Raw genomic sequence first — 72,089 nt, 5'->3', positions numbered from 1 at the left:
AATAGCTATTTTAACCCCTGGGACACCATCCAGTGTCACCAATAGCTTGTGTAACAATTTTAAAATAGCCTACAGTAGTTTATCACTAAGAGTGACTGTACAGTACAGAAACTGCATGCCTGTAGCAAAACTGCTAAAGTAATGTTTTTATACACGAAAGAACAATAAATGCTAAAGCATACATTTAAAAGGAAGATGTTCGATATATGGGCACAAGACATGTTTAAATCAATACTTGTAGGTGAACGGGATGTTTGTCTTGGGACAGAGTAAGTGCAAGTAAAAAGCCAGGTCTGAGCCGGAGCACTCTTACCTTCACACTCTCCCTCCTTCGCATCCGCGCTCACGGGCACAAGAGCCAAGGCGAGCGCCACCGACAACCCGCCCAAACACAACATCTCAGTCCTCTTCAGAGGATAATCGCACTTTAGATTATAACTGGACAAAGGCTCGATGAGTAATTTGCACTCATGCGGTGCAGTTGCTTCGGGATGGACGCCGGTAAAACCAACACGACCGCGTCCGTTCCTGGTTGTACGAGCTTTCCGGTGACACGTCACACCACCGTCTTATCTGATTGGCCCAGAAACGTCACTTTTTCTGTAGTTTTTCACTCCGTCTTTTGCGATTGGACAGAGATGGAACATTTAGGGAACAACGTCCAGTTGGCGCAGTGTGATTGGGCCAGCGCCGCACTGTGTTTTCATAATAAAGTAGATCCAGGGTTTTCATGTAATTGGATGTATAATTTGCAGAAAATTACAATTGACATCACACTCATTTGATTCAAAGTTTATGTATAATTTACACTAAAGAAACAATCTTTTTGACCCTCTAAACAGTAAATCATCAAAATAAAGGAGCGCTCATATATTTGTATTGTATTTATATGTGTATAAAATGACATTAGATGTGTTTGGGCCCATTGGTTGCTGGGTATTGTCATGAATTACAAATGGGATGTGAAATCATAAATGTGAAAATCTGCTTTTCTGGGATAAGATTTGAATATTATTTTGGAGAGAGTTGTAGTAGTCTACAAATGCATGGATTCTTTTTTCATTGTCACTTTTAGGCAAGATTATTCTGATTTGGGCTTTATAAATAAACCTTGTTATTGATTGATATTGTTGATAGCGTGAGTTTGAATCTGCTTTTCAACAGTTTGTTGTGTCTCATTCCAATTTCATGCAATACAGTCCAGTTGAATAAAGCCTGCGGGCCAAAAACAAAGACTTATATGTACTGAAACTGAGAGGTCTTGACCAAATAAGACTCTAAGGTTTCTTGTTTACTGTCTAGTTAGTACAATGACCTTGGTTTTTTTCAGGGTTAAGAAGCAGATAATTACCGGTAAACGTTATCCGGATTTTTAGATCCTTCACACAAGCACTAAGTCTGTCTACTTGATCTGTCTTATCAGGTTTAAGTTCTGGCCTTCTCAATTTGACTGGGCACTACTCTCCCCTTTTTGAATGTTAACTTTTCTTCTTCTTCTTCTATGGCATTTTATGGCAGCTGGAATCCAAGTGTTACATTACCGCCAGACTTAACTTTTCATCTTCTTCTTCTTCTTCTTCTTCTTCTTCTTCTTCTTCTTCTTCTTCTTCTTCTTCTTCTTCTTCTTCTTCTTCTTCTTCTTCTTCTTCTTCTTCTTCTTCTTCTTCTTCTTCTTCTATGGTTGTTGTTGTGGTTGTTGTTGTTTTATGGCGGTTGGTATCCCAAGTGAAGCGTCACATTACCATCAGACTTTATTCTTTATTATTTACACTTTATTTATCTCTTTAGACTTCATTCTTCAGATTCCGACCGGCTTTATTCCAGAGCTGACTCTTCTTCCTCTTCCTCTCCTTCTTTGGTGTTTGGTGCTTCCGGCGTACAGCTTTATCCTTTAGGCTTCATTCTTTAGGCTCTGATACTTCCACTGTTGTCGTTGCTTGGCAGCCGTGCATCTACTAGACTGGGAGAGGACAGGAGACCAGCGACGCCCCTACCTCCATTTCTTCACTCTGATCACTCTGATCACTCTGATTCCCAATAAGTAGACTTCCTTCACTTTGACTCCCATTTAGCGCCTTTAGCCTTTTTTCCCGTTTTCTATTTCTGCCCATTCGAGCTCTTTAGTTCCAAGGAATCTTGCTGCAGCTTTAGCAATGATCCTGATCCTTTCAGTTCTCTTTTGAGTTTGAGCAGCACAGTTTATAACATCCACCATAAAGAGTACAAAATCCTCTCTATCCACAACCAAGGTATTCTCATTAATTCTGGAACCTCCACACTTGGAACCTTCATACTTGGAACCTCCACACTTGGAACCTCCACACTTGGAACCTTCACACTTGGAACCTTCATACTTGGAACCTCCACACTTGGAACCTCCACACTTGGGACCTTCACACTTGGGAGCAACGCTGGCTTCCACTTCGCTCAGGCTGGGTAGCGCTGGCTTCTCTCACTGTATTTACTTTCACCTCTTTACTTAACACTTTCTTGACTACATAAGATATAGTATATCCAGGTATATCCGATATACCTTGGGAGTCCTTAATTTTCTGCACCTCAGCAGCTCTTTTGCTAACCACGCATCCCCGTAGGCAGAGCTATGTTCTCCCCCACAGTTACAGCACTTCAGTTTAGCTCCTTTCCCATACTCGTGATCTCCTGCACATTTACCACACCTTTATATGTCCAAAGCTCCTCTGACCGTGTTTCTTTCAGCGTCCGAAACAAGAATGTTCTTTCCATCCAGACTTTTAATCCCAATTGCTTTCCTTTGCTGAGCTGCGTCTTTGCACACAACCAGAAGCGCGCCATCTCCACGGACTCTCGACTCCCTGACCTCTCCCACAGTCCTATTTAGACTCACTGTCAATGCCAACGGGTTCCACTCCTTAAAGGACGCATTACCCAGTGCAAGCTTTATGATCACCTTACACACTTTACTCTCATCCCCGATAATAGCAGCTTCATCCTGCTTCTCACTTCCAGAACCCAAAGTTTGAGTCTGAGCAGCACAGTTTACAACATCCACCATAAAGAGTACAAAATCCTCTCTATCCACAACCAGGGTATTCTCATTAATTCTGGAACCTGCACACTTGGGACCTCCACTCTTGAAACCTTCACACTTCTTGGGAGCCACGCTGGCCTTTCTCATTTCGCCCTGGCTGGGAGCAGCGCTGGCTCCTCTCTCTGTATTTACTCTAAACTCGTTACTTGAAACTTTCTTGACTGCATCTGCATAGGATATACCTTGAGAGACCTTTATTTTATGCACCTCAGCAGCTCTTTTGCTAAACCTGCATCCCCGTAGGCAGAGCTATGTTCTTCCCCACAGTTACAGCACTTCAGTTTTGCTCCCAAGTCACACTTCCCATACTCGTGATCTCCTGCACATTTACCACATCTTTGCCTCCCTCTACAGACCGCTGCAATATGCCCAAAGCGCTGGCACTTAAAGCAACGCAGGGGCGGTGGAACATATGGCCTAACGTCATGGCACATGAACCCAAGGAACACCTTACTAGGCAGGCACCTCCCTTCAAGTGTTACCATTACCGACAAGCTGTCACATCTTACCCCAGACCGGGTCACCTTCAACCGCCTAGCGTCCACCACCATAGCTCCAGTCAAATTCTCCTTAACTTCATCCACAGACGTCGCCGTAGGGACCCCTACGATAACTCCTCTGACCGTGTTTCTTTCAGCATCAGACACAAGAATGTCCTTTCCACCCAGACGTTTAGTTCCAATCGCCTTACGTTGCTGAGCCGCGGCCTTGCACACGACCAGCAGCGAGCCATCTCTAAGGACACTCGCACTCTTGATCACTCCCACAGCTACAGTTAGGCTCTTTGACAATGCCACTGAATTCCACTCCTTAAAGGATGCACTATCCTGTGCACGCTTTATGATCACCTTACAGTCTCTGCTCTCACCCCGGATATCAATAGCTTCAGCCCCATCCTGCTGCTCATTCCCAGAACCCTCGGACGAGCTAAGGGACTTTTTACGTTTCCGGGCACGTGCAGCCAGAAAAGGCTGCTCCTCCATGCCGTCCAGAACGTCTTCGACCACCGATCCACTCTCCTCCGCCATCTCCCTTATGGCAGTCGACAGCAGAGTGTCGCATTACCGCCAGAGTTGTTGTTTTATGGCAGTTGGTATCCAACTGTTACATTACCGCCAGACTTTATTCCATAGACTTTATTCCAACTAGAATAATTGTTGACTGATATGCTTTTAACTCATGGGTTTTGAACTCCTGTGCTTCTGAAGAATGAAGTGGAGTCTGGCGGTAATGTAACACCAAAGCAATGGAAGAAGAACTTTTAAGGACTACGACAAAGTCTGAGGAATAACGTCTGGCGTTAATGAAACACTCGGATGCCAACCGCCATAAAACAACAACAACAACAACTTGGATACCAGCCGCCATAATACACGCATAGAAGAAGTGCGGCACTGGTGTAAAAGTGAACAACGGTGACGAGACGTAAGATGTGTGCATCGTCTCCTTGAAATGCCATATTTACAGCGCTTACAGGGGATTTTTTTTAATCTCCCAAGGGGGGGGGGGGGCGCGTCAGAAAAAGTTTGAGGAAATCTGGTGTGGGATGTGACCGGGGAGGAATTGGAGAGGATCGTACGGGAGGGTGTTGTTCATGGCAGTGGATGAAGGAGATTTTAGGGTAGAGTAGGGTCTGTTGGGTGCACTTTACACTTTGAGATCACTGCAAATACGAAGAAGAAGCAATACAAGTTCCAGATGGTGGCGGTAATGCACATCATAAATGTTTACAGAGAAACCGAGAGACGAGAGAGAGAGACGAGAGAGAGAGAGCAAGCTGAGAGAGAGGGGGACGAGAGAGAGACGAGAGAGAGAGGTGGAGAGAGAAAGAGATGAGAAAGAGTCAAGAGAGAGAGAGAGGTGGGAAGAGATGGGGAGACGAGAGAGCAGGAGAAAGACGAGAGAGAGAGGTGGAGACGAGAGAGCGGGAGACGAGAGAGGGGGGAGACAAGAGAGCGGGAGAGAGAGAGACTAGAGAGGAGAGAGAGAACGAGAGAGAGGAGAGAGAGAGGGGGAAGACGAAAGAGCAGGAGACAAGAGAGAGGGGAGAGAGAGAGGGGAGAGAGAGACGAAAGGGCGACGAGAGAGAGAGTGCGAGAGAGAGTGAGAGAGACAAGAGAGAGAGCGACAGAAACGAGAGAGGGACGAGAGAGAGGGGGACAAGAGAGAAAAAGGGGGAGACGAGAGGGAGAACGAGAGAGAGGGGGGGACAGACACGAGAGAGAGAGAGAGAGAGAGAGAGAGAGAGAGAGAGGGGGACAGACACGAGAGAGAGAGAGAGAGAGAGAGAGAGAGAGAGAGAGAGAGGGGGACAGACACGAGAGAGAGAGAGAGAGAGAGAGAGAGAGGGGGACAGACACGAGAGAGAGAGAGAGAGAGAGAGACGAGAGAGAGGGGGGGACAGACACGAGAGAGAGAGAGAGACGAGAGAGAGAGAGAGAGAGAGAGAGAGAGAGGGGGGGACAGACACGAGAGAGAGAGAGAGAGAGAGAGGGGGACAGACACGAGAGAGAGAGAGAGAGAGAGAGAGAGAGAGAGAGGGGGACAGACACGAGAGAGAGAGAGAGAGAGAGAGAGAGAGAGAGAGAGAGAGAGAGAGAGGGGGACAGACACGAGAGAGAGAGAGAGAGAGAGAGAGAGAGAGAGAGAGAGAGGGACAGACACGAGAGAGAGAGAGAGAGAGAGAGAGAGAGAGAGAGAGGGGGACAGACACGAGAGAGAGAGAGAGAGAGAGAGAGAGAGAGAGAGAGAGAGAGAGAGAGAGAGAGACGAGAGAGAGAGAGAGGGGGACAGACACGAGAGAGAGAGAGAGAGAGAGAGAGAGAGGGGGGGGGGGGACAGACACGAGAGAGAGAGAGAGACGAGAGAGCGATAAACACACAGTGGCAGGTCACGTGTGTCCTTGCTGCTGTTGACGTCAGTGGGCTAGTGTTGCAGAGTCACTGCAAATGTTTAGACTGTAAACAAGGCCGAGGTGGATATTTGGGGCTCGATCTTAGCTTCGTCTTATCTGAAGTAATTGACTATATTTGAACACCCATCGGAATTTCATTGATTAAGGTTTTGAAAAACTTTCATCCGGAATCAAGTCGCGTTTATTCAAAAACAGACCGAGCTAGCAGCTGGAGCTAGTGAGGGCTAGCCACTCTGCAGATTGCCTTATTTGTCGATAGCCTCGCTGGCCTGGGATCACCTAACGATCCCTGGAGTGCGAAATACACTTTATGCACTGGCCATACATTTCTGTAACGTGTCCAGGACATCATAAACCGTAAGTTTTGTGATTTTGGTTTAATATTAACCAGATTATTGTTTATTTTCGTTCGGTATAGCATTACCTTTCGTTAGCTAGTAGCTGGCTAGCCATTAGCTGACGGGAGTGCTTATGAAATCAACTCTGTACAAGTGACTGCGTTTGCTCTGCTCTCCATTTCTCACAATTAACTTTTCTGGACTATTGAAACCTAAATATCACCGAATGTTTAATGGTTAGCGTTAACTTTCTTTTTTTTCTCCTGTGAGGTTTATTGTTGTGTGTTTAATATACAGTGTTTTAGTTTGGGGACTGAAGTGTCATCCTGTTGTGATGTGTGTTTCAGCTGGGTGGCTGGTCAGAGCAGCCTCCTCCCATCATGGAGGCAGGAGGAAAGGAGTGTGAAGAAGAGAACCTGCAAACAGCTTTTAAAAAGCTGAGGGTTGATGCAGAGAGGTAGTTACAGTTTAATGTTTGTTTGCATTTGTAAATGTAACGTGTGTTGTCATGTGAGAATGGCCATATTGCATTATGTAAGGTTTGTTTTATTTTTTACAGTTTAACTGGAGCAGTAAGTGCCTCTGAGGCTGTGACTCCGAGATCAGCCTCACGTGCCTGTCTTGACACTAATGGTGCTAAACCTAAACTTGTCTGCCAAAAGGACAACTGGCATGGGTAGGTGGAATGCTTTTTCTTTTCTTTTACTATTATTTTGTATGTTGATTATGCTGACCTGTGACCTTTTACACTTCTCAAACTATGAATACTAAATGATGACTTTTTCATATTTTTCCGCATCCATGCCATTCCTGCTAAAGTTAAATGTTTTAACCGTGATTATATATCTAAATAATAGGAATAAGGAACTTTGGTCACAGCCCAAGCAGCCTGTCTGTGTTTATAGCTCCACATAACTTAACTCACAGTCACTGTGTGTAATATAAAAGGGAGTGTCTACAGAGCCGCGGCACACGGCCGAAACTGCTAGGCTATTTTGTGCCGCTGCTCCTGAAACTGCTGGGCTATTTGACCGTGCCGCGGCTCTGTAGCCACGGCCAATATAAAAATGTTATTGAGTAAGGTAAACTTATCTCTTAATATATTCTTATGTTGAAATGTTTCCATGCTTTCTTTTTGCCTGTAGATGCACAAGGAAAACCTCCAGAGGAGCTTCAAGAACTCAACGTCGCCGCCGGTCTAAGTCCCCCATTCTCCAGCCCCCAAAGTTCACATATTGTAGCTCCGCTACAGCATCTGCACTGTCGCCTCCTAGTGGCTGCTTGAAGCAACAGCTCCTTTCCTGTCTGGAGCCACTGGAACCCTGTGCCTCTGTGGAAGGGAAAACTCTATCCTCTGTGGCCCAGAAAGAACCTTCAACTTCGCACGCTCAAAGCCACATCCCTGCACTGATATTTGGAACATCTGCTGCTTACGACACGCCACACAGTGCTTTAGCTTCTTCCTTACAAGAAACTATCAAAGAGCAGAAAAGTGCCTGCGATGGAGCGGAGAGTGAAGCCCCTCTAGCCCAAGCCTCTGACTTCAGTGCATTATCAGCGCTGAATAGTGCATCATGTGGTTCTCCTGCTCAATGTTCCTGCTTTCAAAACAAATGTTTGGATCTGCCAAAAGGCAAAGAGGAGAGCAAACTTCCTGAGCAGCAGTGCTGTTGCCAGCCCAATAATCATACAAGCTGGAATGGCGTAGATGTGTATTCCTTTACAGGTCTGCGAAATGTTGTCACTGAATGTGAAAGAGCCACACTGAGTCCAGAAGACTCTCAGAGAACTGTCAGCACCAACAGTAACTTATCATCCACGTCTGTGTCATCAGGCTCACCCCGCTCATGTTCAGAACAGGCAAGATCCTACGTAGACGACATCACAATAGAAGATCTTTCAGGTTACCTCGAGTATTATCTGTACATCCCCAAGAAAATGTCTCACATGGCTGAGATGATGTACACTTGAGCTGATCTCTGATATATATAAAGGTGAAGTCCCTTGTTTGAGTTGAAATGGTCTATGACCCTATGTTGATTGTCAATTGTAGAATGGTTTAAGGCATGAGAAAAATAAATATAAATTAATACCTGACGCCATTTATTTAAGGCTTTTCTTGTTTAACAACTGCCAGACAATGCAGTCCCTTTTGTGCTCAATGGCTGACTTTTTGTTTTGTTTTTTGAGTTTACACAAGAAGATGCCAAAGCTCTTTGTGCAGGGTTAACAGGGGGACATGATACTGTTGTAGGAATATGCAAACTTGTAACGCCAAGTGTGATTATGTTTGTGTCCTTTTAAAACTAATCTGTCTGGGTTAATTTCACTTAATAAACATGCTTTATTCAATCTGTTGTGTCTTGTTTCTGTATTGCATTGCAGTCCGAACTATTGTCATTCTAAATTTAACTTGAAGGAAAACCTTTATCCTCCACAATTGAATTGGGATTAGTAGTGTTTGTTTTGGTGATCGAAGGCAGTGATGCAAGTTGTATTCAAGAAATGCTAAAGGGATACAATTAAATGCACGCAATGCCAATATGTGAGACTACATCACATTACATGCTGGTTCTCGCTATTTGAGTTCTATTAACATAGTATTGCTTTGTTTTCATGGGGAATTGTTTGAGTTCAGTGAAGCACAAATATCTAGATAGAACTGAGTAACACTCCAATGCATCCAGCAGCTTTATCCACAAGAGGGCACTATTGCATTTTGTTTAACATGGTAGGTAATCACACAGCATGTTGAATGAAAGCAGATCCAGGGTGATCAAGTGGGATTTTCAGTTTCATTGAAGTTACTCAGTTGCGTCTTTAGTCAGAAGATGCCAGTTCTATTTTATGTTTGAGGTAAAGTCAGAGACAACATGAGGTAGTTTCTATATTTGAAAGTCCACAGTTGCTCAAATCCACCTCATATCTCCTTATGTATCTCCAACTTGTCCTTAGATGTGCAACAAAACCTAGTCATAAATGATTCGACAAGCAGAAGATGCCACCAGGCCAAGTTAAGTCAGATCGGTGGAGAGGTGTGCATGCTCCTTTTAAGGCAATAAAAACACTTGTAATTGAATAAATGCTAGAAATAAGTTTAATGCCATTCTGACTATCCACCAGAATAGTTACATAGTGCACATTTGAAGTGCATATGAAGGGTTAGGCACATTTCACAAAAACGTAGTGATGTATGATTGTATTTAAAATTGTACGCAAACATTTGCATATTTTTCCTCATTTTTGGTGACATTTATAATGTTACTTCCTGCTTGCACATGAGCAGCACATGTGACTAAGGTAATATCACAGCTGTTACCCAGCAACCTTATTACTTATAATCAGGGGGAAACCATATAAATCACACATTAGTTTTGGTTCGACATATATAAATACACCTTTATTTTGTTAAATGATTGTTTGAACTGTCAGAAAATGTGTCCGTTGTGTAAGCCACTGAGGGATTCTGTTATAGAACATAGCACTACTTACTTTTCTTCACAAACTGACACCACTGATGTAAAACTATGATAAATATTTACCACACAAGGACTATCGTACCATACAACGTAATCATTAGAAAAAGTCTTATGCACTCAAGTCCATTTTCTCATACATTTATCTTCGCAATGTTTTTCCTCCAGCTATTCCATTGGAATCCGGCCACATTCTCTGGCTTGTCCAGACAAACAGTCCCCTCGGCGTGTCCATCCCTTCTGGCTTCATGGCGTACACTCCTGCACAGTATAGTGACACAAACAACATTCTAATTTGTCTACTCCATTTCCTGTAAACAATCTTCTGTATTTTCAAATCATTTATTTCCCAGTTGATTGTCAACATGCCCAGTTTGAGTACCTAGTCTTAGTGTACTTCTGCAATTTAACTAAAGTCAGATGATCAAAGAATGAGCAGTGAGATCCAAATCTGAAAGGCCTGAGGTCAGACCCAAAATAAGCGCATGCCAGTGGTTTTCTGCCCCAATCTCAGACACATTCCTCTGTGCGTGGCCATATGTCCCAGGCCTGTATTTCATATCTGAGAAAGAGCTTTGTGTCTGCTTCTGATCAACACTGGCCATGCCTTAAATCTGAGCTCCTCGCGTGAGCTCTAATGTACACGATCTGTTCAAACACTGGAGTCAATCTCAGCTCTCAATATGGCTGGCCCAAAGAGCTGCAGAGGGCCTTGTAAATAAATTGTGTATAACAAAAATAATATGTACGGTAATCCCCTCTGAGTTTAAAAATCTAACTGCAGTGCGCTGTGAGCATCTAACTGTGTAGGGTTTTCTTACGCAGTCACAAGAAGCACTAAAAAAAGATTACAATTTTGCCAATGTGTCAGTTTGGAGTTGTGAGAGGCAAATAAAGCATCTGAAAAAGCATTGCAAATTTACTGTGAAAGTATTAACCTATTAAAATATTCTGACAACCGAATGGAGCCTGCTGTCCAGTCGAAGAGAGTTCTAGTGAACAACCACACGGTTTGTACAATTCATATAAGTGATCCATTAAAGCTTTGAGCAAATGTCAGTCCAAAGGTTCCTGAAGTTAAAGTGCAAACATTTTTCTTCTAAATTACTTGATGTGGTGGGATAAAGTAAATATTTTACATCATTCACGTGGCAGTTTTTGAAAGCTGAACAAAGTTGAATAGAATGTAGAGTTGTAACCCATATTGATGATATCATCCATCCATACATATATACATTTTGTTATAAAATTCTTAAAATTGCATATAAACAGCAAACTAATCATATTTCTCTCTGATGGTCCCTCTGATTATACAGATCAGACTTTGTGGTTTGCATGTCATTTAGACAATCTTAAAGATCCTAAATCAGATAAAAGTAAGTTTTAGATTTTAGTGTGCATGTAAACATAGCCAGTCAAAATGTAAGTTGAACAGTCATTTCTGGTTGGTTGAACTGTCATTGAGCTTAAATAGCAATAACAATTGGTTAGATAAACCAAAATATACTTTTAACTACACTTTATTCTGATCCAACCATATTAATTTAAAGTTATTGAAGAAAGAGGGAATTTCATGCAAAATAATTGGGAAATTTCTTCTTTTTTTTATGTACGGGGAACTCTAAACACACAAACCCCGCCCAATACACTGATGAGATATCACATCTTGTTGGTAACAACTGATTCTTTCTAAGAAGACCACTGAAAAGGTACTTAGGTACTTTACGCGTATGATTCTGTAAAACCCGCTGCAAAAACAGTTTCATTTTCTGTGCTGAGAACAAATGCACTGCTAAAAAAGTCACACCAAAACCACAACTAAAACTACAAAGTGTGTTTCATGCAATAGGAAGCTGTCACAGTCATTCTTTTGGCTGATCTGTGTTTTCCAGATTTACTGAGAACTCTTTGATGGCTACAACAATGCTTAATACACACAAGAGGGATTATCATTACAAGCGTGATAGTGTGATTGTTCACAAGAATCATGTCTATTATTTGAGGGTATGACTTATATTGTATCTCCACAATCTGTTCAACTTTACTGTATAATAATGTTGGTGTATTCATCTGTTAATGCCGACATAGCATTGGAATGACTAAGTGGTTCTGTTGGGTAAATATCTCTGGGCACATGGTGAACTTCTTGGCTTTGCTTGGCTGCACTGGTGTATAAATACTGAGTTTGAGCCTCTGGTGTTTCCATTGCTCTTGATAAACAGCAGATGAATGAACAAGTCCTGTGTTTTTGTTGAAGCTTTTTGATGAAATGTGTGTAGAAAAGAAAAGGATCAAAGTGAGTACTTGCACAAAGGAGCAAAAGGGAGTGGGTGTTGATCCAACGGGCCAGGTTTGCTTCATATAGCAGAGAATACGCCTGATTGATATTGACTTAATGCATCCACATCTTTTGTACCAGGATCACCTCAGGTAAAGTGCAACCTTCTTTTGCAAGAAAACGGTTTTGATGTTTTCTCTGAAGTTATACTTCTACATTGTTGTGTAGAGTGGTATGATTTCACATTGTGGTATTATTTTAACAGTAACATTAGTAGTTGTCCAAGAGAAATAAGGAACTAGTGGATGGTTTTATATCTATTATATGCTAACATCAACTGTGCTTCTTAATTCAATGTTTATGTTGGTGCTCAGAGTGGTTATAATGTCACAAATGAAAAGAGAGACAGATGCACTTAATACATACATAATATAAGCAGTTTAGAGGGAATCTGAATAAAAACAAAAGAGTAAGATTTGTTCTAAATATATACTGAATATATCATCATGGATACTTGCTATCATTGCATTATGTCCAATCAACAACTTCTAAAAGCTCAACTATACAATCTTGTGAAGCACAGGGGCTGAGTGGGTTTCACTCAGAGAAGGTCCGACATAGGTCTGGGCACTCTGGTTTCCCCATCAACCCAAACATGCGCTGTATTTTACCATAAGGAAGTGAAAATGTGTTCCAAACAGTACAGGTACAAATATCATGTTTCCTTTGCTTTTTGGCTGTAAGTGATGAAACAAAGCGCTCTCCTCTGAGAGCCCATTTCCCCTCAGCCCTGAGTGTCTCCTCTCCAGAGGCCACACGTCTGCTTCCCCCTTTTTGTGCACCACTAATTGTCTTGGCTTGTTAAAAACTCGCAGATACTCTCAAAGTACAAAGTCTAAAGGTCATCCTATGTTAATAGTCAGTAAGTGACGTGTTATAGTGCGCAAAACTAAACATGTAAAACTTGTTGTGAATTTATCACTCTCAAAGGAAGTTTGCAAACATTATTGCATAATATATATTTTATATATTTATCTTTTTTTTTGTTTTTTTTTACAAATGAAAAAAGGTAATTTCAGCCTTTTAAAGCACCTTTTTCAGTTTCTGCTGTGGCAGGCCTGGGATCTATTTTAATGTTCACCCTTCGTTTTTGACCTCTGACCTCCCTCACCGGTTCACACCAAGGTTGACATGGGACACAGTTATTTGCAGGCTGCTAACTCTAAATGCTTCCACATGTTTATACTGGGGTGTCCCACTGCAACATTCAACAACCTAACATTTGACATCACCTGTATTATTATCATCATCTGGAAAAGACTGCCTTAAGTGTCACTCTAATAAGACATGATTTGTGTGTTGGTGGCTATTTATGATCAAATAATGGGCTTTCACCTGAATATAAGTGCAGGACAAATGGGATTGATAACTATGTTGTCATAACTGTAATTGCGTAGTTTGAAACCACTCAGAATGATATAGTGTTGAAAGGAGCACTGGGTTCAATTAGGCTCTCCTGCCCGATCTTGTAAACATTGTGACATGTTGAGATGGAGAAGTTGAGACACATGGAAGAAATCATAAATCTTGGTGCAATCTTGTCAAAAGTGAAACCCTAGTGACCAATTATTTATGCAGCAAATACTTTTACTTATTTAGCCAATCCATCTCAGTCTTAATTCAGTTAACAATTTATATGTTTTTGAATCGTCGTACCCTTTTATACATCACGTCAACTCATCAAAAAGACTTACGTAAATGCTTTCAGTAATAATAGCTGTGATGTGTTTCCCAGTTTGACATATCCCGCAGCACAATTACTCATTTAAATGCTCCTCATAAGCCAAGTTGTTATGTCTGCTGTCAGGGTTTGGAAATCTATCAAGGCATAAGTTACAAGAAATGTGATAGCAACACATCATTTCTCTGAACCTTTTTCTGATTTGTCATCAATGATGGTAAACCAGCGCACTGTTGCAACCTGCCATAATACACAAAGGTAAAATGGATAAATTGGTCCTTTTTGAAATTAAAGTGCAACTAAACTGCCGTGTGCTTGCTTTTAGACAGAAGAATGTAATAACCCACCCACTTTCTGCATGTAAATATTATGACGGAGCAGTACACTATAGACCTGGATCTCATGTGTGTGGGTTTCTATTAGTGATACAGTAGATCTGAAATCAACAGGAACGTTTATATTTGGAAGCTCCTTCATTTAGTTGAGTTTCTTGCTCTCCTTTAAAAGTCTCTTGACTGATGAGGCCATACAATCCTTCACATCAAGTACAAATGACTCGGCAACGTTTGGAAATGACGATTAACACAAGTTGCCTGATCTTTCATCCTCAACTTCAGGTGAAGTGCTCAATGTTGACGCATGACACACACACAATGCATTAAATTACCTTTTCATAAGTTATTAGGCTTATATTTATAATCATAAACATGTTATTTCCATCCATCCATCCATCCATCTTCTGCCGCTTTATCCGGGGCCGGATCGCGGGGGCAGCAGTCTGAGCAGGGACTCCCAGACTTCCTTCTCCCCAGACACTTCCTCTAACTCCTCCGGGGGGATCCCGAGGCGTTCCCAGGCCAGCCGAGAGACATAGTCTCTCCAGCGTGTCCTGGGTCTTCCCCGGGGCCTCTTCCCGGTGGGACATGCCTGAAACACCTCCCGAGGGAGGCGCCCAGGAGGCATCCGAAACAGATGCCCGAGCCACCTCAGCTGGCTCCTCTCGACGTGGAGGAGCAGCGGCTCTACTCCGAGCTCCCCCCGTGTGGCCGAGCTCCTCACCTTATCTCTAAGGGAGCGCCCAGCCACACGGCGGAGGAAACTCATTTCGACCGCTTGTATCCGCGATCTTGTTCTTTCGGTCACTACCCAAAGCTCATGACCATAGGTGAGGGTAGGAACGTAGACCGACCGGTAAATAGAGAGCTTTGCCTTTCGGCTCAGCTCCCTCTTTACCACAACGGTCCGATGCAGCGACTGCATCACTGCAGCCGCTGCACCGATCCGCCTGTCGATCTCACGCTCCATCCTTCCCTCACTCGTGAACAAGACCCCGAGATACTTGAACTCCTCCACTTGGGGCAAGGACACCCCACCCACCTGGAGAGGGCAAGCCACCTTTTTCCGGTCGAGAACCATGGCCTCGGATTTGGAGGTGCTGATTCTCATCCCAGCCGCTTCACACTCGGCTGCAAACCGTCCCAGTGCATGTTGCAGGTCCGGGTTTGATGGAGCCATCAGGACAACATCGTCTGCAAACAGCAGAGATGAGATCCTGTGGTCCCCAAACCGGACACCCTCCGACCCCTGACTGCGCCTAGAAATTCTGTCCATGAAAATTATGAACAGAACCGGTGACAAAGGGCAGCCCTGGCGGAGTCCAACATGCACTGGGAACAGGTCTGACTTACTGCCGGCAATGCGAACACAGCTCCTGCTCCGGTCATACAGGGACCGGACAGCCCTGAGCAAAGGGCCCCGGACCCCGTACTCCCGGAGCACCCCCCAAAGGACACCCCGAGGGACACGGTCGAAAGCCTTCTCCAGATCCACAAAACACATATGGACTGGTTGGGCAAACTCCCATGAACCCTCGAGCACCCGATGGAGGGTATAGAGCTGGTCCAGTGTTCCACGACCGGGACGAAAACCACTCTGCTCCTCCTGAATCCGAGGTTCGACTATCGGTCGGATTCTCCTCTCCAGTACCTTGGAATAGACCTTACCCGGGAGGCTGAGGAGTGTGATCCCTCTGTAGTTGGAACACACCCTCCGGTCCCCCTTCTTGAACAGAGGGACCACCACCCCGGTCTGCCAGTCCAGAGGCACGGTCCCCGAACGCCACGCGATGTTGCAGAGACGTGTCAACCAAGACAGTCCTACAACATCCAGATACTTTAGGTACTCAGGGCGGATCTCATCCACCCCCGGAGCCCTGCCACCGAGGAGTTTGCGAACAACCTCAGTGACTTCAGCTTGGGTGATGGATGAGCCAGCCACCGAGTCCCCGGTCTCCACTTCCTCTTCGGAAGACGTGACTGAGGGATTAAGGAGGTCCTCAAAGTATTCCTTCCACCGTCCGACGACATCCCCAGTCAAGGTCAGCAGGCCTCCACCCGCACCGTAAACGGTGTTGGTGAGACACTGCTTCCCCCTCCTGAGGCGCCGGACGGTTTGCCAGAATTTCTTTGGTGCCGACCGATAGTCCTCCTCCATGGCCTCCCCGAACTCCTCCCAGGCCCGGGTTTTTGCCTCTGCGACAGCACGAGCCGCGGCTCGCTTGGCCTGCCGATACCCGTCGATGACCTCCGGAGACCTACAAGCCAGAGTGGCCTGATAGGCCTCCTTCTTCAGTCTGACGGCATCCCTTACTTCCGGTGTCCACCACCGGGTTCGGGGGTTGCCGCCACGACAGGCACCGGAGACCTTGCGACCACAACTCCGAGCAGCCGCATCAACAATGGAGGCAGAGAACATGGTCCACTCGGACTCAATGTCCCCAACCTCCCCCGGGACATGGGAGAAGCATGTTATTTTTGTTGTATAAATATCTTACTGTTCACAACAGACTGTCCTTGAGTCCCGTGAAGCATTTATCCCAGTATATATACAACCTAATATTTCATTTTCTTTCTCTTAAGCCATCAGTTGGTTTACTGTAACAAATTATATCAGTCCTGGATGTTTTGATTGATGAGGTACACATTTGATACATCTGCAAGGAATAGGGCTTTGTCCAGGTCAGACGACCTTTAAAAGGGATGTGGAAAAGAGAAGTAAAGGCTTTTTCACACCGATATCTATTCAGTTTTGTTGCTGCATGTGTTATAATAGACAAATCAAGTTCACATGCACCTTTGTGTAAACAGTCGAGTCCCACAGCTTGACCCAGTTGAGAGGAATTTGCTGCATTAAGGGGAAACTGGGAAAAGGTCTTTAATACGTCACCTAAGTGCAGCCACTTCCTGTGGAGGCGGCTGGGTTTTCTCCATGGCGCTGGCAGATATTTGCACAAGCGCGAGGAGGTCCTGAACAGGCACTTTGATGGCGGGGGGCTTGCATGCTGCGCCCGTATGGACCTTAGACTTAGGTTAATCCTCCCCCTGTCACAGTGGCTTTGCGTCTGATCTTTGGCTCTGCAGCAAAACACTTCCAAAGACAACATAAGCACATGCTTCATAAGCCACGCACAACCAGGATGTGATTCACTGGGAACACTTTGGTCAACTTGGCTTTTTATCTAAATGCACTTATATGGCATCATAAAACATCACAAGTGCTTTAGTCCCGTCACTTGCAGAATTTTACACACCTTGCGCTTCAATGTATAAACTAATATGTACAGTTTTTCAAGTCAAAACAACAAAGAAAACAACATTCTGATTCAGGTGATCTTCCCTCAGACCCTTGGCCCCTAAGAAAACCAATAGCATCACTACTTCATAACAAATCATAAGATGTTCGAAAAGGAATGGTTGAAAGTAAAGACGTATTTAATCCCTATGTGCATTCCTCATTGTTCAATAAACAATATTTTATACCTTACGTTTCCTTATAATTTTATACAACACATTTAAGTTAAATTAATTCTATTTACCTATTCATTACTAGATGTTTCACTGTATGTCTATTGCACAATATTGTTATCCTTCTTGTACTGATTCTCATTTTCAGCAGTGTCATCTCTCACAACAGTTTTTTGTAATTATTTTTGAATGCCTTTATATTTACACTTTATTTTTATTAAATTAGATTGAAAGCCCCTTCTCTTCCCAAGAAGACTTTTTGAATATTTTCAGGTAAAGATTTACTGGTGTAATCAACATATCCTTGTGTACAGAGCAAATGTCTCTTTTTTAGAGTGTAACTAATGGCTACAAATGTATTTTGTAATTATTACCCCAAACATCTGCGCTGTATGTGAGATATATTAGTACTAGTGAACAATAAATAATGCTAAGTGCTTTATTATCCAGAACCTGTCTCACTCTGTTAGAAACTTTTTTCTGTACGTGTTTAATGTGGGATTTCAAATTAATTTGGTTGTCCACTAAACATTTCATTTATGATACTTTTCACACTATCCAATGAGATATTAGTTTCTTTATTGTCCATTCTACTTTCAAAATATATCATGTTTGTCCATATGCAGTGATAGTTTCTTTACATTAAACTACAATTTTCATTTTTCTAAGTTGTTGAATAGATGATAGATGTCAAAATGTACAAAATAGATGTCGTCAGCAAACAATATGGTTTTCAATATAGTTAGACACTTGACACAAATTATTAATATAAAGGCCAAAACTGACTATTGTGGAACTCCGCAACTAATAATCAAGCAATTAGAACTTTGATCTTCTTTTCGTACAAATAGTTTTCTATGACTCAAATAACTTCTAAGCCAATGTAACGCAAAGCCTGAGGTTACTTTTTTCTAGGCTCAACATCTTTCTTAGTTATTTTTAGGGCAAAAGTTCACAAAGTATTCATTAAGTATAACTAACATGTATGTAAAATGCATGGGTATTTGGAAATGGTTTTCAACTTTGGAGCAAGGAATTGAGCGTGATGAGATTCTTTTAAGGTAAAAATCACCACTTGTGACACTTATGTCACGTTATTATTATTTGATCATATAGCAACATTTTGGTCTTGTATAAATGCTTCTTGCATGATGACATTATATTATGATTTAATCTATCCGCACATCATGTATTCTAACATGTTTTGGGGTAATTCATGCAAATCGTATCTGAGGAAAAGGTTATTTACGAATAAGACATTTTTAAGAAGCATGACTGATGATGAAGTATGATCATTCAATTCAAATAGACTTCATCTGCTCCTTTGTTCAGAAAATACAACATCTTGACAATGTTTAATGTTAACATTTATTTTATTTCTGTATAAGATAAGTATGTGCACATGTCCAATGTTTTTCCCAGTTTATAACTTTTGTATGTATTCTTCAAACGTTCACGCTTATTCAACAAGACACTGCAAATAATTTTATCTTGCCTTGTACAAAACTACAAACCCTCTAGAATCAGTTAGTCTCTACTCTTCAATCCATTTCCACTTGATTTTTTTTAAAGACAATTAAAATGACATTAATTCATAGAAATATTTAATATCATATGAAATGTAATGTATAGTGAGAAAGTGACTTGCATATTCATACCTTTTGTTTGTTAGATGTTGGAGGCCAAATGGTCGTCTCACTCTCTCCTGCACAATCTTTTTTTTTTTTTTATTGTTGTATACATTTGGAATGTAATTTTATTTTTTTCGTATGTGCAAATAAATCAAATCAAAAGTATCTAAATCAGAATCAGAATAGGTTTATTACCATTGTCAATGAACAGAATTCACAAACATAGGAACTTGCTTTGGTGATTCAGTGCAACAAAAAACAATGAAACAAATGATTAAAACAACTTATATACGTCAGAAAGAAAAACTATTTAAATCTGCTAAAGGATAAAAATAAAAAATAGGCAATAAGATAAAATTAGAAATGGGCTTACTATGTACTGTACACAAATAGTAACTTAAGACATCATTTATTGTATGTACGTAATCTTATTGGCTAAAAATGTTCTTTTCTTTTAAAACAAATGATAAATATTGATTTTAGCTTCATGAATCCTGCCAAAGCTATGCTAATGATCCTGCCAACTGTAAACATAAACAGTCTGCTAATGCGCCACACCCAGTCTAACACATGGTATTTGTCTAACTTGATACCATTTTGCTCCTAATGTGGACTTGATTTGGTCCTGTTCTAGTCCTTGTTTAGTCCTGATCTAGTACTGCTTTAGTTTGGGTTGAGTCCTGGTTTAGTTTCAGTTTTGTTTTTTGACTTTGTTCTAATGTTAGGGCCGATACAATGAGAGGCGCCTGTGAAAGAATAAGACTCCACTTCATCCATGAAGTATGCTGACTTGTGATGTTTCCCCTGAGGATGAGGACTTTAAGAACCTTTAGAAAGCTTATGCTGAGCCTTCCCTCCCTAAAACAAACCTGGGGTCAACATACTGGATTTACTGTACCTTCAAACACACATGGAGCTCATTTTGCATCAACCCATGAAGAAATCCCTTGAAAGTCTAATTCAGTATTTCACAGCTTGTCAAATATATTTCAAAATAATTTCTCTTTGGGAGATTTTGGTGTCACGTTAAATCCATCCATAGACAATAACATGAAATCAATACCAATGTGAATGTGAGTACATATGTAGATAGTTAGCACATCTGTTGTTGGCTACAAATTTTTATGACATGACAGCCATCATTACCTCAACTCTGCGTTAAATTGTCTGGAAGGCAAAAGGATATTGTTTGCATGAAATATGCTGGGCCATATTGGAGTTTCATTTTAGGGTTCAACAACTGCAGCCATGACCCCAGAGGTAATCTAACTAACTGCAAATTACTATTATTATATTTTGCTTTACTTTTTCTTTTTTTTAATATGATATTGTGGATGTGGTGTACACAACATGGGTTGTGTTTCAGAGCAGAAAATAATCATGTTTGATCTTAACATCTATGTGAGAAATCGAAAAGCAAATTACTATAACTAATGTTAAACGATAAAACTTTTGCCCATGTTTTTAAACTTGAGCCTTTATTTAGACTTAATACATTAACTTATGTAAGACTTACATTATCTGCACCATATGGCTAGTGAAACGCTAAAAGGTAAGCTTTTTGTTTTTAAGTGACCATGAAACTCCTGTTGACCCCTCACACCAAAGATAATAAGTCACAAAGCAGCGTAAAATCATACGTTAGCCCAAATGACCATATGGCATTTCTGTGCTTTTGTTATGAAGCCAGGGCGACGTGTAGAAGCATGAGCGCGGTGGTGTTGTTTGTGCACTTCTCTAGTGCATGGGCTTGGCGGGTCACATTAGGATGTAACCAGATCCTCTCATGACTCTGGCTCATTTGGACAACAATGGAGGAGGTGTAACTCATACACATGGTTGATAATGGGCTGAACAGGCCTCTCCAAGTGAAGAATATGATCAGAAATACAGTTGCGTCAAATCCATTTGCAGATGTACAGAAGAAATGCATGCACAAGAGTTTTTGTGTGTTACTTACTTTACTTTACTGACATATTAGTAGCACTTTATTGTATTCAATATATATGTTTAAATAAAGCATATGTTTGATGTTAATTTGTCTTTGTCTATTCAACGATCCAACGTTAGGCACAAGGAGGAGGAGTGGAGCAGTTTGTTGGTTAAAAATGTTAACTGCTATTCTTGAAAATAATTCCTTCCTGGTGTTGCAAGAACTTTTTCCCATTCAAAAGATATAATATTTTCATTTGAATAGCTTAATTTCTATAACAACTGAGGATCGTTGCCATGGCTTAAAACTCATGAATAGTGTCAAGGATGGTCAAGCTGTGACAGACATTTGAGTGCTAGGATAAGTATTTGTATGCGGGATGCTTCCTGAATTACCATTTTATTTGGGAGTATAATTATTACCGACCAGGTTTGGAAAATGTGTCTTTAGATTTTTCTGTTTCGTTGCTCTTTCTGTAAATGTAACCACAGCCTGCATCCATCTCAATAAACAACTGTGACATTTGTGACAGTTTATTTACATGAACAGATTACAATAGATTATACAAATAAAATTAACTTTTGGAAACTGTGTACCTCTATCATTAACATTCAGAACATTCCCAGCATTGTTCCATAATCCCTCCTATCATCAGCCGCCTCCGTTCCAGCACTGTTTCCACAGTTAGACCTGTAGATCCAGAGCTGTGCCGAAAAGAAAGCCAGTCTGTTTTGGGCCCTCCTCCTTGTCAACGCTGTGTCCGTGTTCCACCTCTCACCCTTAACCTCTGACACCAACTGAGACTTAATAACAGGAAGTGATTGACTCCCTGCAGTGATGGCCGCTGAAGTGAAGAGAAGGGGCTTGGGTGCTCTGAAGGGTAGAAATAATGATTAAGCAACATTTAACTTAGAATTTGCTAAAACGCACCCTGCTCATATCTGACATGGTTGTTTGTTTGTGTATGGCTCCAGTCATCTGACCCAAACTGGAAAATGCAGCTGATTAATGAATAAAATATCACAAGACATAAACATAAATAAGACACAGTAAGTCGCTCTGTGATTGCTATTCGCTCACACTCTCTCAATGCCACCCTTCCTTCCTAAAATGGCCACCCCTGGCTCCACAAATCATTTTCATTATTTATTTGTTTAGATGACTTTCGGCAAAAGCTTTATTCAATTTTCCAAAAGAAAAATGTCAACATGTGAGGGACTGAGTAATCCCAGATATTTATTTTAGTTTTGATTCAGTTTAAACCTTACTGCCCCTCAGAAATGCAATGAAAAGTTTCATTATTTTATGATCACAATAGGGCTGAAGTTATGTAAGATAAGCATCAGTAAGAACCTGTTCATGTTTTTTCTTGTTACAGTAAATGTTGGCCATAGATGAGCGAGCGCCTCGGGTGATTCGGTCCAAAGTTCAGGTTGGTGTAATGTTCAGTTTTAAACAGACTTCACTCCCTCTACGATAAGTCCCCGAGTCATTTTGGGAGGAAAAAATAGAGGCGTATACAGGAATGAGCAACCCTATGTTAAAGTGAAAGAGTATAAAAAAAGGGACGGACCTCGTACCTCGCCATATTCTTATCATGATTGCAAGCTGAAAGGCTCACCATAGAAACAACCTGTGCAAACTACTGCAATAAAGCTAGTGGGGTGTAAAATAGTAAAAAGCCCTCTTTGCCAATGACACTCCTGTCAAAATTGTTCTTCAAATGGTACATTTTGATCAGGGGCATTTTGGTGTGTGAACAAGTCATTTCATTTTGTTTGTTTGTTTGATTTTTAAGGATCCTGTTAGTCTTTGTTTTTAGTCTGTCGAAAAAGCATCTTGTCCCATATAGTGGAGAAGGGGGCTTTACTTCTCCAAGGTCACAAAACCATTGGTTTCCTTGTAGCTGAAATGTGTTGGAGGCAGGACATGAAAGCATTTAAATTATTGTCTGGAACATTGAATGACTTAAGATGTGAGGAGTGTCATGGAAAATGATGTGACTGCGGACACAGGTACAGGTGTAATGGTCCAGTGTTTTTGCAGACTGTAAAATGTTGTTGTTGCAGACGTCTCTTCATTCTTTCCACTTTGTATGTGGCGCTCTGAAACAGCTGAAACACCCCACATGTCACTCTTTGGCCTGAGTTAATGTAAGACCATACAAGAAAATAGGCCCAACACAAGTCGGTAAATAAACACTGTATCCATTTACATAACACACACATAACAACAGAGGTTGTTTGTCATGTATAAAAACAAAGAGAACATGTCCTTTCATCACTACTAGTCATTCATTTGCAAATACTTTTTAATCTGTAAATCAGTGACCAGACCTGTCAAATATAAACACAGATGAGCAAATGCAGTTTGATAACAAACGTCCATAGTTTTGATAGGGTCAGTCCCTGGGATTAAACCTGGGTTAGTGTTTGGCCTTACTTATTTTTGACTTACCTTCAGTCATGTCTAAGGGCAATGGCCTCAAGAGACTCATCTTATTTAGAAAGCATTTGTTATATTTGGGGGATGTCAGCAGCTCACGCAGCAGACCTCTGCCTCTGAACCCAGAGCACAAAAATGCATTCCGTCTTTAAAATAATAATAATAATAATAATAATAATAACTTTTATTTATATAGCGCTTTTCAGTGACCCAAAGACGCTGGGTATTTACAGACAGAGAGAAAAAGAGAGAAAAAGAGAGAAAAAGAGAGAAAAAGAGAGAAAAAGAGAGAAAAAGAGAGAAAAAGAGAGAAAAAGAGAAAAAGATGGGGATGTAACAGGGGGTAGAAGAGTAGGCAATGGGGTAGAGGAGGCTAGGGGTAGGGGAGGTCATAAGCTTGGGTGAAGAGGTATGTTTTTAGGCGGGATTTGAATGTTGTGAGTGAGGGAGAGTGGCGGACAGGTTGGGGGAGGGAGTTCCAGAGTCGGGGTGCTGTTCGGGAGAATGCTCTGTCGCCAAAAGTTTTGAGTCGGGATGTTGGTGCAGTCAGGGTGAGAGAGGAGGAGGATCGGAGAGCTCGGGTGGGGCGGTGGGGGATGAGGAGGTCAGACAGGTAGGGGGGGGGCAAGGTGGTGAAGAGCTTTGAAGGTGAGGAGGAGTATTTTAAAGTTTATGCGCTGCTTGATGGGGAGCCAATGGAGAGAGCAGAGAACGGGAGTGATGTGATCACGGGACCGGGTGTGGGTGAGGAGGCGGGCAGCGAAGTTTTGGACCATTTGGAGTCTGTGGAGGGAATGGGAGGAGATGCCAGTGAGGAGGGAGTTTCAGTAGTCGAGGCGGGAGGAGATGAAGGCATGGATGAGGGATTCAGCAGCGGGGAGGGTGAGGCAGTGTCGGATTTTGGCGATGCGGAGGAGGTGGAAGTATGAGGTCTTGACGATGTGGCTGACATGGGGAGTGAAGGAGAGGGTGGGGTCCATGATGACACCGAGATTGCGTACCAGGGTAGAGGGGGTGATGGTCGAGGTGTCGATGCTGAGTGAAAAGGGACCAGTTTTATTGAGAGTGGATTTGGTGCCAATGAGGAGGAGCTCTGTTTTGTCACTGTTCAGTTTGAGGAAGTTGAGAGTGAGCCATGATTTTATTGTAGAGATGCAGGTTTCAATGTGGCTGAGGGGAGGGTTTTGGGTGGATTTGGTGGTGAGGTATATCTGGGTGTCGTCAGCGTAGCAGTGAAAGTCCAGGTTGAGTTGGCGGAGGATGTGACCAAGGGGGAAGATGTAGCAGATGAAGAGGAGGGGGCCGAGGACTGAGCCCTGGGGGGCCCCCTGCGTTACTGGGGAGAGGGTGGATGAGTGACCGGAGAGGGAAATGAACTCTTGCCTGTTGGTGAGGTAGGATGTGAGCCAGTCAAGTGCAGAGCCCTTAACACCCAGTTGGCGCAGCCTTTGTAGGAGGATGGAATGGTTTATAGTGTCAAAGGCTGCGCTGAGGTCTAGTAGTAACAGGATGTTGAGGGCCCCGGAGTCTGCAGAGGTGAGGAGATCGTTGAGTACTTTGACCAGGGCTGTTTCAGTGCTGTGAAGTGGGCGGAAGCCAGATTGGAGGGGTTCATAGAGGTTGTTTGACTGGAGGTGGGTGTGAAGTTGGGCGGCGACGATGCGTTCCAGCGTTTTTGAGAGGAACGGCAGGTTGGAGATGGGGCGGTAGTTGGAGAGGTTGGCGGGGTCTAGGGTGGGGTTTTTGAGGATGGGGGTGATGGAGGCCAGTTTGTAGATGGAAGGAACATGGCCGAGGGATAGAGACTGGTTGAAGAGGGTGGTGAGATGGGGGATGAGAGCAGGGAGGCAAGCCTTGGTTAGAGTCGTTGGGAGGGGGTCGAGAGAGCAGGTGGTGGTTTTGGAAGCGGTGATGAGGTCTATGATATGAGAGGAGTTAACAGAGGAGAAGGTGGTGAGGGGAGGGAAGGGTGGGTGGTCAGGGAGAGTTAATGGAGACGGCAGTCATAGAGCTGTTGATTTTGGAAATTTTGTCATTGAAGGCAAGGAGGAAAGAGTTGCAGAGGTCAGGGGAGGAGGGTGGAGTGATGTCCGGTGGCTGGAGCAGCTTGTTGACGGTGGAGAACAGGGTGCGAGGGCTCCGGTGGGAGCTGTTGATGAGGGTGGAGAGGTGGGCAGATTTGGCGGCTTGGAGAGCGTCACGGTAGGAGGAGATGTGTAATTTGAAAGCTTCGGCGTGGACGGTGAGGCGGGTTCTTTTGAGGAGTCATTCGAGTTGGCGGCCAGTCTGCTTCATGGTGCGGAGTTCAGGGGTGTACCAGGGGGCGGGGTTGATGTATGAGACGGAGGAGGTTTTCCAGGGGGCTAGGGAGTCAAGGGAGTCGGAGAGGGTGGTGTTGAGCATGACAGCATAGTCGTCGGGGGAAGAGGGGGGGAGTCAGGGGGGAAAGCAGAGGATATGAGCTGGGAGAGCGTGAGGGGGTTGACTGACTTGATATTGCGGTAGGTGATGGTGCGTTTTTTGGGGTTGTGGGGCGAGGGTAGGGGGGCGGAGAAAAGGATGCAGAGATGATCAGAGAGTGGGAAGGGGAGGGGGTGGGGCTTAGATATGGGTAGGAGAGAGGAACAGACTAAGTCCAGAGTGTGGCCTTTGGTATGGGTGGGGAAGTCAATGTATTGGGTGAGATGGAAGCAGTCCAGGAGAGAGAGGAAGTCGGATGTCAGTGGGGCGTTGGGGCAGTCAATGTGGATGTTGAAGTCACCAGTGAGTAGGAGGCGGGCAGAGAGAGAGGATGCGATGGTGAGGAGTTCAGACAATTCAGTGAGGAAAGAGGGGTGGGGCTTTGGGGGACGATAGATCAGGATAGCGGTGATAGAGTTGGGGAGGGAGAAGGCGAGGTATTCAAATGATGAGATGGATGGAAGGTTGAGGTTCAGTTCAGTGATGGATGTAGATTTTTTATGAATAACAGCAAGACCTCCCCCACGCCCGGAGAGGCGGGGTTTGGCAGTGTAAGTGTTGTTGGAGGGAGTGGCTTGGTTGAGAGCATAGAAGTCCAGGGGCTGTTGCCATGTTTCACAGAGGAGAAGCAGGTCAATGTTATTGTCCAGTAGTAGTTCAGATATAACAGGTGATTTGGTGGAGAGGGAGCGGCAGTTCAGCAGTGCAAGGGAGATGGATGGGGGCGCGGAGATGGATGGGGGCGCAGGAGTGGGGGGGGCGGAGGTTGCTGAGGTTGGCAGTGCGGCAGGTGGGGGTGACGGGGGGGCGAAAACTAGTCCAGAGTGAGGGGATAGGTGAGCCGTCGTTGGAGTGTTGGTTATGGGAGAGACCAGAGCCCCAGTGGATGTAGCGGGGCCGGCGAAGGATCCCAGCTGAGCTAGCTGCAGAGGCAGCAGCAGCTGAGAGACGGTGGTTATGGTTGAGGAGGTGAAGGTCAGCAGCGGTGTAGGTGAGTAGGCGAGAAGTTGGTGGAGCGGTGGCCTGGAGGCGCGGGAATGATAGTCCGAGGAGGAGATGGAACGTAACAGCAGATGAGAGTAATCCAGTTAGAATGTTGGCGGTGGCTAGAAGCTGGTTAACTAGAAGCTGGTGGGCAGAGAGTTGTGAAAAAGCAGCAGTGGACCGGGTGTTGAAGCTGGTGGAGTGAGTGGCGTTGGTTGCCCCAGACCTTGTCTGCACGGCAGGGAGGCCCCGCGATACCATGACGGACCTCAGCAGGTGTTAAGCCAGCTGTTAGCTGGCGGCTAGGGCAGTAGATAGTCCAGGAGTGAGGGAGGAGATGAGCGATGGACAGTGCAGTAATGTCCGATGAAGTTAAGGAACAGGGATGTAGACAGAAGACAACACAGAGACGCGTAAAAGAACTGTACTGAAGCGCACCAAGGCAAACCGTGAGTCGTGACTTTAGACACATTCTTAAAATAATAACAGATTAGAGAACATGGTGAATAGGTGTCCGTATGCTAATGCTAACACCTTCAGCTACATGACGCACAGACAGAACTGTGGTAAGTGTCTGGTATGTTAACGTAACATATTAACAGTTATTCAGATAACTATAGCATAAAGAACATGCAAGTTTACCAAAGCATCAGTATTACCCCAAATCACTTCTGTGTCACTTCTAAACAACTCTCCAAACTCTGGAGGTAGAGGAAGTGCCAATTCTTCTTCTGTGCCGTTTAGAGCCTAGAGCGCCCTCTTGCGGTTGCCAGTGTGAAAATAAGGAATAATATCTCATATAAGACGCTCTGGAGTATAAGTTCTGTTCATTGTTTTTATGCACATAATTTCTAGACGCAGGCAGTAGTTGGAGGGTATTTGGGGACCACAGGCTCTCATCTCTGCTGTTTGCAGACGATGTTGTCCTGATAGTTTCATCAAACCTGGACATGCAACATGCACTGGGACATGTGTGAAGTAGCTGGAATGAAGATCCGCATGTCTAAATCCGAGGCCATGGTGCTTAATCGGAAAAAAGATGGATCATCATCTTCAAGTCGGTGGGGAGTTCCTGCCTCAAATTGTTTGTGTATTTCGAGGTCGTGTTCATGAGTGAGGGAAGGATGGCTCTGGCTCGTGAGACAGCGTCTGCACTGATACCTTCCCTGTTTTCAACTGTTGTGGTGAAGTTGTGGTTTGAAGTCAACATTGTGCTCCCTCACTCATTCTTGTTAGAATTCCTTTTGTGCTTTGAAAGTGTTCCTTTATTTCTCAAACAATTGCATTTGGCATGTCTATATTGGAACAAAAGAGCTTCGTGCAGAACGCTTGGCTTGACATGCTTCTTCTACTTGTCACACTTCTTCAGATCTTGTCTGATCTCTGGAGCAGATCCTTAATCCTTGCCATACACAGTCTTTGTCATTTTGTCACTTTGTCTTCAAACTATACAGAATGTATTTTTGTTTTTTTCAACAAAATGTTTCAACTTTTGTAAGATATTGTCACTACAACCACAAAACAACTACTAAAAACATGTACAATAGGCTCCTCCCACTTGGGGCCAGGACTCCCCTGAAAGAAAGTTTCTAAATCTCAGTGGGACAAACACCTAAGCTTGTATTTTGTCAGTTTGTTACTTACGCCCACCTACAAAACTATTATATTGCTATTCTGTTCAATATATCTGCTTAATCTATAATATGATCAAAACTTTGCCTCAAGTGAAAACTTCTTAACTTTTTATTTGCTGTATAAATATAAACTATTTTAAATAATCTTGCTGTTTTCTTCCCTTTGATGTTGAGCTGTAGTATTATGAAACTGATATGTGTCTGTATCTGTATCGCTGCTGTGATTTGTCTTTACGTGTTCCTTTTCTGTTTTGGCCTCATTTAATAACCTATTGATTGGTAATGATAAGAGGTGAAAAACAGTAGACAGGTGCTTTTGAAAATATCCCAGGCCTTTGTCCTCGGCTCTTTGTCGAAGTGTGTTTCAGGGGGACACACTCCACAGCTGTTGGCCTCCCGGACGACCAGCGCCCAACAAAGAAAATTCTTTTCAAAACCAAGCTCAGGAACCAGCAGAGAGATGATTAAATTCTCCACTCAAGGAGCTCAAAAGCAATAAAAAATTAAATGAAAACACGGGCGGTGTGCAACACAAAGAGCTCATTGTTGCCGAGCAGGGGAATGCTTGTGTGTGTAACTGTGGGCAGAGGCTGGAGGAATTTGAGTTTTTGCATGGAGACAAAAGGTGGCCTATGACTTGCAGAGAGCAGTGAGAGAGGGAGAAAGAAAGGGGGGTGGCATAGAGAAGAGGTGAGAATAGAGAGTGAGATCAGGGAAAAGAGGAGGCAAAGAAAGAGAGACTCATACAGAGATACAGCAAATCAACAAAGACAGAGGAGTTGTCCATATTGTCCATAAGTCCATATGCGCCAATCAAGCTGCACTTTTCATTTGATCCATCCATCAAGGCTACTCCGGGCCAATCTGTTTGGACTCGGAGTAGTGGGTATCTTGGTTAGCTTGAGGATTGTCAAATGTGCATGTTTTAGGTAGTTGGAAACCACTTCTAATACGAAATAGACTTTACTAATGGTAATGCTTAAATGTATGACTAATTACCCTGTGTATTTGATAGTGTCTGACTGGAGGTAAATGGTACTTGTTTACCCAGGGCCCAGAGCAGAGAGGGGCCTTCACGCAAGCTGCAATGTGCATTTTTCAGAAGATGTATCAGGATGTATTAAGTCACGTGCAAATTTTGACAGTCACAGGTTTCGTTTTTTGGGGGCTCGCTCCTGATTGGCCCTTAAATGTCACAAAATGTTTAGCCTTTTTCTAGGTTAGTTTCATATTAATAGACTTAACAATACCTGAAACATAGTCTATTAACAGTCAATTAATACTTTAAAGTGGTTATCAATGTTAAATATTGTTCAGCGACGATACAGAATGTTTGACTAATTCGAAGATGTGACAAAACATACATGATTAACAATTCAGGATCAAAGATATTTTTAAGCTATCTTAATGCCGTGGGACACTGATTAAATTATAAATAAACACATGGATGAGCATGCAAAGTGTGTGCATGTCTCTCTCACTCAGAGGACCTCATTTCCTGTAATCTTTCTTCACCTGACCTTTGACCCCTGCAAGGGTGTTGATAGATTTAAGACCCCCAACTTCCTCTGTCCACCTGTGATCTGCAGTGTATGGGGCGCTTATGTCGAGAGGGTGCGGAAGCATTTATACAAACTGTTACACTGGTTGAAGTAATAAAAACGTCTCACATTTTAAAGTAAACTAATGTAAACACACTGGCATCAATGCCTTAATTGGATTTTTACAGGTTAATAAAGTTGGCAAGAAAGGATCCAGATGCACATTTCCATTCAAAAGTACATACAGTTGAGTAGTGCCTCAGACGATGAATGCTAATCATTTGCATCCCTACTGGATATTCCAAAGTAATGGCTCAATGGTTAAAAAGAGATATGCAAACTTTGACATAAAGAAGCAGCGTCATGGAGAACCAGCGCTCAAACTTCTCCTCAGTGCCCAGTGTTGTAATGATAGGAGGAAGGTTTGATTATACTTACAGTATAGTGCAAATAAGTGTGACAAGTTGTTTCCACTGTTGACCTAAAACTGTTATTGATGTAAAGATATTAAGGAATTAAGTAAAAACTAAATAAAAGAGTCATATACCTCTTAGTTCATGACTGAATGCCAAACGTAATCGTACGTTTTGACATATAATAAGATATGCAGAGATATGGTCTCTCATTCCTGAGATGTGAACAAGATAAAAGGACCTGAGCAGCGAGAGAACTTTGGTGCAACACGTTCTGGAAATCCCCACATATATTCACAAAGAACATAAAGAACCATGTGCTTGGTTTGGGGAAATCTGTCAAAAGGTTTTGTTTTGTTGTTTTGTTTTAAAGTATAAATGTAGTTTTAGTCTCAAGTTTTAGTCTTTTCTCAGTACATATCACAATCATAAAATAGTTTTTGTCTCCTAACTTGTAACTTGATCATCATCTTTAGCCAACCAATGTTATTAATATATGCATATTTCTCAGCTATTGACAACATATTCCTTGTACCAGTGATTCTTAACCATAGAGGCCCAGAGTTGAGCCATGAGCCCCTTTTGAGGGCCGCAATCACTAAAATATCATACATTTAAATAATTTGTACAGAAAACAACAAGCCCTGTGGTCTAAAAGATTAAAAACCCTTGCTTTATACTAAAAAATGTATGATTCATTATTTTGTCCCCCTATAATATAAAACTATCCGTCTCTTTGACAGATGACAATAGTAATATGACCATTGTGTTATCATGAAGTCAAGTATTAGTTTGTGCAGTGTGGAGCTGGTGTATTTATACATGTTTTGTGTGTGACACTCCCAGAAGTGTTGTATTTGCCAGTGTTTTCTCTCTAAGGGTGTTTTCCTCTCGAAGCAACAAGGGCGACAGGCAGTGGCTTGTCCGTTGGCTCTGTAGGTGTGTCAACAACACACAAATTAGGACTGTACTATTTTTGTTCACTAACCGAAAGTTATTCAGTCAATCTGGTTTATAAAATGACTCATACACTCTGTGCTCATGTGCCGTGAATCATCGCCCATTATCAAATACTACTAGGATGTTTTTGTTTTGTGTTGTCAAGTGTCAAGTTAAGACACATCTTTATATACAATCTGTGTGCATATTCTTTTATAAAGGCCCCCGGGAAGACCCAGGCCACACTGGAGGGGCTATGTCTCTCAGCTGGCCTGGGAACGCCTCGGGACCCCCCCGGAGGAGTTGGAGGATGTGTTTGTGGAATCGGTATATATTCTTCCTAGACCTAATTCTATATATAATATTATAACAGTATTAGTATAGATGAAACAAAATGGAGAAAATGGGGCTTACTGAAAAACTGAATTGCATCTAACTATTTTGAGAACATTTTAATTCAAAGTCACCTACTGCTTTAAAAAACAGCACTATTGGATGATGTTTCTTTGTGTGTGGCGGCCAATAGAAGACAAAGAGGCACAGGTGAGCTGGGCAGGACACAAAGGAAATCTGACACCGAGAAAGTCGTCAGAGGGCTGGGAAACATCATAGGTTTATGTGCTGAACAAACACGATAGAGAGACAACTATAGTTAATGATGCTGTCCATACAGTAACTTTATATTATTACAGTACTGATTAAGTCTATTCTAACAATATGAATGACTTACATTAAGTTGAGTATCTTGAAAAGTGTACAGGAAATATAGTCTTTATAAGTTGAACTGACAATTGTCTACTTGGAATATTTATGTAGCTGAAACACGTTTACATCATGTTGGCCTTATATCCATAATTTCACCAATACCCACACCACCTCAAGCATGATGTCTCCATGCATCAGGTTTGTATCTTTAATGTTGTGTGTTTGTACAAGCTACAGCCATAATCAACTATATAAAAAAGCAGGACAAAGACAAATGTTTAAAATAGTTGTGTGCATAAAAATAGCTTTATTTCCATTCATAAATCAAAACCTGTGAGCAAAAACCAATGATTCATTGGCTTCTCCACTCCACTGGTGATTCACATGTGGTGTTTGTGACATTAAGCAGCAGTAATATTTCCCCCATGCTAAGTTAGCAGAGCTGAGGCTGATTACCATTTGAAATGACTCCACCTTGTTCTATTCTGGGTCAGCTTAGCCCACTCCAAAGAGCAGGACTGCTCCCACACTGACACAAAGGAACTGATTCATGTGCTAATGCTGGTCATCAGATCATGTCACAGTGGCACCAAAACATTCATAGCCGTCGTCTTGGGTAAAGGCCAATGTCTCCTTGACGATCAGTGAACATATCCTTTGTGTGTATATATATATATTTTTTTTTTAGAAACATGCTTTGAGCACAGACAGGTCTAGCAGTTAGTTAGTAGTTTCCAATAATGAGGTTTTCTTTACTTGGCTTAAGTCTAAGTATCTCGTGGTGATCAACCTCAGTCTGCTTCTGGCAACATGGCTCATCGGGACATCCTCATGACTGATGGAGGATTACCAACCACAATTTTCCTACAAACAAAAAAAACATAAATACAAAACTCTAAAAGATGGTAGAAATTCTTACAAAAAGTTTCAAAAACTATTGATTGAAATCTGAAAACTTTAAAATCACATGTACATCAGCTTTATGGGATAGTACCCCAACCTGAAAAAGGCCACAACATAATTTGACAGTTAAATTAATACAAAAAGGGAACAGGTTGAACAATTGATCAAAGAGAGGTGTGTTAGAATCAGAATCCAAATCGACACCTACTTCTAGAGATTATGCTGCAGGAAGAACTATTTTTGGCTTTACATTTTTGGTAGATCACTTGCTGCCAGAACGTGGCCCAAGTAACTTTAGTTTTTACACTATGATTTACAAGACTTTGTAGATCAGGTTGTAATGACACATTAACTACATAATCTTGACTTTTTAGGCTGCTCAAGGACATGAAAAATAGAGAACGTGAAATTGTAGCTTATTCTTGTGGGTCACTACCAGTCTGTCCGATCACAGAGGTTTGATTTGTGTCACAAAGTGTTAAGTTAACATTTAAGAATAGTTAGAGAATAACGGAGCAAAGCAGCTTCTGAGAGGCATTCAACACCAACTTGAACTGTGCATTTTTAGTGGAATGTAGGTGTGTCGGGTGGTCGACTATTTTGGTTTTGGTAATCACAGAACACTGCAGGGCAAGTGCAACTGGCTAGTTTGTGTTTAATGGTGGGATTTGCAAATGCCTTTCATTAGTTGATCTTGTATATCTGGTTCCATTTGCCAGTGGATGGACTTTCATTACAAGAAACTGCAAACACCAGGTGACGTGTATCTGTTTAAGCCGTTTAATTTAAATTGTAACGAAGCCCTTTAAGGCAGTTTATATTGTATTACATATAACTTACATTATGTCTAGATTTTATTTCCCTCCAGCGGCCTTATAGACCAAATGTGGAATGGAGACCAATCACTGACATATATAACATATTCAGTCAGTCTGCGTCATCTTTACTGAATTGTAACGGACTGTGATAGGATGTGGGATAAACGAAAAAGAAGTGAAGTGAATACTGATTGTTTGTGAGGAATAAATTTCACTGAACAATCTCATCTTTCCCATCATGAGAAATCTTTAATACAAAATCTAAAATATGAAATCTCTCTGCTTTACAAGGAGTTGTAAAAAAAAAAAAAAAAATTAACTTAAATTCACATGCTACAGCAAAGGTTGAAGTCGCAGTACTGATTCAGAGCGCAAGAAACGCATTGAGGAAGACATGAGTGGGAGGGATTTGATACAACAATACAAGGAAAATAAATAACTGGACTGATAAAGAGTACCATACTGAGACAAAAACATTGCAGTGTTTAGTGTTTTAACTGGAAGCAAACAGAAATAGGAGGTAATTTAATGTTTTTTGAGTCCTCTGCGACCAGGGAGAAAAATTACAGGATAAAAATAAACATCACTTTGTACTGCACTGAAGTCGCAGGTGAAAAAGTCCCAACTTCTTTTCCACGAGCAGAAAAGAGGGACACAAGGACCGTTAAAGCTTCTGATTGGACCATTGAGCACCAATGCATGACTTTCAGGTGGAAGTAAGTCAATTGATTGTGTTGATGGGGGCTTCCCTCCTGATTGTTTACGGAGCTCCCCATGGCTGACCGGGCTGCATGCCGCCAGTCGAGGTCAGGAGGAAGAGGTATGGTTATGATGACGATGAGGCACTGTTGGCCACAACACTGGCCCCGATGGTTTTTTAAAAAGGGTCAGGGTGTGTTTATGAGGAGGCCAGAGTTTATGCATAGATCTCGGTGGTCGGGGCCTTCTTGTAGATGGGCTTCTTCCCCAACTCATAGCTGCCCTCATCCTTCTTCTTCATGCGGTAGATGAGCAGGAGGATGAGCAGAACGGCAAACATGAGACCCACGGCTCCACCCGCAATCAAAGCTGCAAAGACAACATTCTAGGTTAGATTTAGTAATGCATTTAAACGTAGAAGTCTGTGAACTAAGGTTAGCATTAGGCTGGAATTCAAGTCTAGGTAGGCGTATTTATACAAATGCAACATACAATGAAATACAGAAAAAAAAACAGAAAGTGCCATTTTTTCAATTACCAGTTGTCTCCCTATAGTAAGAACTTGAGACTTTGATTTAACCAGCAAAATCCCACTGAGTTTTAGCATCTCTTTTTCAGGAGAGTTCTGGCCCGAGAGGGGTGGAGCCAATTGTACATGTTTTAGTGTGAGGGGAAACCAGACAGAGAACATGCAAACTCCACACAGTGAGGACCTTCTAGCCGTGAGGCGAGCACGCCAACCACTGTGCTACGCAGCCGCCCAAATATGTGCAGTGAAACAATTACTGACCTGCAAGAACCTCCGTTTTGTTGAAGATGCTGTCGTCACTGGCGTGGGACATTCGCACGTTGGATGGGTGCTCCTCGGTGATTTCTGGCTTGTTTCTTAACGGTGGGATTTCATTACTTTTGTGGATGACTTCTTCCTCATCGACAGTGGGTCGCACAGGGAGCTCCAAATCTGGGATTTTGTTGTCGTCCACAAAAGGCTAAATGGTAGAAAGATGATTAGATGCCTTAAAATGTTCGTAATAGCAATAGTAATTTATATGCACTAAGAATTTCTGCTACCTTATTTGATGGCCCGCTCTCTGATGTGGGTGCAACAGTGGTTTCTGTGAATAGAAATACACATGAATAATTATAGCAACAAAAATAGTGATATGGAAGCATATTTTGACAACATTGAGCGATGAGAGTAACGCACCTCCATCTCCAGAGCCAGAGAACTCCTCATCATAAGGGTCAGGCGTATCGTCATCTTCATCGTCTGTGAAGCCAAAGTCTGATCCGTTCTGGGAGTCTCCGGAGGACTCCAGGTCTTTACGTGAGGACAAGGACATCATCTGTGTCATCTTCATGGGCATCCACGTCTCAGTCTCCCTCACCTGCTAGGACACAGACGGAGCAAGGGTCAGAAAAAACACATTCTTTTACATTTGCTACAAAGAACCATGGAAGAAAAAAAAAAAAAAAAAAAAAACGCAAACCAGATTATGGGAGCTAACCAGACATCATTAAGACAGAAGTCCATTTCCTTGTCAACACAAAAGGCATGTACGAGGCAGCAAAGAGGAGAAAAACAGTGATTACTGACCACAACTGCACCATAGCAGAGCATTTTAACGACACCAGGAAATTCGGTCACAGCTAAACATATACATTACTTAGACAAATGCACTTTAAAAACACCACTGAACACTGCACTGTAGGCATTCCAGACACTAAATTGGTGGTCATTCAAACTTCTTTAATTCAAACTCAAATACATTTCCATTAAGTATCTGTAAATAGTATGCCACTAGTCAAGCTGCACCAATGGCACAGTGTGATGTAGACTTTCACTTGTGGGTTACTATATAGAGCTACAAGAGGACAATAAGCAGCAGCAAATGCAACACTGTACTGGACTACAATTTACCACTTCAAATAACTGATCCGTTTTCTCATAGTGGTAAAGAAAACAAAAACAAAGACATATCTTGTACTACTTCCAAAGTATATTGTAGCAAAATGAATTAACTGTGGTTGAAGTTGAATCTAGAGTTAAAGTCCTACACTTCAAAGACTCCAGGCTAACCTTTTGTTCAGGGGCTGTAACCACCATGACACTGGCTCCTGTTAAAAAGGATGATTCAGCGACCGGTAGGAGCCGACTCATCTGCCTCCACCGTTAAGAGTGCAGACGCTTGGTGATAAAGTTATCAGTGTGTGTGGCCTGTTGATAGGGAGAAGCCCCAACTGTCAGTCGAATCACTGTGAAAGCTTGCATAATGAAGAGTCATGGCGCTCCTTTAATCACATTAGCACACTTAATTTCATTGACCACTTGCTCTGTAAGCAGTGTGATTAAACCCCTGTGTGTACAGAAGGCTAATCAGCACATTAAGCACAGATCCGTGAAGGTGAAATGAGGTGAGAAAAAAGCGGATTCTTCCTTTGGATCATGTCAAGAATCTAACTGGACCATTATCAGGACATGACTAATCATTTCACTAATAATTACATTTAGGACAATTATTACAGTAAGTTACAAGTCAGCTCTGTGGAGCTGCATATTTTTAGCAATGCCACTTCAGGAATGAAAACACCTGCAATTGAATAAAATTCAAGATAGATGCCATAAGCGAAACATTCCAAGCAAAGCTCCATGAAGACAAGCAGGAGGCGTGAAAGCAGAAAGGTTACACGAAGACGGTTTCAAGAAGAAATCTGATCAATCTTATCAATTTAAATACGAGGCAGAGGAAAAATTGATACCCTGTAGGTCAACCCCCACCCCCTCAGGAGAATCAGAAAATGTTTATTGCCATTGTCAATGAACAAAATCACAAAAATAAGAATTTGCTTTGGTTTTGGTAATGCTGGAGACACATGACTATTAGTCTGACTGACAAGGGAACAAGTCATTGCCCCATGGGAAATTATATTGAAGTGAAACATTCACTTCTGATAAAAGAATAGTCTTGTTTAAGATGAATGATGTTTGATGTAAGGCTATAAAATAAAGATAAAAAAGGGGCAAACCAACAAAATAATTTCAATAAAAATCCTTCATTAGCTGAATACCTCAACTCAAGTTGGGAGTCTTGCCAGGACATCCCACATATCCTCATTCTAACAGCACTGACATCATGAGATCACCTCATAATTACTTCCATAAGACTCTGTAAACACTGAAAATTAAGAATTCTTAAGTGGATGAGCAGGCCTCACAGTATTGTGTTCTCAGATACTGCTTAGTAACCATGAGTGTTTCTTATTTAAGATAAAGAGGTGGGAACGCCTCTTTGTACACAAGCTTCAAACAGCGACACTTCTGTGATGTCTGTGCTTTAGGGGATTAATTTCCCTTTTCCCCCCCTGATAAAATAACCCCATATGCACTACATAACCAAAAAGGTTACGTAGTGTGCACATTTAGTTGTAGCTCAGGAGCCTCGGGTCTAGGATAGATAGTTTTAAACTAGTGACATGCTTTCAGTCAGATGTAGGTTGCTCCTGTGGCATGTTGCTGCAGGAGTCACATTGTTGGAAGTTGTGCTGCGTGAGTCAGTCAACATGAGTCACCGGCTTTATACTTTCTGGCCACTGTTTTACAGCCCCCATGGGCACATTAACTTTACAGTACAATGTTCCTGAGAAGGACATCAAATGGAAGTATTTGCCTGTGGGCACCAAGAAGAGACTTCTAGTTTACTGCTGACTGAGCAAGATAAAGATCTGATGGCCGCATGCTCATCACTGCACTGTCCTTTAGGCACACAGACCTGTCCGGACCAGTGTCTGTACATGTGAAAGCAAAATAAGCAACAAGTTGAACCAAGAGAAATGCCTTAACACAACAAGTGTTGAAATCATTACATACAATAAACTGAAATATGTAATCCAAGAAGTGTGACAGAAATGTATCAATCATTTGACAGCGATTGTATCTGAAAACAGTGATGGAAAAAAAAAAAAAACGGTTATTTAGGAAATGGCAGAAATAGTTCCAGATCTTGTTCAAAATCTGATTGGGAAACCTCCTGCACTTGACTCACACTATTATGTAAACCAGCCCAGACTGTTAAAGAGCATAGGCCGGCTGCTGGTGCCAGAGTAGAGTTATGCAACAGAGAAAGCATGAAAATCAGAGCGAATGTGATTCAAACATGGCCAACTTTTAGTCAACAACTTGCTTTGACAAGTCTCGTATGGATTAAGTTTTCATTAGAGACAAGACAACCAAATAATCAAAATCATAGTAATTTTATCCAAGACAAAGCTAACACAACACACACCCTGTAATGTGAGCACAACCAACAGCCCATTGACGCAGCACACTGGGGCTACGTGCTCAACGGCATGTGGTCTATTTGCACAAGAAAAGCAAAAACTCACTATTTGACGAGGCTTCATTAAACTATTGCATTATTTAGTTTAAATACATTCAGATATTCATTGACCAAAGACTTAGCATCTCCTCTAAAAGAGTCTCAAGATGGCTCATTAAGGTCTGTACTAATGTTCACCACGTCCTGTCTCAGCCATTTAAAAAAAAAAAAAAAAAGTCACTTTACCCTAAGGTCACCATTTTGTCCTCAAAACAGTCATTCTAAACCTCATAAAATCTGCCTAATGTGAAGCAGCTGATAAGCAGCCAGGAGTGGAACAGAGCTAAACCCAAGTTTCACCACAGACTTCAGGGATTTCTACTTAATGGCACTGTAGTATTGACAAAACCTCAACAAACTTTTAGCCAAGGTTTCTGTTAGCAACTTTATATTCAGTGTATTAAGAGTACAGTATACAACGACAACAAATGTTTAAAATTAAAAAAGGACATTTAGTGAGTGCGGAGAAACATGTTATTCTACGTGGGGACGAGTGTCTCCTCTTTTTCTAGTTCATCCCCACTACCTGGCAGAAAGCTAAATGACCAGGCAGCAGTTATACATTCCCTGAAAGACAGTCTGTTGGGACAGCCGCCACCCAACCTTTAGCCCCGTCACTGCCATTGAGGGCCAACAATACCAGTGGATGCCTCAAGAAAATATCAATGACCAAGGTGCCCACGACTCGGCCTGGACCAGCCTCCCTTCATTAGGCTACCCAAACAATTCCCCCATCTGCCGACGCACAGAGGCATCTGCTCCATTCACACGGCGACTCAGAGGAGGATCAAACCCTGAAAAGGAAGAAAAGGGACACCAGCGCGCAGGAATGCGCTTCCTTCTTCTTTGTCATGTCTGCCATCTCTTGACCTCTTCCAGAAACAAAATGTCCGCATCCAATTTTTGTTCACAACACAGATTTGTACTTCGGATACGAACGGTATCAAGGTCAAACATGATTCTACTCATCTCTACCTAGTGCCAGATGATACTCTTAGCAACGCTGCAGGATTTGAACCATGTCGACTGAACTGCAGAGATGAACTTGTGACCACTCCTCTGAGACAGCACATGGAGCGTCTGTGTTAGGATCATCATGTTCCTCACCTTTACAAAGTCCTGATGTGTCCCATAAACACCTGGTGCAAGGTTGAAACCCAAGTTTTGCTCTGACGACCCACCTCTAGATTCCTTCTACCTACACGGCGTCTATCTTTAGCACAGTTTCCACCTACCAGCCCTGTGTGAGACTCTATGGCAACAAAGCAAACAACAACTTTGATCCTGGCAGGCTTTCAGATACAGAGGTCGACAAAGTGTTGGAAGATTAAACAAGAGACAGCTGACCAACAGTAGTAACCTATGAATGAACATACCCATGAAAAACGTGATAAATTTAATGTGGATCAAAAATATGATACTATAGTATAATACATTAATAATGAAACAATATCATTTGACAACTTGTCAATGTCCAAACTAACCCAAGTTCTGAACAGTTAGCCTCACACACTCTTGTGTTTCAGCTCTTTGAAGTCTCAGCCCCTCTGGGAAGCAGATCACTGACTTGGATCCAAGACATTGCAACCAAAAAGACAAAATGTACAATACGCTGTTGGAAAGTGATCTCCAAAAAGGATCAGCTTTAGGCCCGAATAGCAAGAAATCAGGAACCCTCACTAAAAACACTGCACACATATTATATGTAAAACCACTAGATGTCTGGAGTAATAAGGATGTATGAAACTGAAAGAGTATTCATCTGGACACGGTTTTGATAAAAAAACTGTGTCCAGATGACAACTGAATCTTTTAGATTCAAAAAGGAAAATTGGTCACAAAGCTGTTCCTGATAATTTGTAAGTATCACCAATTACCCAAGTATAATTTTCATCACAAATGCACTATATTATGCCAACAAAAAAATATAAATTAGTCAATAATTAAAATGGCCTGATGCGACACGATTCAATAAAAGAATTATGTTCACTTAAAAAGGTCTTTGATTCTTTAAGCTAACCAAGTTGTAGATTAACATTTGCTATAACAACATACTACAGATGATTACAGTTCTTGCATTCAAACCAATATGTGTGCATCTTAAACATCCCATTGATAAAGGCACAAAACTCCTTAAGGCTGCCTGTACAAACACATGAAAGAGCCACTGCATAACAGACATTTGTTAAGTAGGTCCTAGAAAGGGGAAACCCGCAAACCGCCCAAGGCTATGTTCACTTGGGAATTTATATGAATAACAAAAAGAATCAGATTTTATTACAATGAAAAGGTTGGGCAATTTGGTATAAGTATAAAATAAAGAGTAAAAAGGACTGAATTGGTGATGGTTGTAAGATTTGTTTGGCGTATCTATAAAAAAGTGTCCACATGTTGCTAGGGAAAGGCCATTTGTGTACATCATGGCTGACATAGGAGCCTGGCTTGAGGCCTGGGACATTCATCCGTTTTCACATGACAGGGCGACCTGGGACAGAGGACTTCAGCCTGACATCAAACAGCCTCCCTCCAGGCTTGACGATCCTACTCCCCAATGGAAACATGGCAATGCTCATATTCGTGTCCTCCAACTCGACTTGCACACCACAAAGCCACAAGAACCATTCTTCGGCAGAGTGGGGGAGGTGAACGTGAAGAAACCGGTTTGGTAGCCCACATCATTTCTTTGTTGCCAAAGGGTCTAGTCTAAGCACACCTGCAGTCTCTTGTGTAGTGCAAAAAAAAAATACACTTCCTAGAAATGTGTTGTTGAAGTGGTATAACAACACAGCAGGGATTTTATGGTTGACTCCTGCCCAAAATGAATTCACATAGTTCCTGTTACAAGTGCCAGAAAATGTAGCGGTCAGGGCAGGAGGAGGCCGGGGGGAATCAGATTCTCAACAGCTCTCCATCCCAAGCAGGAAGGACAAAAACCTCCTCTCTCTGTGCCAACATTCCATGGCCCAAAGGGATTTTATAGACCAGCGGACAGCAATGCAGGAACCATTATTACATCCTAGTGATACTATTTATCATGCTCTGTGGTTCCTCCCTCCTTCCCTGTGTTCTTTTCATTGCACAATCATTCAAGGCACCCCACCATGCAAAAAAAAGAAGAAAAAAAACTTCCTAAAAACTAAACTCACTCTCTTGCAAATGATTGGGGGGCTAAACCGGTCACATTCCAACAAGATAAGATAAATGGGCACACACCCCAAGACACCAAAGGCAACAAGCTGAGGTCTGGTAATACCAACAAGGATTAACTCCTTTCCCCTTTAATTACCTGCTCAACATTGAAACATTGTGTGAATAAACATGCAATCTCATTCATATTTTTATGGTATTTGGTAGAATCTAAAGTAGCTCAAAAGTTAACATTTCGCAAATAGTCAGCAGAGAAAATGATTGGCCTGCCAGCGCTGAAGAATGAAATCATTAAGCAGCTTAGAGATGATAACATTCCAATCATGCCTGGGACTCCAAAAGATTTCTCTACATCTAAAGTGGCCTTTTGTCAGGTTGCAGAACATTGTTATCGATTAGCTGGGAACGACAAACCCACATTCCAATAATGACCTTAATGGGTAAGGATAAGAAAAGGCTGGGAAGAGAGAGGGAGGGGAACAGATGAACTGTCATAGCTCAGAGGCTAAGTATCCATCAAAGCAAATGATGCAAAAGGGGATAAAAATGAAAGACGGAAGGACGAATGATCACAGAAAGGCAAAGGAAATGGTGTGTTTGAGTGAAAAGGGTGTCTGTTTTGGTCAGTTTGCAATCACAGAACTAAGTTTTCCTTGTGAAAAGGCTCCAAGGCCCCATTGAGAACCCTCCAAGTGTGCAAAATCCCTCAGAGGGCTGATCAAGGTCAGCAGAGGTCACATTCCTGAAGACAATCAAAAAAGAGACACGGGAGAAGTCTGACAACATGATGAGGCAGTGAGCAAGCAGAAAATACATCACTGAGGAAAGTGCCTGTTGCATGAATGGCCACTAGTTTGTGACAGGAACAAGTACTGAAGTACAGCCCCATGGCAGATTTCAATCTTGGATTAGTGTCACAGGTCTTAGCTGCCGACATCAGGTGAGAATCTTAATGAGTTACAAACAGTGGGTCTCAGCAGTATGTGACCTGTTCCATCTCCTCTCAAATACCGTTCTCAGAGTTTTGCCATCTAATTATCATGCTTAATTTAACCAAGCAGTAAAGTCATTGTGCTTTGCCTTTACACTGCACATGTAGTGAAAGAGCACACTGGGACTAACTGGGGGGGTAGGGTGTTTGAATGTGGGTGGTATCAGGAGAACATAAACAACAGCCAGAGACAACCAGTCTGGTGAATCCTAATGAGTACGAAATCATCTTCAGAGAGACTCAAAAGGACAAGACACTCTTTAGTTCTCTGTAACATTTTAACTTTTTTCACCCAAATCACCCTCTTCTTTTCTGTTCAACTGGGACTGAGAAAAAAAAAAACATTGAAAATCCCATTACAGTAAACATGTAACAAAAAAGGTGGAAATATGAGAGATATGAAACACCCTCAAATACTTTAGCTCACAGATGTATAAAGTACAAATGGAAAAGCTTCAGCACCTTGTGAAATAGCCTTCATAACTGGTCAGCCACATCCAGTTCAATGACTCTCCTCAGCACACACATTCTTTTGGAGTTGAGTCAGACTTGAGCCTTTCAGACTGAATCATCGCACACAAACAACGAACATCAGATATTGAGAAATGCATCTGATTTAAACGATTCCTTGAAATGCAAGTAACAAGAGGACAAACGAGAAGTGAATTGTACATGATCCACGGCTTTGTCCAGGTTGATCAGAAGGAGTAAAGTGGCCCACATGACCCCGTGATTTCCCCAGGAGCCAGAGAAAAGTCACTGCCTCCCCCTCTGGGCCCCCCAACTGGACATGCTCAGCTCCTTTAGCAACACACAACAAACGGGACAGTGAAATCTAACCAAGAAGCTACAAATGAGTCGTGTTTACAACGTAGCAACGGTCGATGGGAGTCACACACAGTTCAATCAAAGCTCCGGTACTTGTGCTCGGAAGAAACACACTGACCTAAAAGTTTAGAGGTCGTGGAATAAGAACTTACCGACTCTGAAACAACCGCGGTGGACAGAATGAGCACGATGAGTAGCTTCAGCATGGCCGGGTACGTTTCGTGGGAAAACTCTTGGAGAAAATTAAAACTGCGTGGCACGGAACTTTTTTGGATTTCTCAAAGGCTCACGGTTTGTTCACAACAGCCTCTCGTGTAGAAATATATAGTCCAACTTGTAGGTAGACGTCCACGATTGTGACTTTATGACGGAGGAACAGGTCTCTCTTCTTAAGGCCGCATAAGGGTCCACTTCACTGAAAGAACACGGATTGATCCCGGCTCTATATCTCCTCCCCCGCGCTTCGTCTCCGCCCCTCCGCTCTCCCAGCCAATCAGCGGACAGTGTGATGTCATTACGTTTACGGGAACCAGGGTGAGGGGGGTCAAAAAGAATAAAGAATAAAGAATAAAGAATAAAGAATAAAGAATAAAGAATAAAGAATAAAGAATAAAGAATAAAGAATAAAGAATAAAGTAAGATATGATCAGATAAGACACACAAGGGGGGAATTCCAGGGTTGCAACACAAAGTAGGTACAGGAGTAAAATAACAGATAACTTAAAGAAAACTTTAAAAAACACTCTCAATAGAAAAGCTCTTAAAACTTATATTCTTAATAAAAAGTGAAAAAAAAAAATAGTAACAAAAGTAACACTCTTATTTACACCAGTCATATGGACAGAGAATAAAAAGTCTAAAGAATAAAGTCTAAAAAATAAACAATTAAAAAAAAAAAGTCTAAAGAATAAAGTCTAAAGAATAAAGTCTAAAGAATAATGTCTAAGGAATAATGTCTGGCGGTAATGTAACACTTGGATGCCAGCCGCCATAAAACACCAAAGAAGAAGACACTATAATACAGTAGTTTCATATGTGTTGATATCTTTTCATCTTTTTTGTCAGCCCAACAGCATGCAAACGTATCCAACACACATGTTTTCTGCTAATTCTGCTAACTTTAACTTATACAGTTGATCACTAATAGTCATTCAGAAGGCTTTACGTAGTGATGGAGATTCATAAAATGCGTCAACAACAGCCCAACTCTGTGGACCAGTGGTTATTTTGCCTGCATTAGGCGTCTAAAATCTCTTGACAGTTTCGAAAACGGGAATTACAACAATTTTCCCTGCGGAATTTTCTGCCGAGTTTGACCGTGACGTCACTTCCCGGTGAAAGTCCCTCCCCGTATGAACTTCCTCTTTTGCAGTTTCCAAATAAATTTCGCTTTCCAAAATGGACAGTTACGGGTTCCTTCATGGTTCCTTTTCTGTTTGTGCTTTCATATTGAGACACTGGAAAGCTTCGAATTGAAGTCATTTAATCTTAATGCACTTCATACAGACTGTTAACAGGGCTTAATACAAAAGATGATGCTGCATTGTTGAAATGACCGAAAGAGTTTAAACTTGAGGCTCAATTGAACGACCTATTACCATGGATCCATTATATTACCCACGAGGTTTAGGTCAAACAATCATGAAGAGGGAAACACAAAACAATATCATAATTAATTCAAAATTAATAATAATAATAATAATAAATATATATATATATATATATATATATATATATATATATATATATATATATACTAAATATATATGTTTAATTATAGAACAGACCATTGAAAGGGGGACGAACAAATATCTTGACAGTAACTTATTTACTATTATTACTTTAATAATAATAATAATAATAATGATAATAATAATAGTAATAATAATACATTATAATTATTATTATCATCGTTGATGATATTTATCAATCATTTATTATTAACCTTTTTTCTTGTCAAAGCAAGATTTCTGCTGCCTAGTCTTGGCCATGCATTTTGATAAGATTACTGAAAATATAGGAGTTTTTGTTTATAAGAGTTTTGTTTATAAGAGTTCTTCTATTAAGAGTGTTTTTTAAACTTCCTATGAGTTATCTGTCCTTTTCCTCTGTATCTACCTGCGTTTTCCCATGTGTGTACAATAAAGGAATATCTTATCTTATTTTATCTTAAAAGTTCCAATCATTTGGTGCTGGCAAATGGGCTACTAAATAACAAAGCACAAAAAAGATTGGTGTTGCCAGCAATATTATCATATTGTATTTCCCCTAAAGGTGGGGATTTCCATTAATCCATTTAAGCAGCTGTATTAATAAACTAAGCATTGGTCTGTCAAAAACTGGGAAAACCCAACACTCGGAAAGTGACGGAAGTGCTCCAGGTGATGCACATTATATTCCACTGGCAACATCTATTTGCATTTGCATAAGATTATGAAACAATGAATTCCTCTAAAACAAGAAGAAACCACGTCATAGAAACTATTTCCCTATATAATTTCCCTTCGCTTTACATGGGTTCTGGGCACTTTCTGTGTGGGTGTTGTGAACAAAGGCAGATATTGACACGCTTCTTTCATTTATTGAGTGTCTGCGAGATGTCTCGCAGACACTATATGTTCTAGTTTATTTTGTTCTTCAGACACTGCTACACCCACAACAAGTTTATACCAGCATAACAATGTAAGTAGGCTACATCATTTTCTTTTTTAAAGAAAATGTGTTTAGTAATTGTAATTTTTTGCAGATTGTCTGGCTACCACAGAGAGAAATTAAGGGTAATTTTAACTCATAATAATGCATTTTTTTCTCCCCAAGATGACAAGTGAACTGAATGTGTTTTGTAATTTTTCTATTGTCAGTATTGATGAGCCCGTGAACAGTCTTTCACTGACCCATACTAACAACCCAAAACATGAATATAGTAACATGTAAATAAGCAATGAATAGGCTAAGCAAAAATAAATTAATAGATTTTGAGTTCTTAACTGACCTTTTAGTGGTTATTTTTTGAAACCTCAGTGGTTAAACAGTGTGTCGAAAGTAGAACTGAAAAGTACCAGTCAAGAACTTCATTTGAGGAAATGATAATTAAGAAAAAATGGGAACAGGCCTGTTACAAACACATGATCTGAGTCATACTGTGACACTTTGAGGATTAGAAAAAAGCTCAAAACAGCAACACACAAAATGGTATGAGTGCATCACCTTATTCATACTGGGTTTCATAACAAAGTACTTGTAGGTGTCTAGCTGCGATTCTTGGGTGCCCTCCACTGGTCATATACAATCACTGCAACACCACTCTGGACATTTCTGAAATCAGCACTGACGGTTTCAAAACTAAATAAATAAATACAACCAGCAAAACTGTATAGGCTTGTGTGCAAAACCTTAACTCAAAAACCTCATAAAAGTTGTACTTTCTGTGAACACAACGCAAAAACATGTGTATATTGTTGAGGAAGATGTCAATAAAACTAATTTATTATTAAAGTGTATTTATATAACACGTTTCCACCTGCAAGGTCCTAAAAGCTCTTTACTGGGCAATGTGGGTGAAGTGTCTTGTACAACATTTCCTCCAGCGTCCCACTGTGGCACCTGGTGCTCCAGTGATCTCCCATCCATGTACTAAGGACAGGCTCTGTCCGGCTTAGTTTCAGGTATCTGACAAGATCAGGCTTTGGCCAGCAGGAATGGTCACTTTCACTGCATTACTTTAAAAATAATCACACACTCTGTGGCCAGTCTCAGTTTTGAAACATAAAACACTAGGTTACTATAGCTGATTGATCATTGTTCCTGGTGAACAGATTGCATCATACCTGCATACAGACACATTGTAAAGTAATTACGCACATCTTCATCCTCTCACTCCCACCAGACTGTACACTGTAGATGTTTAGTCTATGATAGACAGCGAAGAGGCAGCAAGGATTGTTCTTAAGGTCTTCTCAGGGTCTGGTGCATACAGGGAACCAGGCCAAACAGTAGCTTGTTGTATTGTCTTGATCCTGAGTCCGTCTTCACACAACTGTGGTTTAAATAACTGATATAATGATATGATATCAGGTTTAGGATTGTTTGTACCAGTTCACACATAATGAGGAAGTACACAGTAACAGTGTTACAGTAATAAGTATTGTCTCCCATATGAATCAGAATAAGAAAAGGTTTATTTGTCAATGAACAGAATTCACAAACATAGGAACTTGCTTTGGTGATTCAGTGCAACATCAAACAATGAACTTTGATAAAACAACCTATATACGTCAAAAATAAAAACGATTCAAATCTGCTATAGGATAAAAAATACAATAGGCCATAAGATAAAAAAAATAAGACTAGGCTTACTATGTACACACATTTACAGTATGATACATATGACACAGAGATATACCATTAAACAAGATGAATTATGCAAGAAAATATCTTGGTTAATGTTCACAATATCAAGTCTATGGCTGACGCACACATTTTGAACATTTAAACATGGGGAGGTCTGGTGTTTATTTGTGATAAACAAGAAACATTATACCTTGATGTCATTTTTTGAACTTGTGTTTTGGTTAATAATCCCGTGTGTTCTTTTTTTCTGACTGATACCTGCCCAGGGACTACAGGTGGGAATTAGCACTTGAGCTACAACTTGGTACAATGCATGTCGTCTGTTAAGGTTAATGTATATTGTGCACTGTCCCTGTCTCAATAAATAAACAAATAATTAAATACAGACATACATACATACATACATAATAACATAATTGAAACATCCGTGCAAAATGCTCCCAGTGGCACTATAAACATGCAGGTGTTGAGAGCAGCATGAAACCATGCTCCACCATCTACAAACTGTAGGTGGTGCTATATATCCACCAACTGTTAGCCCATTGCTTTAAACTTGGATGTAAAGTAATGTTATTGAAAAGATGCAATGTAATCAGTAAATTGAAATTCATAGGACAAATGGGAGAATGCTTATGATGGCTATAAGTCTATTTTCCAAAAATGTGAACGTTTGTGCTGTGCAAAACATTACAGCATTCATTCGATGCAATACTTGTGCATTGACAACAAACAGATTACTTTTTCAGCAAATCAGAGAAAATTTACTGCAGCTAAATGGTTGTTTATTGGTCCCAAACCCATGAGGAGACGGCTCTCCTGATGAACCACAAGTCCCTCAGGATTAAAAACAATGGAACGCAGTGGCAGGCCAGGCAGTCCATCCATGATTTGGCAGATTCTCACTGTTCTGTGACTAAATGGCTTTCAAATTTCTCCGCGATCACAATGTAGTTATTTTTATACTTTGAACTGCTGATCCTTCATATGGTGCCAAATGTGTAATCAACTGTGCTACTTTTGCCCCAGTCATAATTCATATATCCATGACTTCTTTGATACAATCGTTATCTATGACATCATCACAGCACTTTGTTGCCTCCTAACCCTTGAGCATGTCACTCTGCATTCCCTGCCACAAGTCCCTTCATCATTTCTTCTTAAATTGTTTGTTCAGGATACTAATTAGCCCCTAATTTGGTGCTGAATAATTAATCTTGTCTAACCATTAACCTCTGGAGGCCCAAATACGCAAACTCACAACAAGTGTGCACTGTGGCCCAAGGGTGCTGAACGTGAACACATGTATGGAGAGGTGCACCGCAGCCAGTTGTGTGTAACGTAACTCCGAGTTTGGCCATGAACAGATCCATCATCATTTACTCCCCGCTGAGCACTGTTTGTTTCAACCCCTCCTTTTCAGCCACTAAAGGTCAGTGCATAAGAGGCCGTTTAGTGCGCTATGAAAGAGCCGCCTTGATGGCCAGGCCAAGGAAATGAGCATGAAATGAATGTCACATTGAAATCAAAAGTGGGTAAGATAAACGAGTTCACTGCTTAGAAATCACCTGGGCCTGCAGAAGGAGGACGGACAGATGGATGGAGTGAAGGGCAGAAGGGAGTAGTAATTATTAGTGATTGAGCCGCTTCCCCCCTCACGATTCATTAGCATCGAGCCGTCCGTGCACAAGCTCGTCTCTGTTGGGACGTGCCAGAGCAGGGCACCTCTAGTTTATTTGACCATCTGAAATCTTAACAGTTAATACCTGTATATTTCCAGCATAATATTGTCTCTGGCAGAGAGCGCTAGAAAGCGGATCCCAGTGAAAATAAACCAGAGTGTTGGCGTGCCAGGTAACAGGGCCATGTGCGGACGGGGGCGCAGGGTGAGGGGCGACAGGTGAGAGACATAGAAGGTGCAGCAGGAGCTGAAGAAAGATCCTAATAACCACAGCAACAAGTGTAGGTCAACAGCTCTAAAGTTGGAAATAAAATAATTAGGTTCTTGATTTTCTACTATTGTTTCCACCTTCTCTTGTCCTAATGTTTCTCGTCTCGATTGTTTCTACAAGAAAGACTCACAACTCCCAGTAGCTACTTGGACAGTCAAAACTCTGGGTAGTTTTTCTTACAGAATTACACTGTTAGATCATGTCCAGTGAAACCCCGAATTTGGAGGAACTAAAAGACTACAAAATACCTGTGTGTGGTAGGACAGTGGATAGTGAGTGGAATGTGACCTTCTCTAAATGTGCTCCACTGTCCATAGACGTGTAGGAGAAAAGGGGAATTCAACCATTTTGTACTCATTGACCATTTATCTGACTGGACCATTTCAGATTAAATGGATGTAAACTATAGAATAAATCAAGAAAACATGTCAAATAAATTGAAATTCTAACATTCACACTCTCTACTCTTTACACAACACCGCTCTTCAGGGTTAAAATCTCCCTGGGCCTGCTGTGCATAGACCTTGTCAAAACACAGAAACACCTGCACATAGACTGGCTTTTTTCATCATCATGTTACCCAGCAGAGCCTGCCTGCGCCGCTTTCCACATTGCCCCATTTCCAGCGTGCGTCAAAGCGAGGGAAGACGATAGTCGGCAATCATCGCTCCCTCCTGCACCATCATCAAACTCACACAGGGCCATAGAGTTTATCAGGAGCCTCTAAGACTAAATTCTCCTCCCATGGGCCTAGAGACGATTGGGAGGAGGAGAACTAAAAGTCAACATCAGCGGGATGAAGGTGAATGAAGGCGCTGCAGCCAAGCCAAGCCGCAGGCACGTTAAGCAAACACCTGCGGCTCAGGTGGAAAAGCAAGGCCCCTCTGCCAGAGAACGGACTCTTTCTCTAGGCTTCAAACCCCTCAGCACAGCCACTTGACACCACCACCGCTTAAAGGTGAAAGACGTCATTTTGCTGGGGCTCGAAAAGGCCACGACAATCTTCAGCAAAATGTGGATATTGATCAAATTATTGTCATGTCTGTGTCCTATTTATCATGAGTCAAGACGATCTTGCTGCATATGGGTCACAATGAACTATTCTGTGTATTTTAACTATTCTGTGTACTTTCTGATCATCTGTGGACTAGTCTAAACAATCTTAAAGCGGACGTCATAGCAAAGGTCAGGCCATGTTTATCAGACCCAAACAACAGCTTTATAAAACACAGCTAAATCTTGTGAAGTCGAATCTCAGCTGCAAGACGAACAACACGCTACTGTTTTGCCTGTTTTTCCATGTTTTCATCAAATAAAGAACTTGAGAACGATCCTCGCCTCCCGCAGTCTGTATAGACTAAACTTCGACAGAATTGGTGGAGGATGCGGGTCTCTCATCGTGCTTGGAAAGGAAACATCTGAATTTTGCTCTAAACGATTCCCTTCTGGATGTCGGCTGACGACGCATAGCGTCCAGTAACGGTTCAGCTGGGAATGATGGGAGAACATGGACACCGAGCCGAGAGAGAGACAAGAGGAGACGAGAGCGAGACAAGAGGAGTCAATTGCCAGTTTATTTTTGACTTACCATTGTGACTGGGACATTCAACAAAAGTAAGGCAGAAACCTCTTGTATTTATTACAAAAATCTGCACATTGAAAATGCTAAATTTGCCAAAACTAGACCTAAATTTTCCACATTGCATACAAGTATGAATTTAGTGAATGTTAGCTCATTAGTTTAGACAATCAGTTGGACTGATTTTAAGAAGAGTTGGACTCCAAAACACGTTGGACATGTAAAAGTACGTACAATCAGTTGGACTGATTTAAAAGGGAGTTGGACTCCGGAAAAAACAAATAAAAATAAAATAAAATGTGGAACTAAGAAAGCTACTACTTGGCTTAAAGCACTCTACTGACAAGATTAACTACCCTCTGTGGCTAGGTGAAATTTGTATTTATTTCATTCATTTTATTTTTTCAAGTTTGTATTCTATTTACATTTTTAAATTTCAATTTTAATCTTAAATCTTTAATTTTAAATTTCAATTTCAATTTTTTTTTTTCCCTAAACTTATTTTATTTCATTATTATTGTTATAATTATTGTTCAAATTATTTATTTGTTTTGTTTGTTTTTGAAATACCACTGACTGCCACACTTTTTTTATTATCAAATAATAATCAAAAATTAAAAATTAAGATATAGATAAATTAAATAAAATAGACCTTATTCCAGTCAAAATGAATACATTTTTGAAGGATCTCGAAAACGCAATCTGTGCAAATGAACAAATCCCAAAGGAAGCAAAAAAGCAAACAACACAAATGAAAAACCTCTTCCAAAAAATATGCAGAGAAAAGATTGATTAATCACGGTGATGAAGCAGTGGCTCCCACAGAACAACAATGGAATTGTATTCATGAATATCATCAATCTAAGGTCCTGCATTACAAAACACATCAGATTTGGACAGTGAAAGGAAAAACTGTTGACAAAAAGAAACTGAAAGAACATGAAGAAAAATTATCATTTTCAGTGAAACTACATAAAATGGCAAAAGACATTTTAATCAGAAGAGAGAGACTTTTTTTGGCCAATATTCAGGTGAAACCAGAAGAGCATCAAACAATCAGAAAAAACAAAATTAAACAGAAAAACAGAGCCGATAAGCGCATTCCTTTTGGAGCGAATAACAAAGATGAAGGCTCTAGCACAGATGAAGAGAGCGAGCAGACTGGGGTACAAGGTCGACGTCACAGCTATAGCGCCCCCCCACCTCTGGCCAAAGGAGAACTGCAGTGCCCCTCCTCTGAAAACAAACATCATAGCGCATATGCACAACTGGCGAAAGAACTGAAGAAAATTATGACAGACATGGAACAAGAAAAAACAGTTCCCCACACTTCTACTCCAGCGGCTCCTCCCCTGCAGTGCTCATCCATGGATTCATCTATGATAAAAGATGCAATCAGAACCATACCACTGCTGCCAACGAAACATGCTGTAGTCTCGGGTACTCTGACTATGGTCCCGTCAGAACCCACTCAAGAACAAAGACAGATGCAGGATTTGAAGGAACAGGTGTTGGCTTTGACAACATTGGTTTCCAGCCAAAATCACATCTCCAAATTCATACTCGAGCAAACAGTGGCTCAAAAAGAACAACTTGCCACCAATGCATGGTCCCCACCTGGATTGGCTTCGGACTCAGATGAAGAAAGAAGATTACAACAACTACTGGAAGGAAAGGAACGGGAAGTGGCGGCTGAGCTACGCAGGAAACAAGAAAAACAGCTTGGACGAAAGGGGGAACCAGTCACAGTCCTAGGAACTGGGCTAATAGAAGCTGAAAGTAAGAAGCAAGCACAGCAGAAACTCCACATTCAAAGAGGAGTGGAACAACAGAAGAAAACGGGTTCAGACCCATTTGTGTCAACACCAAATCAATATGTGGTGGGAGCATACACAGGAATGGTGGATGAGCATGGATACGACAACACTATCTTGAGTGGAGAACTTCACCCGCTCCCCGTCCACAAGGGTCCCAAGGAGGAAGAGGATGAATTTTCTAGCAATGAAGAGGCTCCTCCACTTATTGCACCTCTCCGAATGACTGCAAGTAACCAAGAAGTGTACCAACCATTCGCACTGAAAGATCTAGAAGGGCTGATGTTAAAACTGCCCGAACTGACACAAGGTGCGCCGGCCTTCCTCAGAGCATTGACCACGAATACTGCAGGAGAAACACTTTGCTGGGGAGATGTGTCTGCAATTCTTGTAAGAGCAACAGATGAGAATACGGCGGCCAGGATCCGTTCTGAAGTATCCAAACAGATTCATGCTCCAGTTCGAGCATCCACATCATTTGCCACCATAAAGCCTCAGTTAACTCAGGTACTTAAAGGAATGTATCCCACCTGCACCTGACTGCACCTGCCTTCCTGACGCACTGTTGGCTCTGGAAATGAAAAATGGTGAAGACTACTTTACATATTAGCAAAGAGCTAAAGCACAGTTCCATGATGCAACTGGAGAGCCCATACAACCTGGTACTGGCAACACTCTCATGTTCTTTTCCACTCTGGTGAAAGGACTACCTAAATGTGTCCAGGATCATTTGGCTGATGTTGTTGGTCTTTACACAAAGACAGAAAAAGAGTTTGATGCCAACTGCCAACATCACGTTGCTAAGTACCTGAAGAAAAAAAAAGGACGGAATGAGAATATGGAAAAAATGAAAATGGCAAAGATCAAATAACAACTCAAAAAGCTCCAAGAAGAGGTGAATGATAAAAAAGAAGGAAAATAAGTCTGCCAAGGTAATGACTGCGGCAACAGAAGATAATCCAGTGTCAGACAGTGCCCAACAGATTGCTATGGCGGTTAAAATGGTCCTGGGACAACCCACTATGACACAACCACAGGCCGTCCCATCCGCCACAGGACCAAAGAACAACACACCTGCTTCAGAAATCATCTACAATCAAGGACGTGAACGTAATACATTCTCTCGTGGAAGAGGACGTGGGGCAGGAGCTGGAAGAGGACAAAACAGGTTCAGCGTGACTCCTGATCAGTGCTTAAACTGCTTTGGAACTGGACATTGGGTTCGAGACTGCCCCATAGGGCAGACACAAAGAGGTCAACACCAAATGGCCCCAAACCAACCTGGCCAATTTCAAGGACCTCAAATGATGAATATGAGCCAACCCATGTCAAGCCAGAATCATCTACCACCACCCTTGCCCCTTGTGGTTATTATACCACATCTTTGGGCCTTGGGCTGGCACTGTTTCTGTTTTTCACCAATATTATTGTTATTGCCTGTGTATTGATTATGATTGGATTCTGTGCTGTCTTAGATCACGTATAGAACACTTGATTGCATCTGCTCTTACTAGACAACCTGCTTATCTTTTGACCTTGATTACACACGCTATTACTCAAACACGAATCTAACTCTGATAGTGAGAAGACTCCTATACTTTTTCCAGGATCCGACTAATCTGATTACTACATCCCAACATGTGTTTAGACTAACTGGGGATGCTCCTTGTCCCACATCAATTTTTACTAAATGAGTTATTTTAAGGATTTGCTTGATTATATAATGATTTGATTTTTAAACATTTAATATGTTTTTGGGAGGTTACGTTCTGTTATTTTGTGAGGTTGCGTCTGGCGCCTCTTTAGTGTGATCACATGTGGATGTGATCAAAAGGGGGAATTGTGGATATTGATCAAATTATTGTCATGTCTGTGTCCTATTTATCATGAGTCAAGACGATCTTGCTGCATATGGGTCACAATGAACTATTCTGTGTATTTTAACTATTCTGTGTACTTTCTGATCATCTGTGGACTAGTCTAAACAATCTTAAAGCGGACGTCATAGCGAAGGTCAGGCCATGTTTATCAGACCCAAACAACAGCTTTATAAAACACAGCTAAATCTTGTGAAGTCGAATCTCAGCTGCAAGACGAACAACACGCTACTGTTTTGCCTGTTTTTCCATGTTTTCATCAAATAAAGAACTTGAGAACGATCCTCGCCTCCCACAGTCTGTATAGACTAAACTTCGACAAAAACAAGAACAGTAAGCAAATATCAGGCAGGTTAGCACAAAACCTTCCAAGAATTCCTTGCTTGACACAATATGTATGGATCACAAGAAAAAAATGATTTCCAAACAGGAAACGTTTCACCGAAAAAGGAATTATTCCGATACTCATGGAAATGCATTGTCTCACTCTAATTGATACGTTTGCCTCGAATCCGTTGGTGGATCAGACAAACGTGGCAATGTCAAGAACGTATGTGTAGATTCTGCTATGCTAGGAAACTTTGATTTATCATTTATTTTATCCTCCTCTCCTGTACAGTTTTAACAGATTTTTCACAGATTGATAATGCTTGGACCTCAACTCAGACTAATGCACGTATCAATGGAGCATCAGCCAGGTTACAGTGCTCAATGCCCTTTCAATTCATGTCAGAACATTTCTAGCCAAACACCTGACCTTAATACCAAGTAGTTTAGTTGTTGTGCCCAGGTCATTGTTGTGCCCAGGTCATTCACAACAGAGGCAAGTGATGTCATGCAACCTCCACCTTATTGGAGGAGTGATTATTGGTCAAAGATAATCTAATCCTTGTTTATGCACCTGAAGATTTTCCCATTACTTGATTGAAAGAGGTTACTGTGGAGGGTGCTGCTTGAAAGTCGTGGGGTTAAGTAGCACACATGCACATAGTGAGAGTAATTTGCTGAATGTCTCTTCACCGCAGTCCTGTCAAACGAGGACAACTACAACATTGTGACATTACAAGAACTATTTGGTCCAAGCCAGAATACACATACTTAATACTTTTTTGAGGTTCAAGGCCCCACAGGAGTACACAGCTGGACTGGCCTTAGTTATTGCCATCCTAAATTAAAATTTTTCTTGTTCATATTTGTCTGCCTAAACCACTTCTGACTGAGAGCAGCAATTAGTCGACTATTCCAGGAAACAAGTCATTTACAAAGTACATACAATAACTCACATATTCCTTTGTAACATAAACAGAAAACATTGACGTAAATGCGGTGAGTCTGATTGGACGCTTGTGTCTCCCTCCCAGAGCCTTTTTCCAGTGTTGTATGAGAAAAGTGGCCATGTTCCACGCTCACTCCAAGGGTCACCACAAGGGTTTACAGTTCACCCACCATATCCACGCTTGTCACTGTTTCCATGTTGGAGCAACAGTGTCAGTCTCTCTGTACATGGCCCTCTGCACGTCCCCCAGGAGGGAAACCAATAAACACACTTAGCCGGTGATCCATGGCACATTGTTTGGCCCACCTGCAACCTGTAACTTCTGAGCTGCATGTTCTCAATTTACTCCATGCAGTGGTCCTGACTGACAGTGGCCTGGAGGGGGCACTGGAGGAACAGATGGGGCCCAATAAATAAAGCATTTCTCTGGGTGAGTCCATTATACACCCCACAAAACAAGACGCAGAGCAGACTGGTCCTGCCAGTACTTTGGGGATATAACTCCTGTCCTAAAGTTTAATTTAGAATGTAATGAAAAGCAGCCTTCATCAGAGTGGCACCTGCTGAATATGGATTACATGCACCAGTACATGTACATGGAGTTAACTCAGTACAGATGGGGGCATGTGGATGTTGATGTGAATAAGTGCTCTGATTCTGAAAGGACATTTCTCCAAAACAGTCTGTAAATGAGATATAAACTGCAAGTTACTGTTAACTGTTCATGTTAACGTTTACTGCTGCCATTTCAGTTCTGACAAGGTCATGATGCTAGTGATGTCATGAAAATACATAGAAAATAATTATTTACTAAAACAAACAAGCAAATACAAATTAGAGGTCAATGAAGAACTATGTGTGAAATTAAATGTGTAAATAAATAATATATTTCCTGACACGCGTAGGTCCTTATTTACATTTTTGTTGATTAAAAATTGCTGGAATCTAAAACAAACTATTCATCACCGTACCAGGCAGCAGATTGTGTTTTTATTGTTGAAAAAGCCTACGTGTATGACCCAGAGTAATAATAAAAATAAGAATAAACCGTTAAAAAGCACACACATAGAAGATAGTGGGGTGGGTGAAAACAGACATTTTCTTAGCACACAAGCCCAAAATGCAGGACAATAGAAGATTAGTCAATCATGTATGAATCAAAAGACAACTTTAAATAAGATGGCGATACATAGTAATGAAGTCATAGTCTAGTCATAAAAGACCCAGATCCCAGGCGTAAAAACGAAAGTAATGAAATGATTTTTTTTTTTCCACGTGGCCATTTCAACAATTGTGCTGACTAGAAAGGAATAAACTAACAATGCTTTATCATTCTTCACAAGTTGGCAAAAAAGCTCTATTGTCCATTTTATAAAACTGTATTCCAATAAGAAAAGAGACTTTGAAGATACTTTTCTTCCAAAAATGGTGCATAATGTTCACCGTTAAGGCTGAAGACACAAAGACACACCCGACAGAAAGGGAAACTGTATTTATTTTTGGAGGGTATGTGCCAGAGGGGGGTTCGCCACAAAGCAAAATATTAAATACACACATTTCTACTTGAGAGCCACATTCACACTGCTCAAATCAACACAACAAAACCCATTGTATTGGATAGTTTCCATTTCAAATAGATCACAAAAAAGACTTTAAACAGCCACTGCCCTGCTGCATGTGAAATCAGTTTGCACCACCAAACTCTAAACCTCCACCGTTTCTCTAACAAAACCCACTGAAAACTGGAGGTGGATCACAGTTATGGAAGAAGGCTGCTTAGTAACAAATTGACTCCTTCTTTTATTGGTCTTCTAACCTCATGCAGACGCTGTCTCCATGTGCGGTTTTTGCAGAGCCACTCATCCTTGTCTGTCTAAATATGAGCTGCGCTGCTTCCACACTGCTCTCCTTTCTCTCACTGAGCTATTATTGTCGTGGCCAAGTAGAAATCCAGACAGGAGAACATACAGGCACATTAATACTGGAAATGCCATTAGCTATTTGTCTCCCTTTGTAATGTAAGTTAATATATTATCAATGAACCTTCACAGACTTGGATATGTGGTCGTATAAGTAAGATAGACATGCCATCAGAAAAGTTTGACTCATTCTTTAATACTTTTAATAAGCTTAGGGCCTATTTTTCCTAAAGCAACTGACAAAAATGACGAGGAAAATCAGATTTTGAATCCTGCCTAGATATTCTTTAGTAAACATAAAAAGAGTGAAGATGGATTATAAAATACTCGCTACACAGAAAACATTTGCTTGGTTTCTATGCACGATGTTGTTTACTTGTTATAGTTATGAAAATATGAAAACAAAAAGATCAAGCAAAGATTTTGGGGTGGCGTGACATTTTTGTACCAGTTCCGGGTGTTAATCCCAGCTCCAACACACCTCTAGATTTACTTTTGTGTTACTTTTGTGACTTACTTTAGTGCCACGAGTGAATAATTTGAGTGCTTTTCAAGCTTCTACGGAACAAAACAAATGTAAGGCGTCATCATCAGCTTTCAGTACAAGACCCTGTTTGTTGTTAGGCTTGTCTTTTCACTGTCCAAGACTTTGGGCACACCCTTTTTAAACTTGTCAACATCTTTTCAAGTCCTGCCATTGGACTGTTCTGGAGAATTCCGTCGAAAATGATTCACATTTAGATTTTATTTTTAACAGACTATTTACATTCAGAGAAGTAACAATAATTACTTTTGACAGATTGTTGATAAGTCAGGCAGAATCATTCCCAATGTTTTGTGGACATCAGCGAGAGTGGAAGATTCTTTGGCAAATAAAGGTTAAACTAAGATAATGTGTGCCTCAAGAGCAGTTTCTCTGAGAGTATTGTTTGTCAGTTGGCCTCAGCACACACCATGTGCTCTCAATGTCCCGGCTTCAACAGTGGCCAATTAATTCTAGTTGCATGTACCACTTTGATAAAAGCCACAGGTGTAAAGCGTTGCCTTTGTGTTGTAAGCAGTGTGGTACAGTCTGTTTGTTGGCCTAAAAAGATGCAATATGTCCCAGAAAATCAATGAAACAAGATACTGAAAACAGATGGAGGGTTGATAAAAAAACAAAAAACATTTAAACGTTTATTTTTGAGTGTGCGGTTTTGTCTTTTGCAGGTACAGTATATTAAAATTAATACCGGTAGTAAAAATGTAATCTATCCAAGAGGGAAGGAATCAAATCTGTATTGCACTAACGTTATTTTACATGGGAAAAAAAGCTCTTTTCTGTCTTTGCAAATGAACTTTTCAAACACGGATTTTATAAGTTAAGCCTGCTCAATTTCTTCTTTATAGTGAAAATTCCTTTTTACAGGGATATATTCCTGTAAAACGTACAGGGCATTGCTTCTCCTATTCTGGTTTGTATTATCACTTTACCTCATCCATCATGGTTTTGCACTGCACCGTTTGAAGAAGATGATTCAGACTAAAGAAAGTCCAACAGAGAAAAGCTGTAACAGAAGTTGAGCTCAAGTTTCAAACCACCGGGGACTCGCTCACTTTCACGATATGAACGTGGGCATGCTGGCTGGTAATTATTCCAGAAGCTAAGGATTTATAACACATAGCTCACTCCCCTTGTGGCATCATAAATTCAAATGGGAAAGAGCAATATAATGTGAATTGGCCCAGTAATGACGAAACGTGAGAAAAGGGGTTCACAGGATATCTGTTCATGTGCATTTATAGGCATTTACTGCAGTAAGATCCATCCTGATTCCCAACGCTTATTATTATCTGGTCAGCACATAAAGGGAATGAGAACCTTGTGCTTTCCCTTCTTTTTTTTATCGCTAAGAATTTATGCTTATTCATGTCCATCAGAATAGCACTTGAGGCAGAACCTTTAATGTCAATGATTCTAATAATGAATAGCCTCTTCTCATGACCTTGCACACTTAGGCTAATTGTCTATTGTCTGAAGAAACCAGAAGCCTACATAAACAGCTCACTTCCACTGCACTGGATCCTTAGTTTGGTTCCTCTGAGCTTGGTGGGGTGAGTTGTGTCACTCTAGAGGCTCCAGTTAGAATTATTGCTGTTATGAATTTGGGACATGACGTCACGGGGTAATTAAAAGTGCTTTTGAAATTCCGTTTCCAATTCAAGTCTTGTTAGATGGCTTCTCTCGAGCACCTGCAGCCTGGTGTGTGAGGGATTATTTTCACTGGACGCGGTTCAAACTTTGAGGGGAAAAAGAAAAAACACGGAGGCAGCGGCATTACGCCATTCTTGCCTCTCTCACTTTGTGAAAAAGTGGGATTTAAAAAGGTTCTCAGAAGATCTCGACCAGAATAGAGCAGTGGAGGGTTAACTGCAAGTCTTTGAACAGAGTTCCTCTCATCTTTACAAGAAGATTTTTTGGATGCGTCCTGTGCCATTACCGGCAGGATCTACGCAGCATTATGATTCTTATAATCCGGGAGAAGACTTTTGATCCACAGCAAATAAAAGTCAGTTATAGCCCACGTCTTTACTTTTACAGCCTTGCATATGCCTATAGCTTATGTCTGACACGGACAACACGTTTTATTCAGGACTTTACTGGCACAACACAATGAGCATCCTCTGCTCAGAGACAAACTGATTCTCCACTGACTGTGTTTATTACAATGTGGGCCTGGCACACCGGGCTTTAGGATGACACTTGTGAAGTTACTGCTGTTGAGTTGCTGGACTCTCCTTCACGCGCATCCGTTACTCGCTTCACTCAGACCCACAGCGGGCTTCACTGGGACCGGCACCGCGTGGAGACCCTCTCCGGCCAGAATCACGCGTATCCAGGCAGCAGGAGGACCAGCACTCACGAAAGGCGCAGCCAGTGTCAGTAAAGTGAAATACAGCGTGCATTCGTCCCCGGTTGGCACACGCGCCGTGAGGGACAGGGCAGCGGGGTCACAGGTGCGCTCCTGGACGGGCAGAGAGACCGCTCTGAAGACGCACTTCGCGTACGCACCGCCACAGACAGAAGTGGACAGCGGGGCAGTCCGGACAGTGCAGCGGACATCGACCACTGCGCACAGATTTAACCATCGGCAGAGCCTTCAGCAGAGCACCCCAGCAGCTCAGCGCACCGTGAAACTCTCTAAAGCGGCCCCAGAGCGGGATGTGCACCACAGGCAGCCGCTGGTGGTCCCTCACGACTACATGCTGTCACTCTACTGGTCCCTGTCCAATGGGGACATCAACAGCAGCGCCCTGCACGAGGCCGGCTTGGCGAATACCATCACGAGCTTCGTGGATAAAGGGCAAGGTAATACATGCGACTCAATCTCAATTCTAATAGTTCATCGATCTACTTCAATAAAGAACATGCATATGACTTTTTTTGTTGTTGCAGAAATGCACTTGGTTTTACAGTCTGCAGTGGCCATTTTACAACAGCCTAATCTCATGATTTACAAAAATTATACTTAGGGGCCTGTTCTTCGTCTGATATAGACAAGTTTATCAGTTTGTTTGATTTGAGGTATGATTATATGCCTAGGTGGAGTAGCCTTTATAGTGTGTTACTTTTCCCCCTAATATAATTATTAATTAGATAATAACCAGTCTACATTCATATTTTAGTATGGCTTAGCTATGTTTTATGTCAGACAGATCTGTTTGACAGACCTCGAAGATAATGTACTTGAACTGAAACTGACAAGGCTCGTTCATAGCGACATACATCGAGCTGCAAAAGGCTGCAGTTTGTTGACTCTATGTCACTAACATGTTAATTTGCCTCTTGCAAACCACAGACCTATTGTACTGCTCACATAGTGACAGAGTATTGGCAAATATCCAGTAATGTTGTATCCAGAGCTCTTTTTGTAATATATTCCAGTCGGGAATACTGACACAGGTTCGTACAACTAAATGCATTCAAATATTTAACTTATATTTAACTCCTGACCATATTTTCCCTGTACATTCTTATTGATCATATATTACAGCTATCTGTCATGCAATTTGATCAAGCACGTGGACAGACAAAGCTTTTCCCCTCTGAAGAATGATTTTCGCTGTCCACTGCTGATCCCTGCTTAAATGTTTAAGTCTGTAGTGTGTCTCTGGAAATGTGTGTTCTCTACCATCTGGTGCACTCCAGAAAGCACCGCAGTCCTACACAACCTCATGACGGTAAATAAACACACCTCAGCCACAAGTCGGGTGGCCCCCTGTGTAATGTTATCTTTATGGTGTAAAACTGTGTAAAACTATGTTTTCAATGAGCTGAGTTGAATATTTCTGGTGTCGCAAAAGGTTTACTTTTCAAGGTCTAAATGTTCTTTTAATCTGGCCCTTATTTGTTTAGTGTGTGTGGAGCAAATCGCCGGTGACCTCCTCCACATGTGCAGTGGCACATGGATGGTGTAACTGAGGCTAACTACACCTCAAGCCCAGGCTCACATCTACTCATATATTCTCATAATAGTTCTGAAGTCACTTTGTAATTTTATAAAACAAATTCAAATAGCTTTCTCAGCAGCCACCTGGCAAACTGTGTAGGTCCATAATAACTAACAAGCTTGTTTACTCTTGGATGCTGCCTCTCGTCTGCTTCTAATGTATAACTTGAGTTCTGGATGGGAACTGTTGAAATTACGTGAGAAGAAGTTGTGAGTGCACAGATCTCGTGTCTGGATTCTAGACAGGAACGTCCGCTGTTTTTCCTCACTGATAATGACATAGCAGTAGATACCACACCATTTCCAGCTGTTTTGTTTTTTTTTTTTAATGTAAAATGGTGAATCCCTTTGTGAAAGGCAGTGAGTTATTTCTCGCCATCACACCCATGTTTCTGAAAAGTTGATGGAACTGTAAAAATGATGACTGATGAAGTTTAAATGCGAGCAGGCTGAAAGGAGAAGTCATTGTTTTAAGATGGTTTATTCAGAAATCCAAACCACATCCTGCCAATCAGAGAAAAGCTCACAAATCTCCATAAACCACAAACCAATATTTGGATGTACTCTTGAATCTCAGTGCCTTGTGTTTTGGTGCTGAATCCAACGTTTCCGGGACCAGCCAAACTGCCATGTCGCATCAATCATTCTCTGAGATTGGGTTTATCAGCAGCAATCTGTTTTATTGTTTTTACTTTGGCCAATACATTTTTCATGTCTTGTTTCTCATTTTGTTTTACACATGCGCCCGTCTGATACTGTTGAAAATCCGATTATTTATTTAAATCTTGAACTTCTAGAACCTGACCTGAAAACTGGAATTGATCTATTTTTTGGGGTTAAGAGAATCTTATTGCAAGTCTTTTTTAAGAATGTCCATGTAGCATTTGTGTTGTCCTGTTGGCTCCTTAAAATGATTTGCAGAGACAGCATATTGAAGACAAATATGCCTATATTGACCATTAATGTCAAGTGTCAAATGTCATAAATAAAAGTCTGATCGCCCATGGGTGGGTAATCCAAAATCCAGATTCTTCCAAAGATCTCCATCAAATATTGAGCTCTGCTAGATTCATTAGAATATTGTATTTTGAAGAAGCTGAAAGTGAATCTTTTTTTTATATTCCAATACGTATCATTATTATTGCAACTTATGAAATCCATCCTAACTCATATCATGGGATTTTTGCATTTTGTCCAACACCTGAGTGACTTAGTTGTGTTTCTTTACTTTTCTATCCTCCCTCCCAGATGAGCGTGGGCCTCAGCTCAGACGGCAGAGGTATTACTTCAACATCAGCTCCCTGGATCGAGACAGCCTCTTGGGGGCTGAGCTGCGCATCCTGAGGAAACACCTGTCTGACCCCCGCAGGGTGCTGGGATCTACAGTTACTGGGCCCTGCCTCCGCCTCTACACCTGTGCCTCAGGTCGACAAAAGCCCAATGTGCTGCACACCAAGACTATGGACGATGTGGTTAGTGGGGGCGGATTTGGCAGCAAATGGGAAGTATTTGACATATGGAAAGTTTTCAAGGGTTTAAAGCTTCAGCAAAACACACTCTCCAAGCAGCTGTGCTTTGAACTGGAAGCACTGCAGTATCGAGGCGGTCGGCCCATGGACCTGCGAACTCTTGGGTTTGGTCGTCCTGGAAGGAGCAACAAGGAGAAGGCGTTCCTCCTGGCGTTTGGCAAAAGCAAAAAGAGGGACCTGTTTTACAATGAGATCAAAGCACGATCGGGCCATGACAATAAAACTGTCTATGAGTACCTCTTCACACAAAGGCGAATGCGACGAGCTCCGGCTGCAAGGGCAAATAAAAAACCTTTGCAGCCTCCCCAGGCTTTCCCTCAAAACCAGGTCATTAAGGCTCAGACCAAACGCTGCCATAAGAAACAGCTGCATGTGAACTTTAAGGAGATGGGCTGGGATGACTGGATCATAGCTCCGCTGGAGTATGAAGCCTTTCACTGTGACGGGGCCTGTGACTTCCCCATCCGCTCACACCTTGAACCCACCAACCATGCCATCATACAGACTCTCATGAACTCTATGGACCCATCCTCAACACCACCCACATGCTGTGTCCCCACTAAGCTCAGTCCCATCAGTATACTCTACATAGACTCTGCCAATAATGTGGTGTATAAGCAGTATGAGGACATGGTGGTGGAGTCATGTGGCTGCAGGTAGCAGATGTGTGTGACATTTCCAAAAAGAAAATGTTTAGTTCAGATACCGTATATCTCAATGAACATATTGGATAAACCCACAATCACAAAGTCCTAAACATTTAACGTTTGACTAGCAATTCACAAAAATCTAATGAAAACAAATATAAAACCCACATTATCCAATCAAAAACTTCTTCACACTAATTTATTAATTGTCTGTTCTTTCTTAGTGAAGTATGTAACTTAGGTAAAGTATGTAACTTCTGGTCGAGGATCTGCCACCTGCTTAGAGATATTATTGTGTGTTGTCTGTGTTTGCCACCAGGAAGTTACAAGTAAGATCTGTGGACGGGGAAGCCTGCTCACAAATCATGTTTGTCCAGGTATTTTTGAGCATTAAAAACAATTGTAATTCAATACATGCAAGATGTGCCATAATATGGAACAATAATCCTCATGGAGACAGGTGGATGGCAGACACTCCACCAGAAAAGTCCTATTAATAAAATTCAAATCAACTGATGCTGTCATAGTTTAGGCACATTTTTGGCTTTGGTATAGAGAATAATTACAATGGCACTGAATTCTTGCTAATTGTAATTAACTTTGTTACATTGACTACATCAGTGATTTGGGAGTCGGAACAAAGGCAAGAGAATATCCAAGAAGAAGAACCTGAAGTGTTGCAACAGGCATTACTCATCACACTTAGGCAGACTATCAGACTGCATACCAGAGACTGTGAAAGACCAACAGGAGAGATAAACTCTTTTTAAATGAACTATTTCACAGAACCGAAGGAAAGTTCTTATTCACTATGTTGATGGGTTATCTATTATCATTGGTGTAAAAAGTTAGCCAGTAACAATAACGCGTATAATGAATTATAGCTAAACTGCCCTTTCTCAGCACTTATCTGCCATTGTACTTAATAAGTATGTGAAAAATGTCCGCTGTTTGAATAGTGTCCAGTGATTAAGTGCAAATTTGACCTGTTCCAAATGTGGAAAAGTTGAATTAAGTACTCTTCAATAAAATATGTCTAACTGAGTGATATTGAAATTCCTATCAGTGCTAACCCCCTGACACCCAGGATAGACTAAACTATCAAAGAATTCATAGGACTCACACATGCCAAATAACAGTTTAATCCAAGACTGATTGTGTTTGACTTGGAACATCCATTGTGGGTGGTTTAAGTTTTCATTTTAGTTTTAAAATTATTCATCTTCAGAAATCAAATTCTTTTCTATTGTTTCATGTGGTTTATAACAGCTTCCATGCATCAAGTTCTGGGGACCGCCTGTGATAAACAAAATTCAAACTGAAAAATTTAAAGCTCACTTGCTTGCTCTAATGATAACTAATTGTTATTTTTTCTATTGTAAATTCTACAGAACAATCATGTTTTTTTTGTTTTTTTTACCTTGATTTAACCAGGAAAGTCCCAGTGATTTAGTAGATTTAGCATCTCTTTTTAGAGTAATGTTTTTAGTGGCAAGAAACCAGAGCACCTGGAAGAAAGCCCTGCAAACACAGGCAGAACATGCAAACTCAACACAGAAAAGCCCCATGCTGTCCGGGAGTCGAACCCAGGATCTACTTGCTGTGAGGTGAGAGCACTGATCACTGCACATATATCTTGTTATCATTATATTATACAAAAAGTAAAAGATTTTTATGAACTTGCATGTTGAGTAGTGGATTGGTTTGTTGTTTACAGTAAGCCAACATTATCTGCCATTGGCCTTTGAAAATAAATGTAACATTTTGGAAATCAGTAGAAGATGGACACGGTATGTCACTTAAATAGCAATGATCATTATGTTGCCTTTAACACCCTGCCATAGCCTTTTCACATTAGTGAAGTACAGTCATTGTATTAAAACCATAAAACCTTTAAACCACCATTAAAATTGTAGCGCAGTGAAATGACAAAACAATTTACCCTTTCGCAAACATTAAAAACACCTTAACTTATCACCTTTCACCAGTCAGGTCATTGGGGCTAAAAGAAATTACCTGACAACTTAGAAAGTTTTACAGACATCAACAACTCTAGTGTTGCTACGAAACACACGCAACAGTTTCCTGGTTTGGAACATGTGGTGCATTTCATATACTGAACAGCAAACGCACCTGTCCGCTCTCTGCTTCAAAGCCCCTCCATTGGATGAAGCCATCTGTGAGAACAAATGGCTTGTTTCTCTCAAAGATGTAGTGATGTAAGCATTTCCTTTAATCAATGCTGAGACATGCCAGTAGTATTGCCCCTCACTCAAATCTGAACTGACACGGGAAATGTGGGAGAGCTTGAACAGGACTGCAGACAGTGGGAAATAAGAATTATAGAATACAGACTGTTCGTTAGCACATAGTTAAAGCACATGCAAACAGGTTTTTGAGCACAACAACCATTCTGGGCACCAAACTCATGCCAGGGCAAGTTCTGTTGACACAGCTGAAAAACGTTTTTGAGTAATACTGACGACGGATGTTTGTGCTCACTGAGATTCATACCTATCATTTATATCATAGATTTAAGTATTTCTGGGACATTTGAAATTCTCATTGCAAGTTCTTGTTGCTGTTTTGAGATACGGCTGTTAATAATATGGTTATATGCAATTAGAAAGCAGCAACCTTCACTTTCACAGTTTTTTGTACACAAGGTTACAGTCAATAAACAGTTGAGACAATGCAGTGACAAAATCATTGTTTGGCTAACTGTGGTGTATTTGTCCCTTAAATAGATAAATGCTACCACAGATGCACTGAAAAGAAACGAGCAGAGGTGAGTTTAGAGTTGTGTTAAAGGATATTGAGAAACCATATTCCCTACAGAGAGAACACCTGGCTTTAATTATCGCACATTTCCACACATTAGTCTGTCTGAGGCTCGGGCAGTGCATTCTGCAAACAGCTGATTTAAATCTCCATGTATGATTTATGGTGACTAATATTTCCTATGATTTATGAAGCTGAAACAGTGTGTTTGCAGAACAGGAAATGAAGCATAATTGGGAAATTGACCACGTTATTGCCTTGTATACATTTCCCCTACTGCTATCACAGAGTTTATTCCTCTTATACATAATAATGTATAATATATAATAGATTTGTTGTGGCTGTATTATTATTTTACTGCCTTTGCGTACAAAGAATTCCGTTTTAATTTAGCAATAGTTAAATAATTGAATAACAGAAGTTTATTTTAAAGTTTATTATATTGTATGAAAACTGTCCTGGCCTTGTGCACAGGGAGCCTTGATTGGTCTCAGTGAACCATATGAAGATTACCCTGTGTTCAACTCTGCGGTTCCCTGTCCAGAAATGTGTAGTAAAGCAGAAACATCAATTGTTTACTGGTTTCACATTTCAATGTCACTGTTTGTGGCTCAGGGTTGTGGCAAAGTGTCAGGCTGGAGTCCTGGAGTACAGGATCAAGAATCTGGTTAAAGAGGCCTATTGTATTTCCTCGCTCACATGTAATCAGAAACATATGCCTTCCATCTTCAATGCTGAAGAGAGAAACTTCTTGTTTAACAAGGCTTAACTTCATTGAACACAACTTTAATGGTTGCCCCTGTTACACATAACAGTGATGTTTCGGGAAAGCACCATGGCCCAGGAGAGGAGCAAACACCCAAAGAGCTTGTGTTCCACTATGGTCTCTAGCCCTGTTTATTTTATTTAACATTGCATTTGCAATTCTCATAAGCTAAAAGTTAAGAGCTGCAAAGGTCAAACCTGTCTAAAGCCAGGATATCACTTTAGAAAATATCTTTCAAATATGTAAATGTTTAATGACTTCTGCTTCACAACAAGAAGGTCCCGGGTGGTGCGGGGCCTTTCTGTGTGGCATTTGCATGTAGGATTCCCCTACCACTAAAAACATGTAGAATAGTTTGCTGGTTTATGAAAGAGAGTGTGTTGCAAGAGTGAATGTGGCACAACTGATGGAAATTAGCCCGTGGCTACAATCCGGCATTTTCCAGCATTTGTATCATGTATGTTCATTAACATGCACTGTCCTCACCAAATAACTAAATAAACCAACAAACAAATAAATATTACAGAAGTTTGTTAAGAATGATCACAGCTTTATCTCTCTCATTCTTCCCCCAGTTTTGCTTTAAGTACATCTCTCTCAAAGCGCTTCCAGCCCTCTTATTGATATGTCCTGGCTTTAGCTGAGCTGACCAACAAATATTAGAGATTCATATTATTCTGTGGGCGCTAGCTGCTGAAAAAAAAAAAATCATTTGGCACACTTTTCCTACCTATCTGTGTATGTGTAAATGTATGTATTGTTTTGCAAATTTCAAATAGATGATTTTATAATACCGTACACAGTTAACGGTCACCAGACAGACAGTCTTATTGTTTTTGACCATTTTCAATACCTTAAGGGATTTCCATAATATTGACCCAATGGCCGGACACAATCTGAATATGCAAAAAACAAATTCATTATTTGACTTTTAGAATGACCTATCCATTTAAGTGGCAAACAGAACTCCACACAAATATTCACGGGTGGTTCTCCATAAAGACAAATTTTAGAGAAAAACTGTAAAAAAAAAAAAACAACAACTTGTTTTTCCCAGATTTCTCTGTCTATTCCACACTCTCCCAACATCCCCAACCAGCTGTTTAAAAAAAAACTCATATCCAAATTAATACCCTACAACTACCAAAAGAAAATGTTGGTTGGGGTCTTTATTTCAGCTCAAATCAGAGCACGACTGTACTGGTGTGACCTGAAGTACAAAGCTCAATGGAAAAACATTGAGTGTAATGTGATGCCGGTGGTCCCTGTACAAGCCCTACTGGCAGAAGATTAACAGCTTGGTCATCTGGAGGAAATAGAGAATCCCCGGTTAACATCTTTGCTTACAACATGGAAGAATCTAATCAAAACATACACACAAAACCAAAATGTTAAAATCTTAAGCTGTGTGGCTTATGATAACAGAAGATATAAACATTTTTACCAAATTGTAAATTAAATGAAAAGCTTTGATATGTTGAAGGGATCCTTTGGCCTACAGAAACAGGACTTGTATATGTATTTACAAATAAGGAATTATATTAATCAAGAAATAAAACAAAGCAGTGATTATTATAACTATTTGACTGAAATCAGAACTTTCAAGGGGAATAATATCTAAATTATATAAATGCATTAATAATCTGAACAGCCAATGTACTAAATATATTCAAATTAATAGGGGAAGAGATTGCATTTTTTTGACTGATGAAGAATGGGAAAATGTATGTAATGGCACTCCACAAGTTCACGTCTGGAAAGTACTATTTTGGAATAATTGGAGTGAAATTAATAAGGCACCATCATCTCACTCAATTTCAGAACCATGTATTTGGGCCTCAAAACTCCTGCCATGGAAAACATAAATGGGTATTATACCTCTGGAACATACCGGTACACAAAAACTTGATGACACAAGTTGCACCTACAATCAAGAACTGAACTGGCATTTCTTATTTGGACTTACCGGTAATTTGGAAATTGACACATTTGACAAACTTTGAACTTGTTTGAGCCAAGTGATGTAGTTTGTGGATGTTCTAAGCTACTTGTGTTGATTTTGCTTTGTCAGTTGCTCTCTGGTCTTGTTATGTGTTTTGTGTTTTATATGTTTTGTTTTGTTTTAATATTGGAAATTTTTTTTTACAAAAAGTAAATGTATGTATTAAGTGGTCAATCGTTCTCATTTTACTTGAAAGTTATGAAATATTTGTGACTAGTAGTAGTAGTAGAAGTAGTTATACACTGAATTATTTAAGCACATGCCTGAGTTGCCTGAAAAGCAGCTGCTTATAATTAATGGCGGAGTGGGTCTCTAAGCTCAGGTCCTGGGGACAGGGGTCTGCTACGTGAGCATCACCAACATAACAAATGATTTATTATAAGACGTTTAGTAAATCCAGGTTTGTGGTGCTGTGAAATGTGGGTAAACCTAGATATTACCATCAGCCTTTTCTGCATTTATTTCACTTCGTTGCACCCATGGATAAAGATGAACAGAAGCCAAGCTAGCTTGCGTTACAACATTTTTATTAGTCCTCATTGTTATAGGGATACAAGATACAGAAGCAAACTTGAACAGTACAGACTGGCACTTCCTCAGACAGAATAATAAATCTCTTTTGTAGGCCATTCTCCTGTTGTTTACAGAATTGTATCAGTATAGTCCAATTAGTTCATTCTACATGTTCAGTGCTACCGAACAACTTGGTGATATGAGCTAATTTATGCCAGCATTTTATTTGTCTCATTTTACAAGAGAACAAATATTGATTTTAGAGTGATGCCAAAAGTGAACATTATGTCCCTGCAAACAAGAGTGTGCCCTCTCTCTCCCCTGACCACACACAGAGTCTGATAGATACAGGAGGCTTTCACACACCCCACACACTCCGTGAACCATTATCATTACCAGGTGTTGAAAACAAGAGATATCATTGCTTGTGACTCATCAATCACCACTCCTCCCCTCATACAGTATGTACCTCAAGTTGCCAGGAGACCTTTTCATTTTAGGATGTAAAACATTTTTGACCACCTGTGAGC

The 72,089-nt window shown here is 41.2% G+C and overlaps 4 protein-coding genes across 5 annotated transcripts in view; 2 read left to right on the top strand and 2 right to left on the bottom strand.

Moving 5' to 3' along the window:
• Nucleotides 1-518, bottom strand: part of manf (mesencephalic astrocyte-derived neurotrophic factor) — a 3,220-nt gene extending 2,702 nt beyond the window's left edge. The window contains exon 1 of the mRNA XM_072452069.1: nucleotides 314-518. Within this exon, the coding sequence (XP_072308170.1) occupies nucleotides 314-398 (85 nt within the window). The 5' untranslated portion in view covers nucleotides 399-518. The remainder of the gene's footprint in view (nucleotides 1-313) is intronic.
• Nucleotides 519-5,968: 5,450 nt separating this feature from the next.
• On the top strand, nucleotides 5,969-8,674 carry oser1 (oxidative stress responsive serine-rich 1). Its single transcript, XM_072452067.1, has 4 exons — nucleotides 5,969-6,341; nucleotides 6,670-6,779; nucleotides 6,882-6,998; nucleotides 7,468-8,674. Exons 2-4 carry the CDS (start codon nucleotides 6,703-6,705, stop codon nucleotides 8,291-8,293), a joined length of 1,020 nt encoding a protein of 339 aa, XP_072308168.1. The 5' UTR covers nucleotides 5,969-6,341; nucleotides 6,670-6,702; the 3' UTR covers nucleotides 8,294-8,674.
• Nucleotides 8,675-32,582: 23,908 nt separating this feature from the next.
• On the bottom strand, nucleotides 32,583-44,465 carry sdc4 (syndecan 4). 2 transcript variants are annotated; one of them, XM_072452065.1, is made up of 5 exons: nucleotides 44,220-44,465; nucleotides 35,933-36,116; nucleotides 35,797-35,840; nucleotides 35,516-35,714; nucleotides 32,583-35,094 (listed from the first exon to the last, which is right to left on the bottom strand). In XM_072452065.1, exons 1-5 carry the CDS (start codon nucleotides 44,271-44,273, stop codon nucleotides 34,943-34,945), a joined length of 633 nt encoding a protein of 210 aa, XP_072308166.1. In that variant the 5' UTR covers nucleotides 44,274-44,465; the 3' UTR covers nucleotides 32,583-34,942. The 2 variants fall into 2 exon arrangements, with proteins under 2 accessions (XP_072308166.1, XP_072308167.1); XM_072452066.1 differs by having other exon boundaries at nucleotides 35,933-36,113.
• A 16,604-nt stretch (nucleotides 44,466-61,069) lies between these two features.
• On the top strand, nucleotides 61,070-65,668 carry gdf5 (growth differentiation factor 5). The gene is made up of 2 exons (XM_072452064.1): nucleotides 61,070-62,180; nucleotides 64,570-65,668. The coding sequence occupies exons 1-2, from the start codon at nucleotides 61,568-61,570 to the stop codon at nucleotides 65,508-65,510; spliced, it is 1,554 nt and encodes a 517-aa protein (XP_072308165.1). The 5' UTR covers nucleotides 61,070-61,567; the 3' UTR covers nucleotides 65,511-65,668.
• The last annotated feature ends 6,421 nt before the right edge of the window (nucleotides 65,669-72,089 follow it).

Source organism: Eucyclogobius newberryi, unplaced genomic scaffold (genome assembly GCF_026437365.1).
Source record: "Eucyclogobius newberryi isolate DKJ021-1_F unplaced genomic scaffold, fEucNew1.0.hap1 SCAF_19, whole genome shotgun sequence".
In the NCBI taxonomy this organism is placed as follows: Eukaryota; Metazoa; Chordata; class Actinopteri; order Gobiiformes; family Gobiidae; genus Eucyclogobius; species Eucyclogobius newberryi.
The sequence above is the reverse complement of the archived record's forward strand: the minus strand, read 5'-3'. Positions and strand labels throughout refer to the sequence as shown.

Coding starts and splice junctions, on each gene's coding strand:
- gdf5 (XM_072452064.1), top strand. CDS start 61,568: ATGACACTTGTGAAGTTACTGCTGTTGAGTTGCTGGACTCTCCTTCAC. Junction 62,181..64,569: donor CTTCGTGGATAAAGGGCAAG/GTAATACATGCG, acceptor CCTCCCTCCCAG/ATGAGCGTGGGCCTCAGCTC.
- sdc4 (XM_072452065.1), bottom strand. CDS start 44,273: ATGCTGAAGCTACTCATCGTGCTCATTCTGTCCACCGCGGTTGTTTCA. Junction 35,841..35,932: donor CTCTGGCTCTGGAGATGGAG/GTGCGTTACTCT, acceptor TTCTATTCACAG/AAACCACTGTTGCACCCACA. Junction 35,095..35,515: donor CAAAACGGAGGTTCTTGCAG/GTCAGTAATTGT, acceptor TTGTCTTTGCAG/CTTTGATTGCGGGTGGAGCC.
- oser1 (XM_072452067.1), top strand. CDS start 6,703: ATGGAGGCAGGAGGAAAGGAGTGTGAAGAAGAGAACCTGCAAACAGCT. Junction 6,780..6,881: donor CTGAGGGTTGATGCAGAGAG/GTAGTTACAGTT, acceptor TATTTTTTACAG/TTTAACTGGAGCAGTAAGTG. Junction 6,999..7,467: donor CAAAAGGACAACTGGCATGG/GTAGGTGGAATG, acceptor TTTTGCCTGTAG/ATGCACAAGGAAAACCTCCA.